This window comes from Semicossyphus pulcher, unplaced genomic scaffold (genome assembly GCF_022749685.1).
Source record: "Semicossyphus pulcher isolate SPU_LCO1_2020_fin unplaced genomic scaffold, fSemPul1.0.p SCAF_3, whole genome shotgun sequence".
Classification (NCBI taxonomy): domain Eukaryota; kingdom Metazoa; phylum Chordata; class Actinopteri; order Labriformes; family Labridae; genus Semicossyphus; species Semicossyphus pulcher.
Genome location: NW_027211704.1, coordinates 28,528,801 through 28,589,748, shown reverse-complemented (window position 1 = coordinate 28,589,748; position 60,948 = coordinate 28,528,801). Strand labels below are relative to the sequence as shown.

Below are 60,948 nucleotides of genomic sequence, written 5' to 3'. Positions count from 1 at the left end.
AATGAGCTAAACATTTCTCATTACACATATTTGATGAATGGGTTTTGCTATTGACTTGTTTTAAAATGTGGACCAGTTTTGACCTTAACATGTGCCTTTTATTACTTCTTATCATTCGAAAACCTTTATATTATATTTAAAAAAATATATGATTTGACACAAATTGAAAGAAAAAGCAACCTATTTCAGGTACCATTCCCAAATGTCTAAAGTAGTTAACAAACCTTCTCCTAATGAATAGAATAGCAAAAACATAACTTCATTCATGATGAAATAAGAAGTTCGAGTCTGTTTGCAGAAGTCAGCAAGTAGACGACTTCCCCTTTATTTTTTTTTAAACTTTGTTTTCTAAATATTTTCACCAGTAGGGTTATCGAGGAGTGATAAGGAACAATTTAACCAAGGAAGCAGAATCAAGCCCCAGTTACAAGAGCTCAATCTCCTGAAGTGTGTAAACTACACACAATGTGCCATTAAACAACTGAAAACTTTTCTGATTCCATGACTCATAAACATATTTCATTCCATCCCTGCTCTTAAATGCACAATCATATGTCTGTGCACTGTAGAATCAGGTACTGAAATGGGTGCCCGACATCCACAAATAAAGCATTTTATTCTTATATATAAAACACTATACAGCTCCATTAATAATTCATACTTTAACAGCATCTTACTATCTTAATGAATCAGGCATTGGGATCCTGTCATCTCCAGATTCACCTGGTAGGAGGTGATGGTGCAAAATAACTTATGCTGACTGAAAATATTGCATGTTAACAACATTTCAGTAAAGTTATCTAAAAAGATCATATTCTTTTATTGTAAAATGGAGCCCAAAGGCAACCACAAACGTTTCTGAATTAGAGGGTCAAAATAAAAAGTTAAATAACTGGAACAATATGGAGAGACAGCAACATTTTGGTGATTTAAAAAATTAAGAAATCAAATCATCAGAGGCCATGGTATTCTAAAATCTTACTCCTAAGTATGGGTAAAACGCCAAAAAATCTGGATCCTATGGACTCTCTTAAATATAGTATATATAAGTGATAATCTCGAAGATTTTCATTTAAACAAATGTCTGTTAAGTCACTTTCTATCACCAAATGAGGTAACACAATGGTGAGGGAGCCTATGGCCCACAGATGAAAGCCTTTGCATTTGCAGTTTTATGGACCGGGTGTCAGGTGCGACTTTCGCGGAAAAGGTAAGTAGCGGCGCCCAGTTAGTGACGCGTAAATAGACAGCTTGCTGCATATATGGATAAAGCAAAAAAACCCAAGATCAACAAAACAACATAAAGAATCATTTTTTTTATTTTAATATGAAAAAACCCCCAACATGTTTTGTTCTCAGACCTTTCTCAAGAAAAGTTTAGGAATGCATTACACATATTTTAGAATATATACATAGATATTAACAAAAAGTAGAGTGTGTCAAACTACTACCCTACAGAGTATACCTTTTATGCAATAATATTAATAAAAGAAAAACAATATTCAGAGTATATAAAATATTGTAAATAATATAAAAAAACAAAAATGTATTTTATATTTAAATTGCATTTTAAAATTGGCATATACAGTATCCTAAATGTGCAATTTATTTCAGAACCCCACCATGTATAAGTTGTCTATTTTAGTACAAATAAAACTCCATATTTTAATTATTCTGCTTGACCCAGCAAGTTTTTTAATATCCTTCAAATTTTATCCTGCACTTCAACAGTCACTTTTGGCTGGTGAAGCCTGAATATGAAATGAATAAAAAAAGAAATATCTGAAGGATAAATGAATGTCTTTTGCTGCAATCAAATCAATATTCCTGATATTTTCACTCTCAGACGTCAAGCGATATCCGAAAGTGCTGTGCTCTTTGGGCAAGTTCCTTTGCAAACTCTTGAGCCTCATGCAGAGCGTGCTTGTCAGGGAAGTGCAGTGCTGCCTTCTTGGTGGCCACAGCCAGCTGCTTCAGAAGAGCACACAGGTGGTTGCTCTTACACAGTAGGCTCTTGCTGGACCCTCCACGTTGGGCCTCCCTGCAAAGGGTGTCCACCAATCTCTGACCCACCATGATCACCAGCTTACTCTGTGAGATGAATTTTTCTGGTGGCTGGCCATCCTGAAGGCTGCCCACAAATCCTCTAATGGCCTTTTGGAGAGCACCAAAGTAAAGCCGGCAGTGCTCCGTCAGAGAGGATGACTGATGTTCTTCTGCTCCGCTGCTGGACTCAGAGGAGTGGCGTTTGTTATCAGCCTGAGCAGTGGAGAAATGGAACAAGAAGGTGAAAATGGCCATATAATATGTATTCCAATCTTCTTATAACTACAAGAACAGCATTAAATCCTTGATAGCTTGATTACAGATAGGTAGATAAAAACCCAATTTTCTTGATGCAAAAATTGTTTCTTTTCATACTCACATGTGCCTTGTTAGAGACAGGTGTGTCATCTTTCGGTGTCTTCTCCACTTCTTTCTGCTGCTTTTCAAAATCATTCTTTGTCTATGGAAAAATTAACAACAAAATATATATATATTAAAATACCAGGTATGCTTTTGATTTTCATAGGTTGAAAGCTCATAATGCACAAAATATTTATCATGACTTGGACAATGAGAACCATCTACCTGTAGCTCTACATAGTCGTTGTCATCCTCCACTATTTCCTCTCCTTGTTCACTTGCATCAAGACTTTTCTTTGTCTCTGGCTGACTTAGGGTGTTGAGACGTTCCGGATCTTTTTGAGGGGCTCGGAAAAGAAGTTTGCCATTGGCATTGATAATGGACACCAGGCGCTTGACATCTTCTGGAACAGTGCGCGCCACCATAACAAAGCGCTCTAGTTGGTCAGGTGTGTGGACCTGCCCTGGGTCCTGACAGAGCGTGTTGAGGGGCCAGCTAGCCATGTTCAGAGCACTCACTGTTTGTTGTAGAATGATGCCTGAGTCCTCTATGATGGAGAGCTGTTTATAAAGCCTTGTCTGCAGGTTGGAATCAGTCAAACGGCGGGCATTGCCCTTAATGTCCAGGGCAAAGTTGAGGAAGCATGTCAGAGAACATGCAATACCCTCTGCTGATTCTTTGATCTCCTTTAAGTGTTTCTCCAGATGTTCTTTGCTTCTCCAGTGACTGCTGACAAACTCCATGAGACAGGGCACAGCCCTGCAAACACATTCCTGCAGGTCCAGAAGTCTGCGGCAGGCCTCGTCCTGGCTAAGCGTCATTTCTCGCAGAGGCTCTGGGGAGGACGAGCTCAAAGCCAGAGAGTCACAGGAGCTGGTGGAGGAGCTGGAGGCTGTGCTTATTCGTTGACTGTCTGCTGCAGAGAGGCGTAGGTTTGTACCCCGCTCATCTTTGTCCTGCACCACTGACTCCCCACTTCCTGGAAGGTCATGGAAAGTAGTGCAGGCCAGGAAGTTCCTCATTCTTTGCAGACGCACCCTTTTGAGTTCATGAGCATTGCTTGAGTCAACCCTGCACTCTAGGGGTATGTGATCTCTGGGGGTATCACTCAGAACTCGGGTGGGGGCTTCCACCGGGGGTGGAACTGCATATACCAATTCCTCTGTAGGCCTCTGAGTTGGGGGCTTGTCATAAATCGGAATCCTTGGCAGCACTCTCGGAGGACTGTCAGGAGTACTGGACTTTGGTATATCATAAAGCAAGGGAGTTGGACTGCTTCTTTGAATGGGCCAAGCATGTGCTGGAAGAGTGTCATAGAGCTGCCTGCAAACAGATTTGTATGGCATGGTATCATAGGAGCCTTGGGGTGGACTTTGTTTCTCAAGACCCACTGGCACATCATATATCCACTCAGGCTTTCTGGGGTTGGGCAGGGTGCTGTAACCAGCGATCATTTTCTGTGGTGCTTCTGTTACTGAGGGAACAGGGATGTCATAGTTTGGGTCCTGATGCAAAGGTGGAGGAACTGCATACACCTGTGCACAAGGGCAAAGTTGTTAATATCATAGTTCTGCAGAAAGAAGAAGCCTTACGAAATAAAGCAAACATTTATTTCAATGTAATGGAAAACGGGTGCCTAAGTATGCTTTGAACTATATGCTGTATATGTGGCCAACTATATGTCACTTTCCAAAGCCCCTTTCACGCATACAATGCACACATTTGGGCTGCATATGGAAATGGAAATCTCCAATTCCGTTGATCCAGAATTTAAACGCAATTGTCTACGTCCACATAAAGTCTGGGTGAGGTGATGTGTAGGCATCAGGTAATTGTTCTGAAAGTTTAGCAAGCGAGTGGCCGTGTTGATGATGCGTTCACATTCTTTTCTTTATACTCTTTACTGCTCGCCTCAATTACCTGTTAATTGTATTCCACTCTTTTGTTCATATTGGGATACTTCTTTATACCCGTTGTGGTGAGTTTAACCCCCGAAACAGACCATGACGGAAGACTCCTTCTCCCTCATGTCCTGCACGCTCTGCCCTCACCTTAACCAAACTCACTATTTCCAGTTGTGGGAAAATCTTCCGCAGTCTGGAACATGTGTGAAAAGGCAAGTCCGGAAAAAGTCAGCACCTAAATGTCTGGAAATTGCCTAAAGATTGACTGGATTTTGTGTGTGAAGCTGGCTTAAGAGCGAAGACTGTAAGAGAGAAACTGCCCCACACCTTCCTGACATCAGAATTAGAAAGCCTGCCAACAACTCTCTCAAGCTCTCATTTTTCATTCTTTACACGAAAACTTGTCATTTCTAAACCAAGTACCACACATAACAGCTTTCGCGAAGAGACTTAGCAAAAGTGTGCAGTTATCCCTGGAGTTTGGCAGCAGTCATTGCATCAAGACTACAAAGCAAAGCAAGTTCTCGGAGAGGGTTCTAGTCGTAGCATCGACAGCAAGCTTTTTACATCAACCTCACGTGTGGCCATTTTGAACAGGAGTAAAGACACTTGCTTTAAAGAGTTTGATGACACGTTGTGAAAACTAGTAATTTCAAGCATACTGATTGTTTATTGAGGTGAAGAATATGTAGAAAAGGTTTACAGAAAGAATGCATTTTGAATTGTGCACAACATAGGTTCCTTGCTTCATTAATCCCTGCAACTTACGTAAGCGTCTCCTGGACTGCTACACCTTGAACTCTCCAGAGAATCAAATCTTTTCTCCAGCTCCGAAATTGGAAGCAGTGAGCTATTTCGTGGCACATGATTTGGAGTTGTTGATGCCTGTAAAACGAACACAATAACAGTTAAGACATCTGACTAGCACCCACTGAAGTGGCAGAATATCTACAGACAATCACAACTTTTGCTGTAATTTGCTGGGTATTTTTTTAGGAGCTCACAGTGAAAGGAGAAGCTTGTCTTGCTTGGTTCGGGACATCGTAAACCTCCCCTTTTGGACCAGGCACCATGCTGAAGAATGAAGCCTGCAGATAGAACAGACAGGATGTAATATTAAAGATGACCGGCAACACTTGCACTGCTTTGATCAAAGCTGCATCTACCTCACTGACCTCTACATCAACACATTTATAGGGACAGTGTTTGCTCTGAAGAGTGCTGAGAGTGCCGGAGAACCCCATTATGCATGCACTGTGCTAATTAATGCAGCTCTATAATAGAACCCACGCTGCTCACTGAGTATTAGGTGGCTACTGCAGAGGGGGAAAAGGACTACCCTGGAGCAGGAGAGGAAATGGTGAACATGTGGGTATATTTCTCCCCACCTTCTGCTGCATAGGCACCAGCACAGACACTTCTGTCTTTTCTAGGGTCCCTGCCGGCATGGGCTGCTGTTTGCGGTTAAAAGTGTCTGAAGTATGTGTCTGTTTGTCTTTTACGGGCCCATAAAGACCCCAGTGCTGCATGCCTGTCCCCATGGAGAGGCCCCTGGTCCCCATCTGTAAGCTCTTTTGCCAGCAGGGGGTTCGCAGCGTTGCATTTCTGCAACAGTCTACCCCTCTGATCATGAGTGAACACTTCCCAAGCAAAAGGACCAAGGTTGACCTCATAGCAATAGACAGACGAATATCCACATTTAGGTTTTTTCTCTTTCACACACAAATTCAATCATTCTTTAAAAAAGGAACATGTAACAGTGTTTACCTCAGGTCCTTCTGGGCTGTTCTTAAGTGCTGATGGGACTAAACCTTTTGAAGCAGATAAAGGAGTGGATGGGACCTTGTAAATCATGTCCATGCGTTCATAAGCTGGGCTGCTGGAGGGTCGGGGAATGCTCGGGATCTGGTAGATATTTTGCACACTGTGAACAGTTTCAGTGTCAATTAACTTGGGCTTTTCATGACCTAATGAACCTGTAGCAGTTCCAGTTTCTGGTAAAAGCTGCAACCTATTTGCAGGGGCCAGGCCGAGCCGTCCATAAAGAGAACACATCCACCATCCGCTGGTGCCAGCCACGTTTTGATCCATCACTATGACGATGTCCCCCTTTCTGAAGGCCAGCTCATCTGCACATTCTGCAGTGTTGTCATACAGAGCCTTCGCAAGTTTCTTCTAAAACAAAGAAGAGAGAACATAGAAATAATGATTAGGAGGTATTAAAAAATACTTGTACGTAGGTGGTGTGTGCCGCATTTTAAACGACAAAAGTTAACAAATAGACATCCTCTAAGAATGTTAAATGCAGCAGTTACCTGATCAGTTTCTATACTGTTATTTATCAGAAGTTCTTGGAACTTGTTTTGCTGTTTAGCATATTTTTTCTGCAGGTTCTGAACTGTTCTGTTTTTTTTGCTGCTGAGGGCTGGTGACACATTTCCTCTGGCAAAACAGCTGAGTCATCTGGGTCATCATCAGATTCATAAGGAAAATTGCACAAGTCAGTTTATAAATCATATCTAATGATTCGTAACTAGTTGATGCAAAGTAAATCTTTCCCACACAGTTAGAGTGATTGTGAAACAACAACAAAATACTAAATAGCGCTCTTAAATCTTTCTTTACTTTATTGTTTCACTTCCTATTCGTGCTCTCTGCAGAGAGATAAATGGAAAACAAGCGTCGACAAAGCTGCCTCTCGCAGGCTTACAAACATCCTATGTCATCCCTCCAAAAATAAATTGAATTGTGCAAATGAAACAAAATTTGACTCTATTTATTATGTATCCAATTTATAGCCTGTAACTGACGGATGATCACTGATTATAATGCATGGATGCCCTTTGCATGTGTCCCCGTGAAGTCCCTGCATTCTGTTGAGGCATGCTTTACTGTTACTCCCCTGCTCTTTCTCATTGTGACAAATCACACTTGGCTACATGCAATGACCTCAAACACTTATGTATGAAAATATATTTTACTTCAGTGTCAACCTTTTTGCTTTAGTGGCCCTTCTGTCGTTAGTAGAAACATGTGTCTAAACCAAAACCACATACAGGCCTGACTTCACAGCCTGCATCCTGTGGTTTCGACCTGCTGTGAAGCTACAGATGCATGGTTGTTCACACTTCCCAGCAACTCTTTTTCTCAAGAGACATCTATGTTTAGATGAATATGAGTTGAAACAAAATCAATATATATATTTATATATATTAATACAAAACAATATATTTACCTTTTGGTTATACAGAAGTATAAAATGTAAATACTAAGTGCCCTGAGAAGATGTACATTCCGCCTACATATATGGAGCGAGATTCAAGATACAAGTGCAAGGACACAATGAGAAAAATGGTACAGACGGACCTCACCAAAACAAACACACCCTCACGCCACCCTCAGCTGATAAGTGTGTGTGTTGGAGGGTGCTTCTGCTGGCTCTGCCTTCTCCCTGAGGGTGAATCCTCTGCAACAAAGAGCCCTTTCACCAACACTGCCTGACACGCTCAGCACCTGTTGGGATGCGGGCCTGTGGAGCACACTGACCGCAGCAGACTATGCACCCCCCCAGCACACACACACACCAAGCCTCAGCAAACTCCCTGCTTAATCCTCTGGGTCATGCTACAGACATGCGAGTGAAATACAAAGGGTCAGATGACAGTCTGCCACCATACCCCCAAGATTTACGTTGTCAGACTTTCTCCTTGGACTGTGTGCACTATCCTTGAATGACATTAGCGACTGACATTTTCAAAGAATGCCTTTCACACCTTTTTATTCATTCAGGTCTTGCCAACCTGTGCGTGTAAAATCTCTACAGTGCAGAATGTCATGGCCTAGATTGCAATGGGCCACAAATGCCATCTGAACCATAGCCTGTCATTTGACCTGATTCTTGGTGGTTCTATTAATTTTTCCCATATTTCATACCTCCCCATTGTTTAGAACCCACAGCTCTGCGTGTGAAACTTTCAAGTTCTGGTCACTTGTCCTGAGCCAAAGCCCTCGCCTCATGCTGTGTTTACTGGTGTCCCTCATTTGGTGCCTGCATGTTGATCACTAAGTACAGTAACAAAGTCTGATTCAGCTGTGACTCTTTTGGATTCCTGCACACGCCTGCTTGTGCAGATCAGCCCCACTGACAGCTGGTCTTCAGCACTTTAACCGCACAGCTGTCTCTGTCCCTCCCTCGCCTCACCCATCTCTCCGCTCCATCCTGTTCACAAATTAACATTGGCCAGTCAGACGCAACGCAAGAAATGCTTTTAAAAGTCCTTGATAAGAACCCCTGTTCAGGCAATAAGCCTTCCCAAGATAAATTGAGCTACTTCAGTATATGTCAGCTATCTCCCATCACAAATCCAGAGTAGGAGTGGATTATTGTTTTCATGACATACTGTTTGCTTTAAAGAATACGACATGTCAAACGACATTCGGTTATTTCTTCCTCAAAAAGATTTACAACTCACTTTAAGGCTTAAGATTAAAAATAGATTTCCTCTACTAGACTACCAGCTTCCCCTAATGTCTCATTCTGTAAGAAAAATACAATAAAAAAATCCCTAGCTCATCTCTGTTGTCCAATAAGTTTCCCTCAAACTTGTTTATTTTAGAAACACATTAAAGGCCTGTGTCCACTAATGGCGTTTTTTTACGCTGGCAGCGCCCAAGACCTCAATTTCAGGGTGCTTACTGTTGCTAGGTTACGAAAGTTGTCTGGCAGCACTAAGTCTGTTAAGTCTGTTTTAAATCGCTCTTATCGTTCATATTTGCTTTAATTCAATGAAATTTTACAAAGAAAACATAAAAACGTTGGACAGGAATCATGTCTTAGCATAAGCAGCAGCTCTATACCTGGGAATTGTACCCTTGAAAAAACAGAACGACCCGTTTCTCCTCTGCCATTGTTGTTGACAAAGTCGATATCGTAAGTCCTGCCCCTTCTTGATAGTGATTGGTCGGTGTGGTAGAAATGACATTGACGAGCGCGGTGGTGTCCCCGCGCCCACTTGTGAAAATGACCACGAATCATAATACCAAATAAGCACCACAGTGTATTTGAAAGGATAAACGGTATTTTGTACCTCCATGTTAGAATGGAAATCACCATTTCTGAAAGAGTGATGCTATTAGGTGATCAAAAACTCCTTATTTAATTGGAGGCCATCTGTAGACACTACTGAATACTCTCTATACATGCTCACTAAGAGCATCCAGTCCCAGAGAGTCACTGGAACAGGAACCAGTCCCGGAACAGTTTCCCAGTGTGGGAACAACACCCCCTTGGTTCACTCTGACCTTTTGACCCTTGACAGCCAGGGCATGACCCCAAGGTCGGGTCAGACCCTCATCCATTATACATTTAGACACATGCCAGACCCAGCACAACACCCGCGGTGGTGATGAACAAATCAGTATCACACCAGCAGTATATTAAGAAGTCATAGCCACTGTGGTGTCACCTATTGGTATGTAGACCAACGAATTGAAGCTTGGCAGTTGCCATGTGTTTGTTTTATTCAAACCAGAAGTGACCATATTTAGGCAGGTGGGTGGAGCTGGAAAGGAGCAAATGGTTAACAAATTGATTAAATGAATTAACCAGGTAACACGAGAGCTAGCTTGGTTAGCTAGGTGCATTTGAAATGCATGTGAGTGCGCATGGGTAAAAGTTGACATGGCGTAATTCCAAAATATGAACTGATATAAATATAAAGTGAGAAATAGGGTGGTATTATCCTAGACTTTCATACCATCTGACTTTTTCTTGCAACCAGAAGACTTGTACCCTGTTGGCCATCAGAAAGAATCCAGGTTTATGGCATTTTAGCATTCTGCGTTACTTTTTAGACCTGGAGGCTAAATAGACTTTTATAGTCTATGTGCACAACTAAAAGGTAAACAAAATTTATCAAGATGTTTATTTTCCCAGACAGAGTGGCGGGAGCTGCATTCAAGATGAGGCAGAGCCCATAGTTAAGATAATCTCTGTTTTTGAATTTAGACAGGAAGTCCGCATGTAAATAAGACATATTAGACTTTCCCACAGTATCTGAAATACAAAGAGGGGGGCAGGGAGGAAGACAAGGAGGACAGACAGGAACATACAGGCAAACAGGGAAAAACATTGAGGAGGGGATTTGGTATCCTTGAAAATGACTTTCTGACATTGTCAGGATTTGTTGCTGGTCGATAAAGTGTATCATCTTAAATGATCCTCAGATGTTCTCCATGGAAAATTGCCTCTTCAACCAAAACCAATTGAAAAAGCATGCAGACTGATTCAGGCTCCGTGGCAGTGACACTGACTCGCAGCTGCCCTGGTATTTCCTGTATGGTAGCTGGTGAGAACTATGTCAAATTCTCAGACACAAAACTGATGAAAACTTTCAAGGACCTTTAAGTTGACAATCAACATTCCACAGAGATTCTTCTCAAAACAGTATAAGACTAAAGAAACAGCATAGACTTAGCCAGTTTTTGTTATCGCCGTTATCTTATTTAGATCTTTTGGGGTCCATATCTCAAGATTTCATTGGCATTACCTACAAGTCATTTTGGCCTTACAAATTTGTGTAAGCAACCAAACGCACCATTTGTCTTTTCAAAACACTAAGTGGTTATAGTGCTACTGATTCACTTTGTCAGATATGACCACTAGCTTATAGTGGCTAATGTTAGTATTGACATTAGCTCAGGTGAGTTCAACAGTTCTTATGGACCCGCTAGTTCTCCCAGTTTGCTGAATTTCACTGTTAAGCAAAGTTGGTCTCATAATGGCCTTTACAAAGAAATAAAGAATATGAGATTTAATCGGAAGGTCCAAAAACTAGAACTCTAGGTGGACCTGAACAGTGGGTAAGCGAGAACAATAAGCCATTTATTAAAAACTACATTTTGTCCAACCACCAATCTGACCACTTTTCCACAGACTGCCAAAACTCGTATACTTGTAATGGATACAATTAGAGGTCTGGTGCAGCTATAAGATTTTTTGGAGAAGTGTGAAAGAATGACAGAAGCTACTGATTCAGCTCTATTTCAATGTTTGATTGCACGAGTAAAGTTTGGTATTCATGAAAACTCTTAACTTGTTAGACTGAATCTAACAACAAACAGAATATGAAGAAAGGCGGCTGCAACTGAGTTGTTTCATCATCTACAGGACCGTTTTCTAGCGGTAACTGTGGATGACAGGCTGGACAATGTGAACAGCAGCAGATAACAGGCCAGCTGCAGGCTCACTGCGCTGTGGCAGGAACTTATCTCACCCCTCACATTCTGGTTTTATTTATACTCACACTTCCTCAGAATTCATCTTCTGCCTTTTTTCACACTGAATATATTCACTGCATGGCCACGTATATGCTTTACTTGTAGCTCTTACAGTTACAGTTTTAAAGAGCATGATGGTGGTTGAGATCGTATGAGAGCCGACTTACGTTCAAGAATAATCGGTGATGTGTGTCACAGTGTATAGAATTGTTTGTTGCTTTTTTGCCTGGACCAAATAGAGAAAATGTACCCATTGTGAATTTAAAGGTGCTTCATTATAAACTTAAAGTACTAATCTCAAAGATTTCTGTTTCGTACTCTTTGGCAGCACCTATGGCAATAAACATTAATTGTGGGAGTATACTTCCCAGATACCCAGACAGTGCTGCATGTGTGACGTCCACGGTTGGCTCTGGTTGTAACTCTTGATTTTTGTTGTTGATTTTTAATTTTTTGTTGATTTATTGTTGCATTGTTTTTAACTTGTTCTTAGAGTTTTGAAAGGCGCTTATCAATAAAATGTATTATAATTATTATTATTATTAGTCTGTAATTCTGTAAATGCAAAGGGTTTCATCAGTGGACCATAGGCTCAATCACCATTGTGTTACCTCATTCGGTGATTGTGACTTAATAGACATTTACATGAAAATCTTTGAGATTATTACTTTACTACTTTATTATTTTCTATACTTCTATTTAATACTATATTTTATAATATAACCATATAATAACATTTAGTTACAAGAAATATTTGGTATTTCCTACAAGCCTGTATCCTGCCTTTAAGTTTAAGTGTAACAACGAGTATGCGGTAAATCTGGTTGAATGCAACCTGTGAAAATTTTGACAAGCAGCATTGATGCAGTGTTTTGTTAAGCAGATCCTGAAGACTGTAACAAAGTAACAGAAAAAGCAAGTTAAAACAAGGGATGACAAAAATAACAACCTAGTAAACTCAATTTGTGGATGACTGCCATGGGAAGCAGACCAGCAACTGCGTTTGTTGGTGCTGACCAAATCTGAATATCACAGCCGCATATAAGAGGAAGAAGAAGCCACCGTGAAGTCAGACCTTTCTGACGTCAGTGTAGTTCTTTCAGAAACGGACGTGACCATATTTAGATGAGAGGATGGAAGTGAAGTGTGAAGCAACTGAGCGACAAACAAATCTCAAGTTGGCAATTAAGTTTACTAAAAAAGGTGAATGTCTAATTCATGGTAGTATAATACTAGTAACACAAAACCTACTATGCATTAGTAATGCAACAACTTTCCCATTACGGAGGCACTTTATTGTTAGTATAATAAATGTATAAAACATATTACATAAAAAAAGAGTCTGATTCAGTGCTGCTTTTCTGCTCAACCAAACCCGACACTGTTTTTCTCTAAATGTTCAGTCAGAGAAATTAATCTGGAAAGCCCCAGTGCTGTTGCAATATCATGAGTAATACATGTATTCATTCATATATTACTACTTTGCAAATTGGCTCATCAAGGCCTCCACTGACTCAGTTATCTTGTTTTCATATCTGGAGAGTATAAACAGGAGCCTATAGCCCAGTTGGCATATATCCTTATTCTTTTAGCCTGACAGGATGAAGGATGGGGTAAATGAATAATCCTTAGCAGATAAACACATGGACACTGGCTGGATAATATAAAAGACAGATGGTGAATTGGACCCTGAAATATACTTTAAACTTCCCTGACTGAAAATTGAAGAGGATGCTGCCACTTCTCCATGCCGGCCTCCTGCTGTGTCTGCCTCATGACTGTCCACTGACTCCTGCTCTCAGATGATAAGCACAGACAACAACACAGCACACGAGGCGTCCCAAAATAGCTCCCTGTGAACTAAAAAAGGAATAAATTCCAATATGAAACAACCATATAGACAGGAAATGAGATTGCTCATCGACCAAACTAGTCAGTGTTTTAAAGAAGTGATGAATAAGATGAGGTAAGCTCTTTATCTGCTTTTCATGGGAAAATGTGATGATGATGCATATCCTTTCCCTCCACTGAGAGCAACAGACAGGACCTGTGAGGGGCTTTTTCATTAACATCAATCATTTTGAGGAGTTTAAAGCATTTTCCACATAAGATTCCCAACCAATCGAGGACTGTGCTGGAAGGCCCCAGTCTCCGAGGAACATTTAAAGAATGCACTCTTATGCTGAGATATTGTGCGCCTTAAATCATCAAATACATTGACTCTAAGTCAATGTCAACCTATCTGCTTAACAAAAGTCTGTAGGGCAGCATGACATTAGACACATTTCCTCCCAGAGTACCTTGTACTTTCAGTTCCAGGAACTACTTTTTAGGAACTAATAAGTTCTCTCAGCCTGGTTGTGTCGGCCTTTCCAAGGTGTTTAAACAATGTGCAAAGATTAGGCTAACTAGACTGCTAAAATTATTATTACATGACTACAGAACAACAACGATGCCAATGTTGAAATAAAATCCTTCAAGTTCTCAACGACTCAGAAATACTCATAGCTGCCAACCCCAACCCCCTCTTTTGGAAAGTAACACCCCCTCAGCAGGGACTCTTCAGGGGCTAAAATGATGTCCACTGAACTTAATTTGGACCCTTGTCCCTGCAGTGGCAACACAAAAAGTTCCTCCAAAGGCTAAAGGTTCATAGTTACTGAACAAGTTAGTGCAGTGGAAATGTAGCAGTTCTCTGATTCTCTTTTTGCACTAAGTTTAATCTTTTTTCCATCTACTGTTGGCTACCTCGCAGTTGTGTTAAGCACTCCGTGGATCCTTCAACAAACACTAACTTGTACCGACAAAATGGTGCAAATGCATGCATCTATTCATAATGTCTTGGTCAAACTGCAAATAGATTCACTAAATAAATGCATCATCTATAAGTTATCAAATTTAAATTTCAACATTGATATTTACACCATCCAGGCCAATCAGTGGCAGGCCACTAGTAAAGATCAAGAGCTTTAAAGATGAACAGAGAATGTGAGGTTTAATAAGACAAATATAAAAACCAAACCAACGACGAGAGGTTTGCTTTGCAGATCCCTCAAACAATCTACACATTGAGCACGGAAACAAATGTACACAGGTTTGACAGATCAAACATGCAGACAGTTTGATCAGCTGTTTGACTACCAAGAGCCTGTTTATATGTACAAGAGAAACAATAACTTTTTGTTATCAAAAAATCAATGTAAACTTATCCAAACAAAGTAAGGATGCAGATTCACATGTGCAAAGTACAAGATTAAAAAAAGTATTACTATTAGAACATCCCAATTATCTGTTTCTGAGCAGCGGAGGTTTTGAATCCCACTTCTGAAGGCTTGTGTTAATGAGGCTCATAAAGTATCACTCTCAGCTCTGTGTGAGGATCAGCCCTCTCAGGTTACAGCCTACAGGAGAGCAGGTCAGAGGGGCTGTGTGTAGAAATAGGCGGTAGCTGACACCGCAAGATAATGTGAAATCCAAGCAGGTTGTCTATAGAGACATTCTTCTTGAAGGGCAGCAGTGCAAGACAGAGTAGATAAAAAATACAATACAGTATACATTCACTCAGATTATTAAGCCTTCAAAATAATACTTGACTGAGTTATAACAAAGTTTATTTTTGTAATTTTAAAGTCAGGAACTGAGGCAATTGCAGTACTCACCATGTTTGTTAAGCAGTTTTGTTCAGCGTCCACACAGGGAAATAAGTCCGTCCACAGAGGGTCAGCGTTCAGTGAACCATCTCAACAATGAGTGTGTGTGAAAACTCTTGGGGATGTACTCCTCCACTGTGTCTCACAAGCATATTGTCTGAGCTGTCACTGAAAGCCAGACTGTTTTTTGTGCACTCTGGGCGGGGAAACAGAGCTCCATGTCACTGACAGAGCTGCTTAACTGCAGCCCTATTGGCTGGAGAGAAACCCCCCCTCTGTGCAGCTGCCAACCCTATCACTGCTTTTTTTTCAGCTTCTCTTTCCCCTCCATCTTTATAGTAAAGCAGAAGTACATCTCTTTCCACTAGTTTACTTTTCCAACTAAGTGAGGGAGTTTTTGTCTTTGCATCTCATTTTGCTTCCTCTTTTCTTATAAATTTGAAGTATTACTCGATACACAACAGATTTATAAGACAGGTTTGGGTAAGGGGGTGGCTTGTTTGATGCTGAAATTCTTGCGACTTTACTCGTTGTTGTCTGGACAACACAAACGGCAGCGTCTGGGAGAGTTGGGTTGGGGGTTGGGGAATGCAGGAGTGATGGAGCAGGGTGACCTTTCAGTCTGGGGGTGCAGGATGGAGTCGAGTTTTTCTGTTCTTTTTTTAAGGTTCTCTCAAAAAAGATCAACATATTTTAGGTTAAAAATGTTTTGCCAATAGAAAACTACCACATATCATGTTTAAAATTGTCTAACTGGCTTATGCATTTAGCAGCCAACAGAAACAAATACCACAATAAGTAACCTACAATGATGATGCCACTGTGTGTGCGTGCGTTTGTGGTATATCATTACCCATTTGCATTTCCTGCAGGTTTTCACAGTAACTGGTCTTAAAATACTTAAACATATTTCCAAAGCTGCCGTGTTCTGAGGGGAACTGTTCACCACCAATTTCATAGAAAAGACTTGGTTCTATTAATTGTTTAATAAAAATTTCAATTACAACAAAGGACAAGGACAAAATATAAAAGGGGAAAAGAAACTAACTCTGCTATCACTTCAACATACAACTGAGAAAAGTGAGATGTGAGAAGAGTTACAACTGAAGTGTCCAAGAAACGTAATAAGTTTTAAAAGGTCAGACTTTCAACTGAAAAGGACAAACGTTTTAGCATCTTTCACAGTCTTGTTCACAAAAGAAGACTTTTGAAAAACCGTGCCCTCACTCTTAACTCTGAAGATGAAGTCATGGCTTACAGAAGCACTGTCACAAAATTCCACAGCACAGATTTAAATGAAAAATTTTTTAGAAGAGAATGGCAAGTTCACTGAGGTCATGGTGACAGCAAAGTCCAGCATCCTGTTTGGTTCTCAGTGAGAGGAGAAGAGGGGGGAAAGGAGAGGAGGCAGAGTAGAAACTTTGAGGCTGGATGTGTCTCAGTCCGTGGTGGTGCGGCGGTACCAGAAACGGGCTCTGAAGTCGTCACTGCAGGTCATGAAGCCAGGATTGGTGGGCGAGTGGACGATGCAGCGGACGATGTTGTTGTGTCCCAGAGATAGCAGGTTTTTCCTCTCTGCGGTGCGTGAGTCCCAGCAGCACAGGCTGATGGTGCGCTCATCTGGCAGCAGCACATAGTCCTCTGTGTGGTTGAATACGCCCTGTGTACGATGCATCTGTCGGCCGCTCAACCCTGCACCTGTAACATACAAGAGGAATTCGTCATTAGGAAGGTTCACTGTAACAGTAAAAACTGCAGTTTCCCAAGATTTTCTTTGCCATTAAAATGAGTTTGTCAGCTGAAATGACAACAAAGTTTTAATGATCTGTAGCTAGCTAGGTAGTTAAGCAAATGTTAGCTCTATGAGTTTGTTGAAAATCCCATCTCCAGCTGATTTACAGCTTCACTCATTTTAAAACTTAAGCCCTGTAAAGAGGTCTTAAATATGCATTTGGTAATGGTTGATAGATGCATGATTGTATACTAAAGGCCTGGATGCCCCAGTGTAAAATTCAACATCCTAACCAGTTAATGGTCCATTTAGAAGACATGAAACAGCAAGTGGTGTAGAGCTAGATAGACAAAATGCTATAAGTATAAGAAGAAAAGAGAATAATCAGTCTTTTTATTCATACTTTCAACATAACCCCTTCTACCTGCTTATCTTACATAGTGGAGAGAATTTTTTTTGGTTTAATTGTTCACAGTCTGAAACATATTGTCTAAGTTCCTTGCGAAAGAAAATGCTTTTAAGATAAAGACTAACCAATGCCTTTGAAAGCAAAGCTATCTCAGGTTGCTGAATTGCAAACTTTTATAAATCGAATAGACAAAAGAGCAGGACATTGGTGGACATATCTGAGTCTACACCAAAAAGGTAGGGTCAGGAATACTTAGATTCCTTACTTACTAGATGCACACTGAACTGGACTTGTTTTTACCACAACCCATAAAGAAATAGTGCAGCATGACATGCTCCCGAAACTGAAAATAAAATCTTTGCTGTTAGGACCGGATTTTATTTTTTATTTTCTTTCCGTCCAAGAGAACACCACCACCTGTGATTGATTAAATAGTGGATAGTCTCCCCTCGCTCTACTGACATCTGCACAAGTTCTGTAAATGCATCGGTTGCAGTGCAACATTTTCTGTTTGATAAAGGCCTACTTATGCCTATATTTATAAACCTAGTGGTGTTATTTTATAACATTACATAACGTTTTTATCGCTTTGGTAACCTATGCATTTAACAAAAAGCCTTCTCTGAACGCAGGTCATCTGCTGTTGTGAAAATGAGTTATGTTTTTATTAAACATACTCCTGATGAAGAAAGCCAATGAAGCAAACACGTTACAGTGAAGGACAATGAAAGAAGCTGGACGGGGCAAGCTGATTTTATCTGTATAGCGCCAAATCATAACCAAAGTTATCTCGAGATCATTACAAAAAGAGCAGGTCTAGACCGCACTCTATGTTATGTTCTTTTAACATTCAAACACGTCACTCACTGTGAATGTTTGCCGTGGAAAGTATAGTAAAAACTTTTTTGTCCACCTGCCACTGTGGCTGGTGGATTTCAAAATCTAAAAGCCACTACATTTTTTCAACAGCCACTTTCCCGTTTTAACCGACAAATGTGTAACTTCATGTGAAAAATAAGAAAAGATGAACAACATTATTTTTATATAGCTAAATGTGTTACTTTATTTCATAAAGGTAAATCTTTAAACTCTAAAATAAAATACTGACATTCTTCAGGATGGCAAGTGCCTTCATTGCAGCCGTATCCTCCGAGGCTTTTTTACATTTCGACGACTCATGGTCTTTTATGGCAGTTTATACGTTTTAGGTTTTTTGTTCCAACAATTAAACTTTTAGTTCTCTTATTGGCGGCATGCCGACCAGAACATTGTTTGGCTTGTCTTCTTGAAAACTAACCTCTTCTGGGACTCTCTATTGTCTTCTTTTCTCCACCTTTCATTAAAGACACGTTTTCTGACCTTCACCTCTTTGGCCTGTGTCTCATCCTGACAGTGTTTAGCAAGCTACTACGAAATGAAGCAATGAAATGTAGTGAGCTAAGCTAAAAGTTACTTGACATAAAATTTAGTTTCACTGTACTGAAGCAATATCTCGTAGAAATGTAACAGGCTAAGCTACAGCAACACGGTAAAGGTTACTTATTACTTTAAAGCTATATTCATTTACAATGCTATTAGTAGGTATTTTTATTTGGACCACTCTGTACTAAAATAATAGTGCAGCTACATGCAGGAAAATACTTTTTTAACAATGAAATTAATGGAACTTTATCTCTTTATGATAGTGTTTAACAACTGGGTCACTTTGCCCAATAACCACCATTTTAAAATAATAAACTTGGGGAAAAAAATCACCAATGACAACATTTTTGACCCAGATAATTTGATTTTACGTCATTAAACTGATATAGCCTTACTAAAATACTTTGTTGCCAACTAAAAACATGTGTAGGCCTAAATAATACTAAGCCCTTCTCCCATGTGTTTCTCTTCATCACTGCCTGAAAGAAATGATGGGAGCTTCCTGAAAGTAGCTTAAATGACAAAGTGTGCACAGCTGCCCAGAAACATGAGGTGGCTCACCTTGCCTCACTCTCCCCTAATCCAAACGTGTCAGCTTTTCTACTGTTGCCTCAGTTCTAGTGCACCTCTTCTACTCTATGTTCTGTAGTTAGCTGTTGATAAGTCGCTAACTGGTGTTTGCATACTACTGATGGTTAACTTAGTAGGGGTTGGTCACGATAGGTTATTCACTGGAAATCATCTGAGTGCATAATCCTTCGTCAAGTAAAGACGAGCTTTCACGTCGCAGGAAACTGATGAAGGATTAGACAGAGATGTCACCGTCATATGGAAGTACCGCTGTCCTCTACAGTCATGAACTGATCCTTAACAGTTCGGACCGCAGCAGAGAGCTCTGTGCGCTGCAATTTTGTAGTACGGGATTATAACTTGTGTGGACGCTACCGCACTGCTTAATGAATAAAAGAGCGATTACACCGCGACATTACTGCCCAACACAGCAATTGCATTACGTGTTTGACTTGTGTCCCTGACACCTACCCCCCGGCAGTGGTTACAGGCATTACAATTAACAAGAAAGATGGTCTCTTTTGCTTTTGTATAAACCTTTTATAACCAATATCTGACTTTTATAATAGCTTTGCGATTGCGAATATTGCGGATAACTCTGAGAGAGATTGTTCACCGATTTGAACATTATCTCTATCAATCCAAGTTTGACATAGAGTTTGAAAAAACAGCTGGAGTGTTTTGTGATGTTCTGTGTCTCTTGGGCCAGCTGCAAAATATGCTGTTTTTTCCATAACCAGCAGCATTATTTAATTAATTTCTAGTCTCCACCTTCACAAAGAGGCAGCATTATTACTTTCAGTCCATTCTATAACCAGCTAAAAACTTCTCACAGGAGCTTTAATGGTGAAATTAGAAATAAGCAACATGATGTTGGGTACTATGTTTTCAATAAACATATACCCAGGCCGCTGGGGCGAGCCAGACTCAGCAAACGTGTAATGTGTTACTGCGCCCACTGACATTGTGATACAGCTCGTTCTATAAGGATAATGTGACTCACCACAGCAAAGGCTGCATGTGATATGCTTCAACTCAACTTCCAAAAGTGAATTGAAGATATTTCACCTAAAAACACAGTGCCCATAATGATAACTTTCAGATTGGGAGATTCATTATGGCTGTCCCAATGTGTCACACATTTAGCAACCCTTTTTAAATATAAGTTTGAAATTGAAGAATGTATTTTACCTAATTGTGCACAATTTCCATTTCTTAGACCAATTATAACGTCCACAACACATAATGTAAGAGCTACATCACTCTGTTCACATTTCACGTTTTCAACACACATTGCATCATCTTATTACCTAAATTTTGCCCAGTCTGCGTGTATTCACACAGGAAGGAAATGTCTGTCTGTCTGTCTGTCTGTGTGATGCTGAAGAATATGATGCTCATTCACTGGAATTGGCACGCTTTCTTGGAGTTATTGTGAAAAGAACAGTTGATGGTTATACTGTTTACATCACTGATCACGTGATCCACGTAATGTAATGTAACACTTGCTCTGTAATGTGTTATACAATGTGTCCACACAAGACTTTACATCAGGAGTGGCTTTAATGAAAACGTTTGCTCATTGAAAATGTATGTGACAAGAGAATAAACCAGGTATTGTACTGAACTATATTTACCTTGAAAATACATACATTTAACTAGGCATAACCCTATTTTAACCAATAATATCTGACTTTTATAATAGCTATTATTGCGACCAAACTCTGAGAGAGAGCGTTCACCGATTTGAACATTATCTCTATCAATCCAAGTTTGACATATAGTGTAAAAAAACAGCTGGAGTGTTTTGTGATGCTCTGTGTCTCTTGGTCCAGCTGCAAAATCTGCTGCTTTATCAGAACCAGCAGCATTATTTAATGAACTTCTAGTCTCCACCTTCACTTGGTTTGCAAACTAGCTTTAAAGATACAAACGTGACAGTAAGAGAAAGAGATAAAACGAGATGCAGCAGCAATACTTGGCGTTTCTCGGGGTACTTGTGTAATCAGTTCAAACAACGAGAAGCCAACATGGGTCCTTGTGAGGCAAAAAGAAAAAGACGATGCACTGGTAAGCACCTTTGTTTGAAGCCGCCCTTGTCAAGTGGATCGATATCACATGGCCACTGGGAGGAACATTCAGTTTGCTTCAATCTTTGTGATCTCTTTGGACAAACCGATACGTATTATGTTATTGCTGATCTTGTCCTGTGTGTAAGTGGTGTTAAAAAGACATCCTGCTGTCTTTTAACAATTAAAACCTTTCACTGTGACCATGAATGTTTGCAGCAAAAAATGTAAACAAAGCCTGTTGAGGCAGTGGCTACGAATTACTTTGTCTGACACCGACCCAGTGGCAGCAGTATCGGACATTAAAAAATACTATATAAAAATAGTCGATCTTTTCCACGATGGTCTAGTCTGCCTTGTAGGTCAAATATGTGCATTAGTATTAACTTCAGTTTGTTTTATAGCCAAACAAAAACTCCTCACAGGAGCTTTAAAGCCCCATTAAACAGGCCTTTTGTGAGGGGAAGACAAAAGAGCTGTACTGTAATTTGAAACATTCATTTATATTCAGGAAAGAGTAAATGGGTTTGTTTAATTTCTTAATTTTCATGTAATTACAAACAAATTTCCATCAGATGTGATGTTGTAGCCAGTGACGTACCGTCATGATTTGTTAGTAGGCTAGTTAATAAATGTTTCAATATAAAGTTGGTTCCTTGGTTTTCTATACCTTACTTTTAGTCACTTTATGTATCCATCTTTTTGTTTTATCTTTGTAAGTTGTTATGAAAGTAAATTTGGTGTTATCACTCTCGATGCTGATGCTTATGCTGACTCTTAATTATCATTTTTCCCCTACATACATTTTGCAGCGGCGGCAGCCGTGGTGAAAGAGCACTGAAACAGTGACAGGAGTCACAGGACATCAATCACACATGAAGTCGTGGCAACCAATTAAACAACAGTGGGACCAGGTTACTCCTCACAGTGTTCTAACGGCAAACGAGGGTCAGACATCGGACGCTCTCTGTCCGCACACAATCATATGCAGTTCTGTTACACAATGTAAAAAATCCTATTGTGTATCTCTGTATGTCCCTACTGTAAATTCATTGATTGTCGCTGTTTATAAAGCAGATGTCATTTGGTAACGATCAATCGATCGTTTTAATCGCCACTTCATTTAAAAAATCCCTCGTGCACACGCGGCTTATGTGCTGTGAGAACGGAATTGCGAGAGAAAATATTTAACTTTTGTAACTTAAACAGACTGCTGACGAAGACAGTCAACACAGCAGACAGAGAGGCAGACAGACAGAGAGAGGGGGGTGGGGTCAGCAGCTGTGCAGAGAGCAGAGGTGCAGGCATGTTGGGGAGACTGAAGCAAAGCAAAGTGATCAGATTAAAGTAGATTGTGAATTACAACTTAATAAGGTGAAGAAGAGAGTACAATTAAAGTGTGGAAGAGGAAGTCTACATGTGATGTGTCATTGATATATGCAATGAATTGCAATAAATTAATTAAAAAGTCTGCAATTAATGAGATGAATTTTTTTGACACCTGCACATCTGCATTTGCGTTCTATCAAAACATCCTCTTTACCTGTGTATTTGACCAGTGTCCGGCCTGTTGAGATCTCCCACAGTTTGACCACAGAATCTTTGCCACTGGACAGGATGTACTTGGAGTTCTTGGAGAAGATGGCAGAGCAGACCTCGGCTCCATCATGGGCCTTCTCGAAAGTGGTCACGCATCGGTTGGAGACGCCATCCCACAGCTTGATGCTACCATCCTTGCTGCAGGTGACGTAGCTGTTGGCGGAGGGGTTGTAGCTGACGCCGCTGATTGTGTCTGTGTGCTGGTCCAGTGGGTTGCAGGACACAAAGCACTGGAAGGTGTTTACATCGTATAGGCGGAGGGTGGGGTGCTGCGTTCCGACCAGCAGGAAGTCACCTGATGGGTGGAAGGAGATTGATCGCAGCATCTCTGCTTCCTGTAGGGAAAACGATGAAGACAGGATTAGAACAAACAGAATTACAGTTATGAGCAGCCTTACAACAGAAGAATTACCTATGTCAAACATATAACAAATGTTAAAATAACATTTTAAAACTGAGACATTCGGTGTTTATTGACCTGTATATATTTGAATGCTCTTTTTGCAGAGGGCTTTGAGTAGTCAAACAGTTTGAGGGTGTAATCTCTTGAGCCAGAAGCCAGAATCTGTTCAGTCGGATGGAAGGCGAGGCAGGTGACTTCGTCTACGTGGTCATACAGTGTTCGAATCACAGGGTGATTCTCCATGTTTTGCTGTGCTGTCTCATTCATCATCACCTGAAAGATAAAAAAAGACAGTCATAACAGTCAACATAAGTCCGCTGGACAACACAATGAGCACTTCACCCTGGTGTCAAGTTTTCCTCACCTCAATAGGCATGGCACTCTTGGCCAGCATGCGTTCAGTATCCAGGATCTTTATAGAGGCATCAGCAGAGCCGGTGGCAATCAGCTGGCCATCCCGACTGTATGAAGCAACACGGCATGGACCTTTATGTGATGTTACGTAGCAGGTCTCATACTCGGATGCTTCTGGAGACATGGTCTGGACATCTGCATCAAATTCCAGATCAATACCCACTCCAGGGGCCACTGTATCTGAGCGCCCAATGGCATACTGAACTGCACTGTCATCATTCTCCATCCCTGAATAAAATGAAATGAAAATGTTCAAATATATTCTCTTGAACCCTCTCAGGTAGTTCACAAGCAGAAAACAACTCTTACCGATCTTAGCCAGCTGCATCAGCTGCTCAGACGGCGACACTACACTCTGGGGTTTGACCTCATTGATGAGATTGTTGGCGATGTTGGTGTATCCATCATAGAGCAGCTGGCTTATGATGAGCCTGTACAGTTGCTGTCGGTCCTTCAGGGTTGGTTTAGGACGATACATGATGGGTCAAAAGCGGACCGTCAATAGTAACACCTTTGGTTGGCTGCAACAAAAGACACGATGTCAAGAATTGATGTTATTACTACGTTGGCTGCCGTTATGTTACGCCCGTTTCACAATGAGGCAGTGTTATCTAATCAATTATTACAGTAAACAGCGAGTATGCTACCATGTGTAACTTAAGTTTCAAACACACGCCGTTACCTGTTACTATATCGTGGCCAGCTACAACGAATGAATGGAACTTATGCTTAGCAGGATTGCTAACACCGTTAGCTTTGTTGCTATAGTTCAGACAGAGCATAACAACAATATGTTAAACGTGGATAAAAACCCCGAACAGGCTGGACGTACCGTGCAACAACGCTGGGTGAGATATATCTATAACAATGTTCTCTAAGACTTTAAAACCGTAAAAACATGTAAAGTTATCCCCCTGCAAACTTCCAATGGCGCTCCAAACGTGCGTTACGTTGCACGTAATTGCGTCCTACGTCACAGTACTACCAAAACTGTACGCTGCCAGTGAGGTTGCGTTCATGATAAACAGTTTAAAAGTTTAAAGTTAGCAATAAATACCGGTATAGTGGTCTACCTCTATAACGAATGGGACAAAGATAGTTAGATGCAACATCCCTCAGATGTAAAAGTGACATTTAGGATTATAAATGGTAGCAGCTCAAAGACTAAATCGTTAAAACAATAATAGTTACATTAAGGAAACAGATTTGTTTTTTTTAATATCCGACAAAATAACTATCCGTTGTTAGCCTACAAAAGTTAAAAAATAAATAAATAAATATAAACACTGACGGTGACAAAATGCAACATAAATTTTGTGCAGGCAAACATATCAGTGCCAAACATTTGGCATCCATTCTTTCTTTTTATTCTTTACCTGGCCATGACAACTATTAACTTAGATCTTAAGAGTAATATTTATTACTGTTTCATTGGCTGATATTTATGTATTTATATTAAAAGGCCAAATAAGCAATTTCCAGCTTCTAAATTTGACATTTTTGTGATTTGCTGTGTCTTTCTTTTGGTGGCTTGGTCAATAACAAACAAAAGCAGAAAAGTTACTTTGATCTGGGACAGTGCAATGGGAATTTCTCTCTCTGTCTTTAATTTCTTTAACTGTCATCTCTCTTCCACACTAAATAGATAAGAATAATAAAGGATAATGCAAAATAACTGTTTTAGCCCTTCTAAAATGTTGTGTTTTACTGTGTTTTACTTAACCCAATTCTACAAAATTAATTATTTCTATGCCAGCCTTGCATTGCCTCAGATACGTAGACCTACACAGATGACCCAGCAGAGGGTGCACAAGTACTGCATTAAGTCATGAAGAAAAATGGTTGTAAGCTTCATTCAGGTTTTGATTTAGATTTAGAGTTTTCTGAAATTTGTCTTGCGTCTCATGACGTCCAGAGTTACAGTAGTTAACAAACATAAATAACAAAACATAACATAACAAAGGCAAATACTACAACATATATTACATCAGACATTACACAGTGGCTGTAGTGCTGTAGTGCTGTAGATATTAAGACTGTCTGCTGCTGAGCTACATGTTTAACACAACAGCTAAAAATTCATCATAGAGGATGATTACATGTTCATAATGCTTATTTTGAACCTTATCCTGCTTTCTTATGTGCAATATGATGTTATGATGAAACATGAGAAAAGTGGCTAATCATTTTCCTGTTTCTGCAACCATTAAACTATCAAGGTGTCAGATCACTGAAAATTGATCTCTCATTATCTTAGGAACTATGTTTTGTACCAACAAATGATGTTCATAATGTGTAGGTGTTTTAAGGAACAATATTCCTTTTTCTATTGGACGATTTCAGGTTGCATATCCAGGTTTTTTTCAAAAGCAAAATATAGGCTTAGTCTAGGTTTCTGAAATCAGGGTATTATGTTTACATGCAAAAAACATTATCAGTATACTTGAAAAAAAAATGGATCCTTACTAGGATAGTGTTCATCTAAACGCACTTAGAGTAAAACAGAGAGGATCATTGTGGTTCACAGTTTAACACTGATAATACACTCTGTGTTTGGCAGCTGGTAGTATAGTTGTGATTGCTAGTGGTGCTTAAGACAAAAGTGGGGCATGAGACTGCTATTCCTTAGCTTCAGAAAAGGCATAGCTGAACATGCGAGTGGTTATAGGCCTCCAGCATCCAGCACCCACCCACACACAGTCTCTCAGTTGCCACCTCCTGCAATGTGGCTCATCAGTTCAAATGCTGGCAAGAAAGGCAGAATGTAGTGTAATACATGCAGATGAATGATGGCAGCTTAGCCTGTTAGAGAAACAAGCCTATTCAAATGATACATCTGTTATTCATCATTTCACGTGCAAAAACGAAGCAAGGGAGCCATTCAAACACTAATGAAGTAAGCTTGATATTTCTCCTGGGTACTTTCATTCTCGGGCCATAGCTTGAAAGAGCTTGCGTTTATTAGTGTGAAGAGGCGGGGGACTTGTCATCAGACAATAAGGCACAATTTGAGAGTGAGAAGCTACTTGTCTCAAGTGAAAAAAGTACTTTTGTGTGACAAATTGAGCTTGAGCTTTTAGAGCATTGTGATGGGAAATATTTCCGGATACTGAGATTGTTTCAGCCTCATACAGCTCTGCATGTGTCTGATAATTCCACCCCACAATGTCATGAACACATAAACAGCTTTATCCACATGGAGAAATTACTTGGTGACTGCAACAAATCACAAGAGAAACAGCAAATGTGAGGCCAGGGAGGTGTAGCACAACACATTTTCTTAGTCTCTTGTCATTCCCAACTATCAGCTGTAAAACTTGACGCAACCTTGTATCCTAGTAACCAGAGTAACACTGCCAAAATATCATCTATCAGCATCATTAAGTAACATCTGTTAAAATCCACACAGACTTTACACATCCTGGGATTTAAAAACATTTAATCTTATTCAGTCTTTAAACATGCCTGAAAAATGCCTCCACCCTGCAGGACTGTGAGATGTCTGTGGATGGTATAAAACATGCGTGGTAGGAGGTGTCTTGTTACCATGTCAACAGAAAGCATGCTCTCAGTCAGCCTGCAGTTGCCTTGGAGACCAGCTCGAGTCTAGCAGTAAAATGAAATAAAAACTATTTGTTTTCTCTCAGCAGATGTCATCTGATGATTGCACGGTCAATCCCACACAATGAGACACTGTTCAATAAGTGAATCAGAGTCTGGAAAACATCACTTACATCAGAGGTAATGTAAGATTGTAAGAAGAAGAATATTTCCAAAAGTTTATCATGTATTCATATTCAAAAAGGAAGCATAATATATTCAAATAAGCTATACTCCATATTTTCTCACAATGCTTCTAATGATCAATCTATGCAAAGGAGCCTTTTAGATCCTTAGTTCATTGTTTGTTTTAGTTCAGTCCCAACACACTCATCAGCACAGTTTCCAGCTGCAGCAGACAGTTGCTTTCTGCCAAATACAAAAATTAAAAAACTCAAATCCACTGTGTGGCTGCCTAACACCACACGGCAGAAACACAAAGTCATTGTTTAGCAATTAGCTGCTAGAGAGCCAGGTATTTTCCAAAGGAGTTGATGAGGCCAAAACAGAGCAAAAAGAAGAGCGAGTACTGACTCATACATTTGTCAGGTGGCCAGCAACACTTTATAAAATGATTGCAAATATTATCTAGTATCTACTAGATGTGTTATTTGGCAATTCTTTTTCAACAGGCAGACACAAGCTGTGAAGGTCAGGTTTGTGTATTCATTGGTTGTGCAGCCCCTGAATACAGCTTTAGAAAAGTAATCCAGTGCAGTTATGGCATAGTAATGCCAAGAGCATGCAATTAGTCATTATCTTGTACCAGGTCATATGAGGCCACCAGCAATGTGTAAGGTACCACTTTGACATCTAATGCAGCCAGGATATTCTTCTTCAGCGCCTCCATAAAGCTGTGTATAATGTCCCGAATGAGTCACTGGCACTGACATTGCTCACAAGGTGGCACGTGGACATAATGTTGGTGCAAATGTACGAGTTGCATTTGTCTTTTTCTGCTGCCTGTAGATGTAAAAACAAAACACAGCAGTGATCTGCTTATTTACAATTGGGTCAAAAAAGATTGCTAGTTGTGTAGCTATGAAATTTCCCCTCAAGTTGTGACTTTATGGAGGTGGTAAAATCACAGAAATATTTCAGTTTAATCTTTAATGCTAATCTGTGTTTTGTACCTGTATACAGTACAAATGATACATTACAATATAAAAAGGCTACTGTACTGTAAAAAGTATGTGCGGTGTTAACTGGTGCACCTCTGCAAAATGATAAATACTGTGATGGAAGCTGTGGTTGGAGGTGGGAAATTCACTCCAGCCTCTCACAACTCATCCATTTGTTCTCTGCCTGAGAGAGTGAGAGCAATGCACGTGCAGCCAGACGGCCACATCAACATTAGCTGTGCTGCACCCTTGTCTATGTGGGTGTATGAAATACAGTGTGTGGGAGGAAGTAGGTGGGGGAGCGAGAATATAAGAGAGCCAGAAGTCAGGTACTGCATCAAACTGTTGGTAAAAGGCAGTCAGTCAGCCAATGAGACTGTTGGAGGTAAGCTTGTCTCTGTCACTGCACTTCCTCTGCCATGCGGTCACTTTCATTTCTGCACAACACTTTGTATTAGCCTTGAATCTTTCCATGTGTGCACAGGGCCTGTCTGTTCTTTCACTCCTGCTGATCACTAATCTATGTTTTTCAACTTGTCCTTTGTTTGACAGCCACACACCCACCCAGGCAGCCCTTCTCCTCCTTCTCTCACTCTCCTCCTCTCTGCCTCACCACTTTCATAGTGCATCTTCTCTCTCATTTGCATGTGTTCCGCTTCCTCGTGACAAGTAACAGTTCTTGTCAAAGAGCTGTGCGAGAAAAAATCAGACTGGAGAGGAACACACGACCTGGAACATATTGAAATGTGCAAGTACACTGAAGATGGGGCTGTCCAGTGCAAAAGACTTTCTAAGCCGGATAATTGTAGCTGATTGAAGTGCAAAACAAGAAGGTAAGTGATTTTAGACTTTTTTTTTTTTTTTTTTGCTAACTGTTGCGCTTGAGTTTTGGCCTAGTTTCAGCATGTTGTGGTTTGTCGTTGTGTTATTCTTACCTACACTGTGATGGCAACACCAGTAACTATTTCCCCTTTTTGAATGTTTCTATTACAAAGTCAGAGATTAACAGAGTAGATAACAAAAAACTGGAAAATATCTCATAAAGAAACGAGAAATCATATAAAGTTGACAGTCTCTAATTTGTTAATATTTTATGATGCCAATTCTTGCTGATATTTGTTCTTAGCATCAGCAAGAGCTGCGTTCAGGAACAGTTAGACTGTTTATTAACTGTTCCTTCCAGAACATAATTTTAAGGTGACTAAGAATTTGCAGGGGAAAAAAATCCTCTTATTAATCATTAAAGGTCAACAATACAATTTTTATGGAGCTGCCGCATGTGCAGAAATATGACATTTGCATAACTGTAAGGAAGTGAAAGCATATTATAGAAAGAGAGTGGCTCTGGGCTACCAAGTGAATAATCTTTAAACATTGAAATAAACTCAGACTATTCTTTTTATTTTCAAGAAGAACTCACTTGAATACAAAACAGAAACAAACTTTCCTCAGTTGACAGAACCACAAAGTCTAACGTAGGCGTGCTCATGCTGCACAACTAACAAAGAGTGTGCTCCATGCCAAATGTACCTCTGTGGGTGATTTATGCAAAATCACAATACATGTAGAAGCAGCATCGCAGCAACAGGAAATGAAATTTGCTTCATATGAAGCTATTTATCTTTACATGTAGGTGGCTTTACACTTTGATTAGATTACAGCACAAATATGGCAGTCTGTCAGGAGACAAAGCTGCCACATACTGCTGTGAACATCAAGGGTACGCCATTTAATTGATGCAGACGGGTGACAGAGGCAACAGCTAATGTCAGCACACATATTTCATTTGGGGAGATAAAAGCCTCTGCTGTACTGTATGAGCACCTGATCTCATTCCCTCACCCCACTCCTGATGTGAGTCACTCTCCTACATCAACCCCTGCTTCTCTCTACAGTATGTTCACTTATCTCTCAATGTTTTATTTCCACTGCCTGCATAGAAATCATATCTTAAAAGTAGTATTCCTGCACAATCTGTTCTAGAAATCTAACAGCAGAAATTCAGATGCCTCTACGTTTGTGTGCTCTGTTACCATGGGTATTTTTGCTCATCACTGATCTGTAGTTTATTTTGGTACTAAAGACATCCCAGGCAAAACCCTGACTGGATTAATTGCTTTATTAGCCATCTGTCCTAAAGGGTTCTGCTTATCCGCATCATCATCATTGGGTGCTTTAGTACATGTCTTTATTGCTATGCTCCTTTTCTTTTTTATACTGGTGCTATAATAACAAAATATTCTCCAGGAATAACGTGTCATTGTGTTCTTTGAGAGCAAGACCTAGAAACACAGCCACTTAAATAGACAGAGCTCCGTTTGATCTGAGGCACAGCAGAGGTCTAATGCAAACTGTTCTTATCTTACAGGTAATTAGAGACCTGGCACTGGTACATCACGACAGCAGCAGTGTTACCATGGAGACTGGCAAGCCAGGATTGGCGAATGCTCTAGTGCACAGCAACTCCGTTGCAGCGCAGGCAGAGAGAAGGATGGACATCCAGGCCCCGCTGACGGCTGTTTACATCCACACAGGGCCTACTCTACCAGCGCAGCCTTACCCCCAGCCTGCTGCAGCTACCCGCCCGCCAGCCACACTCCATCTGGCCATGCCGCCGCTTTACTCCAAGGAGACGCTTCCCTTTCTGACATTCCATATTGCTGGTGGGCTGCAGTCTCAGCCAGGATTGAGTTTGGCAGCTCCTGCAATCAGACCAAAGTCAGCAGGAAAGCATGTTTGTCCTCACTGCGGACGGGACTGTATGAAGCCCAGCGTGCTGGAGAAGCATCTCCGCTGCCACACCGGGGAGCGGCCCTACCCTTGCACCACTTGTGGAGTTTCTTTCAAGACTCAGAGCAACCTGTACAAACATAAGCGGACTCAGGCTCATGCACGTCTCTCGTCTGAATCAGAGCAAAGTAGCCTGGGCAGCATGGACAGCATGTCCAGCTCCAGAGAGACCTGTACCTCCAGTATGTCTCTGGATGAACACAGCGAGGAGTCGGGCAGCATGGGAAAGGAAGCCACACTACCTGCTGCAGAGATCGCCTGTTCAGCCAGTACTGCAAAGGTGATCTCTGTACAGACGCAAAGTTCTTTGAGTGAACAGAATGAGTTGACTCCTGCAGATCATAAGACAGAGCTAAATGAAAGTACAAAGGTAACAATAGAAGAGGAAAAACAGAGAATGGAAAATGAAAAACCTCCACTCACTGCAAGTCGACATCTTCCTCTTCAGAGACAAGAAGCAACTCTGTTCTCCAAGCAGTGGGAGAGCTCTGTGTCCAGAGGAAAATCACAGAGCCACGAGAGCACCGACTCAGGCTTCAGTGAGAGCAGTGACCACTACCCAAGCCCTGGCAGTGTCTTACTCGACCACAGCATGGATTCCCTCACAGAATCCACCAAGGAGCATGTTGAAGAAACCAGCAACGCACAAACATTGACAAAACAAGGCCAAAGTGGACAGGACGCCAACGATACTTCAAGGCAGCAGGAGCAAAAGAAACTGGAGGAGCGCATTTCTAAGCTGATTTCAGAGAACTCAGCTGTTGTGGAGGACAAACAGCTGGAGAACGTCAGGCCGAGGAAAACAGTTTTGTCGAAGCAGGGAAGTATCGATCTCCCCATGCCTTACACATACAAGGACTCCTTTCACTTTGACATGAGGATTAGCAAGACTCCGAATGTTGGATTACAAGGCAACAGGAATCATGGCCTCTACAGCTCTGTGCCCACTCAGCATTCCACCACCACGGACCATGCTCCCTTAACCCGCAGCAACTCCCTCCCTTTCAGCGTCACCCTCATGCAGCCAGAGAAGGGCAGCCAAACCTCCTCCTATCAGAGCGATTATGTAACACTCATTCGGAGGGGAAGCTCTGGCCAGATCAATCCAACAGGTTTTGCGATGAAGCCTGTGAACCAGCAGTCATCCACCCACCGCCCGCTGGTCCGGCAGACAGCCGTAGACTGCAACCACGCAACAGACTGTCTCTTCATGAATTCATCAGTGGAGGAGGCCTACACCGGCAGTCTCAGCTGTGACGGGGATGGCAGTGACATTTGTGGAGAGCCAAGCAATAGAAAGTTCCGGAGGAAGAAAGCACAGAAGTTTGCCTACAACAAGTGGTACATGTATGGAGGAGGGACGTTTAGGAAGCTCTACAATGCAGAGAAAGGTGGTGATGAAAGTTTTATCAAAGGCAGGAAAAGCTCAACACACCCAGAGCATGAAGTTCAGGGCTTACAAAAAAGGTTGTCAGCCGTCCACAAGGAGACAGTTACAACAACAGGATCAACGATAAACTTCACAAGTGCCACAGCTGGTCATCCAGGCTGCCCTCCTGCTAAACTATCCCTCGTGTCTGCTCCGGATTTTAATCAAAAAACCAGTAAGCTTCCAACATCATGCAATTCTCTCAAGACTCCACTCCACAGAAATTTGTCTTTGTCAGTTCTGCCGTTACCTTCAATTGGATCACTGGTTAGCCACAAAATAGAAGGCATCAGCAAGGCAGAGGCTGGCAGATTGGTTAATGTAGAAAAACAATCTGACTCCAGCTCACAGCTCAGCGGAGCCCATATTCCCTCGGACAGGAAAAAGCAGAAAACTGATGACAAAATAATTTGCCCTCTGGAGATGGAGACCGACCCAAACACATTGACTCATCCTCCTCCCTCTGTCACTGGCAGTGCGCCTCAGCAGGATACAAATCTCACTTATATCAGCCTTCAACAAAATCAAAAACATACTCCGCTGAAAGGAGTTCTCTTCCAGCCACGCATAATCAATGCAAATACACCATCTGTTAGCACCTCGTCAGCCACTTCAACCCACTTTCCTGCCAAGACCAGCTTCCTGCCCAAGTACCAACTCAAGTTACCTAATGCTGCTGAACCTGATTCAAATCCTTCACCGCATATTGTGGATAAACCAACAGGAATGGATTGCCATAATGTCACCTCTGCTCCGCCGTCTTCACACACTGAGCAGGCCACACCCTTGGTCACATCTTTTGAAAGGAAATCCAGTGATCCTGTCACCTCGGTGTTGATGCAAGGTTGTGATATCAAAAAGTCTTCATCTCTCGACACCAGCTCCACACCAGGTCAGCTATGTATGCCTTGCATAGCTACAACCCTTTGTCAGGCTGAGATTTTAAGACTCAAGCAACACGTGACATCTAGTGTAGCTGTAGAGCACAGGCAATTTGCAGAAACCATGATAACCACAACATGCCTACAAAATAATCAGACCGGATTATGCAGCACTTTAATACAGCCCTCGAAACCTGCAGGGGCCTCTGCTTCTGTGCAATTAACCAGACCTGTTCCACCAATGCTTATGAACTTCCCTGCTGCATCTACGGTAACCACAGCAAACAGTCAGATATCTCCGTCTGCCATTACAGCTTTATCACAAGGTCATCCTAGCCATCCTCTGCCTCACACACATGCCTTGCATGCATCAGACCAGTCCAGCCCTGTAAACAAAGCATTTGCCAGCTCCAACACCCCAATAGTACCTTGTCACATTGTACCGTTCGATAAGATGCAGCCAGCTAACCAGAATGTGTTTCATGTTCACACGGCAGACCTCCAAATCTGCCTCCAGATCATATCTGATGAGCAGCTGGCTCTTATTGAGCCCCAGATTGAGAGGCAAACAGGAAGCACCCTCTCACACAGACGTGATGTGGAAGCAGTGGCCCCGGAAGTGACTCAGAATAAAGCTCAAAACTCTGCCAGCGGGGAAAGTAGCAATGAGGAAAGGGACCATCAACAGCCAGGACATGGAAAGGAGTCAGACAAAAGCAAGTCTTTACCCACACTTAACATGGATAGAATGAAACCTTCACCATCTGTACAATTACAAAAAGTAGAGTCAAATCTCCACCTGACTGAACACAGTGACTCCACTCAGGCTGAAGTATCAGCTGAATCTAAGCCTCCTAAAGCTTTGGACTCGTTGCAACGCCCACACAATTCCGTTCTTGTAAACATGGTCACAGAGACTCAGAGCTGTACAGGTGATGTTATGTCAATTGCTGCTTCATTTGAGGGTGCAAAGTCAGAAAGGAGCCATATTTCAGAGACAGAACATGCCGTTTCTCTGAACCGTTGCGCTGAGGAGCAACTTTTGCAGGACACGAGGGTCAGCCATGGTGGACTGATCTCTCGACAACTCTCTGGTCAAGACAAGCTCAGCATGACCTCTCTTTCTCACAGCACAGTAAATCAGAAAAGCATGCCAAGTGGAATACAGCACAAACTTAAATGTAATATAGGCACAATGAAAGCCAAGAGTGAAGCCTCTGCATACAACAGCAGCAAGTTAGAAAGTAGTGAAACCCACCACCCTCAACAGGTTGGGCTCACACAGGCCTCCAGTGCTACAAGCGCTGATGAACTCTCGGGCTCAGTTTCTTCTTTTTCCATCAAAACCTCAGGACAGTTGAACCCACCAGGATCCACCTACTGCAGTAATCAAGTGGAATCTACATCAGAGGCTCTGAATGCATCCAAACATGCAAACATGGGATGTGAAAGAGTGGGCCTTATTGAGGATTCTGCCTCTGCACAGGAAATGAGTCTAAATGAATCAAAGGATGAAATCAGCTCAGCCCACTCGCAAAATCAACTTGGTCAGTTTTCTTCTAATATCAAGATGGAAAAACTGAAAGACAACCCAGCTGTGCTTACTGGTATCCAAAGTCCCACTCCAGGTATGTAACTACTTTTCTTATAGCATGTTTTCTTATTGTGTGAAGTCTTTATACAGAGCAGTGTGTGAATTTGTCTTTGATCTGACTTGGTACTTCAGCACATTTGATTTAAAATCAAACCATGATTATGAGGGTGAACTGCTGTCTTTAGGGTTGTTTGATCTTCACATGTATATTGGTAAAAAAAATCAGGTCTGATATATTGTGCCCAGTTTTTGGACAATTTAAAAATGATCCTAAACATTGAGTAGACATGGCAACCAGTCAGTCAAGTGTTCTTGCAAAGTCATCCACCTGACTCCATTCCAAATTATTATGTCTTTAATGCTGAGACCAGGCCGAAGCCAAAAGGGTCCTGTAATACAAGTTGGAATTTCAAGGATCCCTGGCCTTCAAGAGACCTTTAACACCAGCTTCAGTTTGTGGCCTTTGAATAGGGCCTCTGTTTTATAAAATAATAAAGCTTAAAGTGTGCAGAAGGGCCCTGTGTCAAAAGACTACTTTTAATATAATCAGTTACTTGTTTTATTTTATTTTACTTATTCATCGTTTTGACACGGTGCATCTTCCTATATAAATTTGGATCTTGAGAGTTAGAGGATGCAATGCTGGAGTCAACACTGGCCCAAAAATGTTTCCCCTATGGACATGCCTACTTTTAAACCCTTCACACTTTTCTGAGAAAACACATGTGTATGTACTGAACTGCACTCGTGTTTAATAATAAATTGAAATCTGAGCACATTTCAGAACAGGAATCAGTTTCGACCACAAGGTGGCAGTATACGTTCATCAGTTAGGGTTGAGGCCCTGTCTAAAGTGTCTATTTGATCTGTGTCAGATAAATTCAATTCACTATTGGTGATCTTTTTTTATAGGCTACATTATCTCATGGAGGCTTGTTTAGAATATAGAAAAGACATTTAGATCGCCCCTTGGTAAAATGAAAATCTGGATTGGTGCTGCACCATGTGGATTTAATCTTTTTTCCTTTTTACTGGGATTTGAGCTGCCCTCCCAGGCCTGCATAGAGAACTGTCATCTGATCCCCATTATAGCACACAACTCCAATTACCAATTTTTTAAGTTAAACGAGCAAAGGGCTACAGACAATAACAAAGTTAAAAGTCCATCCTATGGAGTGCAGTGTAAACAGAAGGGCTGAAACTCAGTGACCTCCACTGCCTCCTGGCTACAGTGAAACAACAAACTAAGTTTATAGATGTCTTGGAAAGACTTTTTCACAGACACTGGAGTTCAGGCACATTGTAGTACTGTAAATATGTTCACTGTAAATTCATTATTATTTCCTACTCCAGGTACACTCATTGCCCTGAGTTTGCAGTAGTATTATGGAGGTGACTGATGGTACACTTTTGGTGGAGTGGACAGGGAAGAAGGAGGAGGTTCATGTGATTTGTCTGCGGCTCTATGCAACATGCAATTTGCCAGAAATTCTACATCTGGAAAATCGAAAGTTGTTTTTCATAATGATACATTTTGTCTTTTATGTTATAATTTCATTCATTTTAAATCATATTTTGTGCATGAATCAAAAAGTAGTACTTTTAGGTAAGTTAAACATGGTAAGAATTAACTTGATAAATGTTTTTCCTCCTCAAGAGCCCATGGATGGAGCCTCCCTGGCGGGATCTGCAGCCCAGGAGGAGCTGCAGACACAAAGACATGGAGAGACCTCAGACAGCGCAGACTGGAGGCCAAAGCAGAGACAAGAGGTTGAAGAGACAAACCACCGATGCCTGGAAGGAGAGGGTGGAGGAGGGATGGCTGGAGAGGATATGAGCCGAGAAATCGAGAAAGATGAGCAGCCAGACGAGCCGGGCGAGGCCGAGTCTGACTGCAGATACATGTGTTTACAAGATGTGACAAAGCCAGAGGTGAGATTAAATGACAACAAATGACTATACAGCTCAGACACTACACATCAAGACATAATATGTGATCCTAAATATGTAATTGTCTTACACACCCTTTGATCCATCGGACAAAGCCTCTGCCTTCTTCTTGACATGAACCCTCCTGACCATGCACAGGAATGGAACAGGGTTTTCACAAACCAGACTTGAAAAGTACAGGATTGTTTTCAATTCAAAATTCTTTCTAAAAAGTTTTTATTGTTTTCTTAACCCCTCTTAACCTTTCCATAAATCCCACAGTAATATTGAGATGTTACAGCATAGAAAAGACATTTTAAAAACAGATATAGAAAAGGCACTCTGAGCCTTTTGCTGAAGTTTCAACATCAGTTATCTAACATCACCAGAACTTGGCAGCTGACAGCAGTTACATTATTAGATTCTGTTTATGGTAGAATTTCTTCAAAAGTTTAAAACTTCAAGGTTTACAGAGAATAACTGAAGAGTGGTCCCTGGCACAAATATTTGCTCCCTAAATCTTATATGATCCCCTCTCTGATTTTATCAAAACTCATATCCTAAGATGATGTGAGACACGAACCTTCGTGGTATTTCAGCAATACAGGAAGCTAATGACAAGCTTCATGAAGGGATGACAATGACTGTGTTATTGTGATGGCATGACAGTAATATTCCTCCTTATTTTCTGCTTTTATTAACAGGAAGACGACAGAGAGGTCAAAGTGGATTCTTCCAACTCTTGGCTACCTGAGCAGCATCTTCAGGATCTTTCCCAGACACACTCAGGAATGTCTGAATACCCTTCACAAAGCCCTCAGCGAGCTTCAAGCATGTCAAATCACCTTAATTTCTCTGCCAGCTGCAGTCAGACGAGACATTTTAATCATCCACAGACCAAATTGGAAACAAACAACTTCTATTTCTCACAACAACAACACTGGGACAGCAGCGTCATCCATAACCAACAAACACACAACTTATGTATGTCAAATGTTCAATTAACAGAAACACAAAACGCTTTTTCACAAATTGAGTCCGGACCCATACAAACTCAAACATTTTCACACCAGGACCAAAAGCAGACCAGCATCACTGCGTCCCTTCAACAAGGAAATACCACGGCAGGTAATAACATCACAGAAGCAAGGTGTTGCACTAAGTTAACATTAGGAAGTCAAAAATGTCTTTCGCTGGAAGTCAAATCATCCTCCTCCACACACACAAGCCAAGTCTTTCATTCTGCTCAAGTCACTACAGCTACTCCTGGATCGACAGGGGACTCCCAAGCATCAAACAACAATGTGCTGGATAATAATCCTGTGCTGCCTTCGACACATCCAGTGCCTGAGGATTATCAAGACGCCAAGGATAGGGTAACAAACGACTACATGGGTCAGAGCAGCAACTCTGAGAGATCTGACATGACAAGCAAATACCAGTCTTTCTTCTTGGCTGGTCAGCTTCATGGCTTCCCGCCAGCTGAGTGTCTGACCAGCGGAGTGAGGCCTGTGCAAACCTGCCAGGACTACACAGAAGACACCAGCAGCAGTGACGATGAAGGGAAGCTTATTATTGAGCTTTAAGTGAACACACACATTATTCTATTTGGAGTTTTATCTGCTGTATAGATATATTATAATTTAGAGGCAGAACTGCTCTGGAGGCAGAAAAAATATCATTGGCTGAGTTAAGTTATTGGTGGCACTGTGGTCAGTGGTTAGCACTGTTGCCTCACAGCAAGATGGTTCCTTGTTTAAATTCCGGAAAGAGGGTTCCTGGTTCGGCTGTAGGGGGCCTTTCTGCGTGGAGTTTACATGTTCTCCCTTTGCTTTGGTTGGTTCTCTCCGGGTACTCCGGCTTCCTCCCACAGACCAAAGACATGCTTGTTAGGTTCACTGGTGATTATAAAATTGAATGTGGGTTTGAAGTGTCTGTCTACATGTGTCAGCCCCGTGATTGACTGGCGACCTGTCCAGGGTGTACCCCTCCTCTCGTCCAATGACCAGCCCCCCTGCAACCCTTTTCAGGATAAACAGCATAGATAAAAAATCACTTACAATTACATGCTAAATATTTCTTTAATCATGCATTTAAAGGACAACTTTACAAGAAGACAAGCAATTGTGCATTCATGTCATATATTACCAAGAAGAATAAAAAAGCCTCTTATAGTGACTCCTAGTCAATATTGTTACTGCAAAATAACTTAAAATTTTCCCAGGCGTTACTACAAGGTGAGCAATGGGTTAACATTCATGATTAATATGGGGATGCTCCCACGTTGGAATGATTGAAGGTATTTTCATCGTTCCCAGCCAACTTTGCATGAATGCAACATGACACATTAAGGGACTTGCCCTCAATTCTGCAATACCCACAAGATTTCTCCGGGCTAGCCTGGGAACTCTGGATATGAATAATAAGAAAGGAAATGAATTGCAGAGCAGCTGAGTGGGTTACCTAAGGAGCTACTCCAAGTTTTAGCCAGCTAGTGTGGAGAATTAGCTAACGTAGATGACCTAGTTAAATTTTTAGCCACACACAACTGAAGGCCCCTGTTTTACAAAGTGTTCTCTCCAGGACTCCTTGTCTATTTAATTGTTATAGTATGAATCAATGACTCTATATACAGATGGATGACGCGTCTCCATCTGCTCTTATTGCACGGAATTGATGTCAAAATAGCCCCCGTGATAGGTGCCACCATCTTGTGATGGTGATGTCATTTGAAGCCAGAGTCTGCATAATGGAGTGGAGCTGCCGTAACAAAAAACAGCAAGGATCCCACACACCGGCGTGTTTAACAGCTGAACAGCTTCTTTGTGTTGTTAACGTTCACAGGTATGGAAACTTCATTGCATGTAGTGATTGTTTTAATGACGATCCTCCTCTACTTTGCTAATCCGGAACAGATCGGCTGCAGGAGTCGGATTTGTCAACAGAGCTGTCAATAATCCTTTTGACAGCATCAAATAACTAATTAAAAATAAACTTGTCAGAAAAATGAACGCTTGGATGTAAATCAGCATGATAAGAAGTAACTATGATGACAGAAAGCATATTTGAGAAAAATGTATTTGGTGTGTATTTTGATTTTATAGATTGACTCATGTCCCATCTGTTAACATGGAGGAGCCGCAGTCAGTCAGCAGGGGGCGCTCAAAATATTTTGGCTTCACTTTAAGGGAGCTGTCATGTCGTCCATTTTTTTATACAGTCTATGGTATGAATACCTAAAATAACTGTCACAATGTATCAATAATTATCACTTGAAAACAGTGTTTTTCTGTTAGCAGACAGAGTGCTTCTTTCTCATAGCCCTCTTTTTTACATCTTTTTTTGCTAGGTTTTATGACTGTTTACAGAAACATTGTGGCTCATTCTGCTACTTAACTCAACCAATGAGATTACTTCTGCCCCAGAGAAATGTTGTACAACTTCTGTTCTGCTTACACATGCTTAATTTGCCATAATTGTGTCTACCATCCCACTCTCTCTCTCTCTCTCTCTCTCTCTCTCATAAATTGCATTGTAAGCTTCCCAGACAGCACCTGTGTCTGTGAATCATGAACACATGCTGCCAAATACCCATTAAGTTGATCACTGCTGCCAATCAGATCACACAGGTGAAGCAGGCATTGGCTGGAGGGCCATGACCCTTTTTTAGAGTCTGGCTTTTGTATTGAGTCATCAGCTGTACTAAGGAACCAGAGATCAGAGCAGCAGGAAATGTGACCCTATATGTACATAAATCCACAGCTATAGCTCAGTGCTGACCTGCTTGTCAATTCTCAGCCAATGAGAGGTCATAAAACATTTTTGGATATGAGAGGTGGATGTGTGCATCTGTCCAGGCTTGTTTGACATGTTAGATCAGTTAATTATGTTGTTTGACTCAGAGGACAGGTAAAGCACGAAATGTGCAACAGTTTACTTGGTCAAGTTAAAAACTGATTTTTAGTTTTTTGATTATGTTCCATATTTTTTCCTTGTTACATATTGCATATGTGCACATAACTGACAAAACAAATTTATTGCAACTCTTTTTTGTTGTTGTTTTCAACCATGTCAACAAAGAAAATGTACAATTAAACAGTTTTTTTCTGATCTGATTGTGTCAGTCTATGTGTTATTCTTTTCTTTAAACATTATGGTACTTTTTACTTTACATACCATGACCAGTGGTGCAGTGGTTAGTGCTGTTGCCTCAGCTAAAAGGTTCCTAGTTCGAATCCCGGTTGGACGTAGGGGGCCTTTTCTGTGTGGAGTTTGTATGTTCTCCCCGTGCATGCGTGGGTTTCCTTCCAGGTACTCCGGCTTCCTCCCACAGTCCAAAGACATGCGTTAGGTTAACTGGTAACTCTAAAATTGACAGTAGATGTGAATGTGAGCATGAATGGTTGTCTGCCTCTATGTGTCAGGCCTGTGATTGACTGGCAGTCCAGGTTGTACCCCACATTTCGCCCGATGATGGCTGGGATAGACTGGGATAGGCTCCAGCCCCCTTGCGACCCTGAACATGTACATACCTTAACATTTTAGATGTATGCCAGGTGTTCCTGTATCCTGGAAAGAAAAGTATAACAACAAAAAGATGTGTTTGTCATGTACCTATCCTTTCAAAACCAACAAATATTAACATATCTCAAACAAACAAACAAACAAAAAAACATTGAATACTTTGACTCTTGCAGACAATATAACAGCATAGAGAGAGAGGTTTTATTAGGTTTATTCGCCACGTGATCACATAAATGAAATTACAGTGAGATGTAATCCCTTTCATTTCCTTCAAATAATCCTGCAACAATATAAAAAGGCATCATGATAACCGGTTTGTGAGCAGTTCAGGATCTTTACAAGGCCTTGCAGAGGCCGCCTTCTTATATCTTTAAAGACCTATCTCTGGACAGGACAGCTCAGCTCCTGACATCCCGCCGGAAACTGATGCAGGCATGGAGGTTGTCCCTCCCATCATTTTAAGCCAGTATGCTAGCAAGAGGCTTGGCAGAGAAGATCCACATGGCATGGACAATGGCTGGTATTGAATACCACCATATTTACCTCAGAGTTTCCTCCAATGCAGAGATGGATGAAGAAGTGGTTGCAGAAATGGTCTTGCTTGGGGATTGTAGCTGAACTTCATCCTCTCCAGTTTTTCCATCATGTTTAGGTATGTAGATTGAAGACGTGCAGGGTCAGCAGAAGTAAAGTTTACAAGGTGTTGAGCTGCTCATTACCACATCCTGATATGTAGTCACACATCATCATTGTTCAATAATTTTAACAGAAGTACAACCAGTATGCACACAAATAACCATTAAAAGCACAAATTTAGTTCATCTAACTGACAGACGTCCATAGAGGGCAGTGTCATCTGGAAAATGTGTCGCTTTTATATATCTTTATGTTGACTGTAGAGATACCTTTACATTGTTTCATCAAAATTTTGAACATGCAGAGATGAATAAGTAGATCTCAATTATCAAATTCATGGTTATTCTTTCAATACTTGCATTAAACCAACCTGATAACATCAACATCACACTATTAATCTGTAGCATGTGGCACTTAATTTTCACTCTGATTCAAATTTGGCTACACTGCGTCTTAAAACCTGTCTTACAAAACAGATCAGCTTCCAGACATTTCTGTGAATAGTGAAAAGGAAAGGGCATGCCTGAAGACAGATGCCAATGAAACGTCGCACATCAGGTTATGATTTGTCTTAATGGGTACTTGGACTGCACTTTTGTTACCATCTCTAAACCGATAATTTGAACCTACACTTAGCATGAAGAGACTACACTAAACTACAGTAATCCCAATGGAAGTATTGCTAAATGTTATTTGAGCCTTTTTAAGAATGATAAAAGCAAAAACATCTGTCGGGACACATTAAAGCTACCTAAGTAGACGGATTTGAAAAGCTAAGCAGAAATATCAGGAGACAGTGCTTAGAAGGACAGATTTGAATCCCTTTCATGTGCATTTCTTCATCTTCCAGCTGCTGTTTGCCTGTGAATGGATCTGGTTTCATCTGTTAATAATCACTGCAGTCTCATGTTGTGAGCCTGGCAGTGTTTTATCTTTCCTATCATCTGTAGGTCCTTGAGGAGACAAAAAACAACTGTAATTTTGTATTACTAACAAATGTAGTCAAAGCCTGATATTGCCTTTACTTCTGCTCTGTGCCATTAAACTACATAGCTGTCTGAAACTGGTCAAGAAAACAGAAAAGAAGCTGCCTTCATATTTACCTCCAGCAAAACTCAGACTTTATACACTTTATTCAATTAGTATTTGTAATCAATGAAGGAAATCCTCTACATTATAACGTTAAAAACAAACCAAATGTCCCTGCCCTTGAGATGTTACTCTCCGAAAGTATGTAAACTTTAGGGGTGTGACTTTCAATGCTGACCATTCTGAGTGGTCAAGCAGACCCAGTACAAAGAACCGGCTGGGCACAAGTGGTTTGATTGTCTGGCTTCATTGTTGGGTCACAGTTCATCCTTCTCTGATGCAGTAGCAATAAAAGACCACAATAAGACCAGTGAAAGACAGTAACCCCAGTCGTTTGACAATGCTGTCCCACAATCCTCTGTGAAAGTGATGCACAATTAGAGAAACGAATGATCAGAAATGTATAATTTTATAAAAATAACAGCTAATTGGGACCAATGAATGAAACAGAAGGATGAGTGTTAATCAAATCTGTCAAAAAAATATCTTTGTAAATAAATCAACAGTTTTTAAATCCCCAGGGCAAAGTAATTAAGATGCTCTTTTAGTAGTGCATCTTAGACACATTGTAGTTCCACCACAACAGACCCGCATTCATAGCATCTGTCACTTCATTATGCAGCCCGCAAAGTGTATAGAAAGATGGACACATGACAGCTCCTTAAAATTGAAACCAAAACATTACAAACACCCCCACTGACTGGCTGCAGGTCATAAAGCCCACCTCCTCCATTTTAACAGATGTGACATGGGTCAAATCAAAACAGTAAAATAAACGTAAAATGCCTTTATCTCAAACCTGGCTTCTGTCATTAAAGTTTTGTTTATTTCATGCTGAATTATGTCCAAGAGTGTTATTTGATGTTATAAAAAGGACGCTTACTCCTTGATTGACAGCTCTGTTGACAAATACGGCTCCTGCAGCCGATCTGTTCTGGATTAGCAGAGTAGAGGAGCAATGGCGAGAGGAAACTTAACTAAAACAATCACTACAGTCATTGAACTTTAAGCTAACTGTGAATATCTGCTTCAGGCCAACACAAGAATGGTAAATAGTAAATTAACTGTAGCCTACTTGTAAAGTGCTCAACTGTGCCCAACATAAAGTGCAACTGTCAATCTGTCATCACATTCACACACCAATGGCTATGCCACTGGGAGTGTATGGTGGCTCAGTGTCTTGCCCAGGGACACTTCGACATGTAGACTGAGGTCTAGACTGAGCGAGCTGAGGATCGAACCACCTTCAACCTTCCGATTGAAAGACGACCGACTCTACCAATGAGCCACAGCCGCCCCTTGAAGAAGTTGTTTTGCTGTTGACTGTGCTGAGATCTTTGCCGTTTTTTTGGTGAGTTAAATGTGTGTTTTGGTTAGCAGTAGGGCAACACTGCAGCTCCATCAGCTGATCTTTACTGCATAGACTCTGGCTCCAAATGCGTAGGATGGCAGGACCCGCTGGGTATTTTGGCTTAAAGGGATCGTTCAGATTTTTGGACACCAAGTTGTATGAAATACTTGGTAGTAGTGTAGTGGTCCCGTGGTCGGAGTTGTGGCCGGTTCTGGCCGGACTAGATGCCAGGGTCATGGAACCAAAAAGTTTTACCCTACAAAAACAACACATTGGCACTATTTTCTCATAGGCCGGTTTCTCAGGTCACGTGATCCATCAGCTGTTTCTAAGAGAACACGCTGGAATTGGTAAATTGGGAGACGGCGTTTGTTGTCACAGAGGAAGATGCATGTCAAAATGGTGCAAGCTTCTCTCTCTGCCCGTTCCATCTCCATCTGAGGAAATTCAGCACCAGGTTCATGCAGATATCCCGTTGGATACGTTGTAAAAGATAAATCTTCCTCATCACTTTCATAGTCCGACATGTTTTCTTCAATGATTGCACGAATCAGTCAGAATCAACGTGAAAAAGCTACTAGATCGGTTTACCTGAGAAACCAGCCTGCCACAAGCGTAGTGGATTTGTCAAGAGAGAAAATAGTGCCAAAAAAAGGCGTAGTAAATGAAATCCTGGGATGTTTTGTGTTGAAAATGGATCACCATTGCCTGCGTGTTGTTTTGGTAGGGTAACTTTTTGGTTTCACAACCCTGGCATCAAGCCGGAACTACTTATTCTAAGTTCAGAATCTGGCCAGAACTCCAACCACGGGACTCGATGAGTAAGCTAATAGCTTCGCATTCACGACACTACTAGCAAGTATTTCATACAACTTAGCGTCCAAAAATCTGAACTATCCCTTTAAGTTAAGTACAATTAGAGGTTGAGACGCGTTTTACATCTTATACAGTAATTGATGCAGCCTGGTGTAAGTACAATAAGATTCTCTCAGCACTATGGTTTTGCATCAGGGTCAAGGAAACGTTTTCAGGAAAGGACATAGGATGTAATTTTTTCCCCCCCATTTTACTACAGACTTATATAATGTAAAGTTAAGAATTTAAGTTAACCAATGGAGGCAGAGGACGGGGGGAACAGGGTTTTTTTCTTAACCCTGCTGTTTTTTTGAGATACAGGGTATTTTATGACATGTGGCAGAGATCCCAGAGGGTCTAAATGTAGCTGACTCTTCCCAAACAGTGCTTATCCTTGTTGAGATTTTGCACATAGACTGGCATACTGATAGAGACTGAGATACGACAACAGTGTATACATTATTCAATAAGAACATTGTGTTTACAAGAACAGTCAGGGCTCTCTGTGTCCCTGTGTGTGGCAGCCACATAAACTCACATCTATTCTAGTAAGACCTCACAGGTGAATAACCAAATACAACAAGCTGTTGATGTTTCTCATTGCCTCTGTATATGATCACTGAAGTATGGAGCTGGATGTTATTCAATCTCAGTGACCTGGGGTTAACTTTCATGAGCTATGTTCTGATGTTACATGGTCTCCAATCTCTTGACAGGTACATATTAAATGTATAACCCTGTTATCTTCAAGAAGAAATGAACAGCTTAGTATGTTGAGTCACTTCACAGCCCACAGAGTAACAAATATAGCCGTGACTCAGTCGCTGGCTTTGTATTTTCATGTCTGTTTCAAGAGGGATGTTAACGTAGACACATCAAGTCCATTTAAAGACCATAGATCCATTTAGGAAAAGTTTATATGCACAGGGGGTGACATTGTCAGAATATCAGCTGCTCCATCACTTTAGTCCAGATTTAAATATGTAATGACAAAAAAGATTGTCATTATGAAATTTGGTAAAGGCATTCATGTTCCCCAGTGGATTAATCATACAGAGGAAACAAAGGACAGTGGTCACAATGGGCTCAAAATGTAGCCTAAATTGTTCAAAAGGGTTTAACATACACATAACATTCAAAACAAGTCGTGGCCTCTAGTCAGTCTCCAGTCAGAATAAATGTATTAAAGCCACTTTGAGGAGTAGTGTGTGAGCTTGTGACGTTGTGTAAGTTGCAGTGAGGTTGCAGATTGCGACAATTCCTTCCCTCACCATCTCCTTCCAAGCTTGCAACAGAACCTACAGTGACCATGAAACCGACAAAATATGTGAGAGGCCTGTTCTAGAGCCCTTGTATGGTTTGCACATTCTAGGCTACTGCAGAAACATGGTGCTTAAGTCCCGGTGGAATAGACCTGCTGCCTCTATAGTTTTGATGCTACACTGACTCTTTCATTCCCCTAAGCGCCTGTTCTTGCACTATGCTTTTAGGCCGTCCAACAAACCCTCCAGTCACGGTCAGAGGCCGCTCGTCAAAGCAGCAACTGACTATGGCTAAAAAGAAAGCAGCCGAACTGGGCTGCAAGATGACCATCAGACAGCAGAAGGGGTAAAAGCAAAGGGGGCCGCACCTGGGACGCCAGGGTTTGCCGTTGAGCACTCTGGAGGCCTATCAACAAAAGACAGAGGAGGAATGCAGACTACCTGACGACCCTAATGACGTTTTTAGCACCTTGACACCACCTTTCGATTATTATTCGGGGGAGTAAAACCAAGTCCTATGAGTTCAACATAATAAAACTAATCATTATTTGTAGGAGTACACAAAATGTCAGCAACAGTTGCATCATTCTGTCGATTTACTTTGTTACAGTCAGAAAGTGAAGAACATCTGATGAAAATGAAATATGCTTTAAAAGTCATTATGAGAACTGTGATGATATTAACTTCTCATATCGATACGCGGTATCAGCACCCAAATGTAAGTACTTGTACTTGGTCTAAAAAAAGTGGTATCAGTGCATCCCTAATACAGTCATAGGACATTTTTCCACATTTAACAGTTTAATAAAGTACATTTAAAAGACACTGGAAACTAGTTTTTAGAATTTTAATCTTTTATTTATTAATATTAGAGACTTGCATTACTGTCATATACTGAACTATTTTGTTATATTTTTTTCCACCAAAAATTTAACTTATTTTTGTTATATTTTGTTAGTAATGTCCTGCAAGTGTAATGTAATTCGCCTCTAAATGTATTAATTACCATGAATTTTTTTTAACATTGGTCATGAGTTACAATGATCAGTGGTCACTTATCATATTATCATATATGTTGTTATGATGTTGCTTTAAGGTGCTGCTCTTGAACTGCCTCAAATTTGATCACCCAATTTGGGTGCTGAACGGCTACTTCATTTTACTCAGTATTTTAGCTGAGAGTCTTATAAAGCATTAACAAAAGTTTAAGTGAGAAAAAACTTCAAAAAACAGCTCATCTTGCTATTTAGACCATTTTTCAAGTCTGTGTAGGAGTGACAACTGATGTTTTGATTGACATCTCTCTGGCTCTAAATGAAGCAACAGTACACGGTTGACAATAGACGTTCTGCGGGCCTGCATGTCTTTGTTCTGTGAGTAAGATTCAGAGCAGGGAGCAGAACGGTGCCATCTACAAATTATGCATTTCTGTCGATCACTAAATGGTGAGTTACAAAATGCTAACTGCTATCCATGTCATGGTTAGCAGTTAGCCTTCACATGCAGCATGAGCTGAGATGCTGCGTTTTTGCTTTTAAAGCTATGAATGGAATGCTAAATGTTGGCTCTTTAGCGTTAGCTATAGCGCTAAATTACTTCTGCCAATGGTCATCACCGGCTGCCAAGAAAAATCATCAATAGCCCTCATCAAATTCCTTCAGCCAGAAAAAGACAGCCGTGATCAACACTTAACATCTGTTGCCGTCAATAAATACTCGTGGACTAATGATAACTCTAATGATGGGAATTCAAACCTAATATCAGGAGAGTTTACAGAAACCTTAATGACAATATTTGCAACTTGGAATAAAACAGATTTCTAAAACATTATAGATGCTTATTATTCTGTACATAACCATAACACATTATTAATTTGGGTTCCCTGTCTTTAATGCAGATGCTTTAATGGTATAAGGATCTTGGCTGAATATTCAAAACTTGAATGCTGACTTGAACCAAATCATGATTTTTTTCCTTGAACAACAATAGTGTTTAAGCAGCCCAACCTGGCTTTTTTTCTTTTGTTTGTTTCCTTTGGTTTGCCTGGTTGTGAACAGCCTACTGCCTTATAGGGGAAAGGGAAACTGATTTAAAGAACTGCTCATCAGCTCATAATAAATAAAAAACTACAAGTTTTAGTTTCATATGGGCTAGTCCCTTACTGCAGTCGAGAATCTCAGTGATCATCCAAGAGCCATCTATAACTGACAACATTAATTACATCACTTTGAAGACATTCAACTGATTAAATACTTACAAACCAAGAGCTTTATACGATAGAGAATTTATTAAAACATTCATTAAAACCCAAGACAGCAGTTTGGCTAACCCCCATCTGGCACAAGCGGAGCTGGGCTCTCAGCCAATCAAAGTTCTCCCAGATGATCTGCCACTGGTGATAAACCATAATGATTCCAGAGGACCAGAAGGTTATAGCGGAAATCATGCATATCACTGATTTTTTGCTGGTTTCTAAGACTATAGCACTAACAACTTATAAAAGCCGTTCGGATCTGCCCCAACTATGACATTATATTCACCCAAACTCTAAATCAAAATAGGAAATGTCTGTGAATTTTCCAACCTTTGCTGAGGCTATTTTACCCAATGACTGTATATATAGATGGTCAGCACGGACTTTACTCCATCTGCTCCCATTGTACGAAATTGATCCAAAATAGCCCCTGTGATAGGCGCTGGCATCTTGCAATGGTGATTGCATCTTGCCGTAGCCACTTCCGCTAACCCAAACACACACTTAACTCACAGAAAAAACAGCAAGGATCCCACACGCCAGCGAGTTTAACAGCAGAATTGCTTCTCTGTGTTGGTCTGAGGTTAACGTTCACAGGTATGGAAACTTCAATGACTATAGTGATTGTTTTAGTTACGTTTCCACTCGCGGATCGTCCTCCATTCTGCTCACCCGGAACTGATTGGCTGCAGGAGCCGAATTTGTCAACAGAGCTGTCAATCATCATTTTGACAGCGTCAAATAACAAATTAAAAATAAACTTGTCAGAAAACACTTGGACGTTGTCAAGTCCCACTCTTGTTCAGCTTCCAAAGGACACAAGGACAACTCAAATTTCCAACTCAATCACTCTTCTTTTTTCTTTTAGCTTTCTCAGTTGATTGGTGTGTTTAGTAAATTAGGTTGTAAACCTTTAAAGACAGAGAAACAAAGTTAACATTTTAATTAAACATTTTTAAATTAATTTTAAATTAATTTAAACATTTAATTAAACATACATGAATTAACCACTTTTTCAGTCAAGTTTTAACATTTAACAGAATTTTAACATTTTTAACTTTGTATTATGCTTTTGTATCTTATACTTTTAATTTTTCAAACTCAAAATGATAAGTAATCTTAGTGCAAACTCATTCAACAGAAAGTCAATGAAATCAATGCTGCAATGTGTTCCTTAACCAGTCTACCTTAACCAATCTACACAGCAGTTAAACATAAACTTTAACATATTAAGCAGCATCGCAAACACCATGAAAGTAAATAAAACATTTCACCGACCATTGGCGTCTTTGGATTGAACTTCTGAGTGAACTTGGAGCTTCTTCTCTCTGAAGTTTGTCTGAAGGACTGACCTCCATTTCTTCTCAGGGGCTCCAAATCAGTGCCAATGACTGAGTGACAAGCAGCCGGTTTGCTGCTGCTGGTGCACTTTGAGAAGTGTAGTCCTTCTAGACCCATTCCTGAGATTCAGCTCAACAGACGTATACCAGCATGATAAGAACTAATTATAATGACAGAAACCATGTTTGAGAAAAATGTATCGGGCGTGTATTTTGACTTAATAGTTTGACCCATTTGCCACCTGTTAACATGGAGGAGGCAGGCTTGATGACCTATGCTGCAGCCACTCAGCAGGGGGTGCCCTAAATGTTTTGGCTTCACTTTTAGGGAGCTGTCATGTCATTCATCTTTTTATACAGTCTTTGGGTTTACCCCATTAGTTCCTGTTCCCCTGCAGCCCTTGTTATTTAGCTGATAGCTTATCACTGTTGAGTTTTACTCATGCAGCTGGGATTGGCTGCAGCCCCCCAGCAACCCCGAACAGTTCCCCGAAGTACTGACAGCCATTGATGATATGTCTATGGCTCATTTAATGTGTTGCTTCAATAACCACAAATAGCATTAAACATGGCTAAAGAAAACTACATACAAAACAAAGCATACCTGGTAAACAGAAAGACAGACAGGACCTCCGTTACACCTCCCAGCCCGCTCCAGCTCCTCGCAGACAAAATTCAATCACACAAGTTAGCTTGTAATGGCGGCCCGCAATTTAGCTTAATGTACCGCGCAAGCTAGCTCACGGACGATAAATGTGACATTTAAAGGATTTTCAAATTTAATGATCACATTGACAAGTAACAATAGACACGGTCAGACATTGTAGGATATACAAATATACACAAAAAATACCATAAATAATACAATAGATAAGACAATAGCTTCAGCTAAACAAAGGACACACCTGTCCCACAAGGGAATTTTACAAATGGGGAGAGGGGAGGGGGCCAAAAGAAATATAAAACTAAAACAAAAGAAGAAGAAACAGAGAAGAAGGAGGAGCCATAGACAACAGTACCAAATGGAGCGCTGAGGTACTCTCTTTCACACACTCAACACCAGGTATATTTTGTGTATTTATAACAGCAACTGTGAAAATACAGGATATTCACGACCCTGGCACATCAATGTCCTCACACAAATCCAGACTTAACAGGCCGACAGATGATTTGTTTTACTCAGGATATCCATTCATTAAATGTTACTGTCTCATCCCTTGTTGCCTTCGGTTTGCAAGAGCTGGATTAGACATTGAAAAGCATTATCTTTTTATGTGGCACATGAGAAAAGGAGTGAACTCCTGCTGACACTAATGATTGAGAAATGTTGTAACAACTACTCAGAGCTTTCTGAATTGTATTTGGCACCCTGCTCCGCAAGTAGTGCAGTTACCTCATTGCAAGTAGTCTGGGATTGGTTTCATGTTTGGGTGCTTCAGTTTTTTCCCACAGTTTAGTTACTTGAATTAGAAACTGCTCATTGCCTGCAGGTGTGAAGTTGTTTGGCGCTTTTGATAGACAGCCGGTCCTGGGTGAAACTTGTCTCTTGCTCAATGCCTGCTGGGAGAGGCTGCAGCTCTTAACAGGATAAACATTTTAGAGAATAAATGGATGGATGATTTACAAGTGAAACACTTAATTCAGCTGGACGTGTGCTCCCTCAGCTCTGATTTCCAGATAGCTAAATTGGTTTGCTTTTACTTCTAGGTAATATATTGTGTTTCCTATAACCCACTATACACCTGGGTCCTCACCTCACGCACAGCAGGGCTGTCAAATAAAATGAACAAGGGCCTGAACTGTGTTTGTGCCAAAGTAAACAGCACGTGCCCCAGTAGTGGCCAATACGTACTTAAATTGTAGAGCTCTCCCTCACGTACATTATGAAGGTTAATGCACAGTGAATTTAATGCCCTGACAAAAAAGGGGAAAAAAGTATCTACAGTTTCATGGCAGAGGCCTGTAGGAAGTCCATCATAACGGTTTATTTAAATTTAATTGCTCACCTGCCTGTCTACCTGCCTACCAGGGGGGCACTCCCGAATTTCCCCCCTGGGGATCAATGAAGTGTTATCTTGTCTTATGAGTGGTGTCTGAAGCGAACAAGCTGGTTCCCAGAATGATGGGGGAAAGGTAGCATTATCACCCCATAAAGTTGTTAAGCCTTACATGTTATTGAACATTTTTTCAGTGCACCTTTTTCACAGCCATCATTGTGTCAGGCAATAGGCAAATGTGTTACTATTAACATAAGCAGTGGCTCTTTTCTATTACACATAAATGTTTGACAGTGAGCACAATACCAACATCTTGAAACTGAAAAAGCTAAATGGTATTCAGCAATCACTAATTTATTATCAACACCTACCAGTATACTTTTCACCCAGAAGACACAGAAAAATGTTAGCATTCATTTGGAGTTACACTTGAGCAAACACATCTGAAAGTACAGCTTTCTTTGATAGAAGACTGATATATACAGTATAATTTGCCATGAATTGAAATAGCCTTAACTTACATAAATATCTTTATAAATAACTGAACAGCATTGAAACTGCTACTCCTTAAAAAGTTCATGAATCAACTCATTAACTTAAACATCAGCTTAGACTCAGTTCATACTGATCTCAGCTGACTGCATGGACCATAAAACTCTACATAACAACCACTTTGATCATACATTGACAAGTTGTTGTTTGTGGTTTGAAGTCACAGAGTGATTAATGCATCGGCTGCAAACACTTCATTCCTAATAGTGACTGAGCAATGACTTCGGCTCACGAGAAGAGAAGGTTAAAATAACTATACTGTTATTCATCACAAGCTGTGCTGACTGAAGACAGGATCTGACTCAGGAGCAATCTTATCAGTCTGGGTAGTAAAAACCATTTCTGTATTATAAGCCCATCATGACACACTATTGAGTATTTGCCTACTAATAATTGTGTAACAACACAAGCGGTGTTGCACTCATCAAAGAAAACAATGTAGACATACTTCTGCATTGTGTCATTTATTGAAATATTTTGTTTCTATTGGATTGATTGCTTTGTTTAGTACACACATGCATGGTTCCAAGAGGATAAATTGTAATATCTCTACATCCAGCTCTGTCATCTACAGCTAGTGGCATTCCCATCAGCTTTACTTTATTTGTTATGCTAATTAGGAAACGTTTGCATGCTAACAGGCTAAACCAACACAGGGGATAAGTGTACATGCTAAACATCAACATGCTAGCATTATTATTGTCTGATGTTATCACTCAAGCCCCTTTCCCACTGGTCAAAAAACCTGCTAACACCCGGCTTTTTTGCTTAGTGGGAAAGGTTACAATCAGCATTCAGACCCGGGTCAAATGACTGCAGTAGACCCGGGTGATTATCGCCTTATCGGCTCCAATCGGCAATGATGGGTACACTAAACCTGGGTCAACACGCTAATCTCAGCCCCCTTTCTGGCACGATGCTATGACGCGGTTCCGGCTGCTGTTGCGTAAAAATACAGAAGAAGAACATACAACCTGGTCTTCCTGGGTCTGAAAAACCTGCGTCAATGTGCTAATTTTGGTGGAAAAGGGGTACTAGCTGAATGACAGTCTCACAGAGCTGCTAGCATGGCTATAGACAATAGTCTTGTTTGTATCCTGACAGTTAACTTTTCTTACACTTTGTTAAGATCATAAAGGTTTAAACTTTGAATTGCAAGTGCTGTTCTAGATAATGATTTATTTTCGTAGACACCAGGAACACCTTTCGTGTTTTCAGTAAAACAGAAAAAAAGAAAACCCTGAATGAAAGATTGCATTGTGATAAGCTCGTGGAACAGCAGCTAGAAAGAAGTGGAGGCAAAGACTTGGCTAACCCCTGTCACATTTCACATAAGGCCCTTTTACACCTACAGTTCAAGGCAGGATTATGTTGTTTCTGTTATGCCTCGTTTGTTTACACCTTGTTCATGTTTTGCTTTCCCAATGCTGAAACGTAATGTAAAATCACACTGGGGCAGCTTTATGCTAGTGTTGCTTGGTCCAATGTAAAATAGCAAAGGTGGCATAACGGCAATAAAGACAGTGATGAGTACAGGTGAAAGGCCAAATTCAGAATCACAAACCGAACTTGGCCTCAGTCGATAAAAAAATGTTTGCAGGTGAATGTTTTATTCTCTTATGCCACCTGTACATTTTACGTATTTATATATCACATTACACCACACTCCAAAAGAGTTGAATCAACATATCTGTCTGTTTTATCTGTCTTATTTCTATTTGTATGTGCCTTCTTGCTACTTTGTCTTTGTGCTGTTGAAACACCGGAATTTCCCCTCTGGGGATCAATAAAAAGTTTTTCTATCTTATTTTTAACGTTAAATATTATGAGTTTCAAATGGGTCAGATTCATTGTAGGATTGATGTAAAGAAGATTTTTACATCACTTTTATGACTCATAAGCTTATAAATCTGATCTTTGAACAGCCATCACATCAACACATTTCAGAATAGAATCTTCGTACCCATTTCATGCCTGAACATGTCCAACATTGTGAGGAATACCTTGACAGTGAGTAATCTTTTATTGTGTCTGGATCAGCCTTAATATGACTGTTTATTGTTTACTCTATTGTCTGGTTCATTAGAGTATTGATCACTGTGGTACAGACCACACAGGTTGGAACTACTTACTTTATAGAGTCAAACACTGGTCATGTGCTATGAAGATCTTGCTGGCCCCCATTCCAAGTGTTTTGTTAAGATTATTTCCCTATGGATCTATGTGGAATGAGGCCTCTAATTGCAGGTCATGGAATCTCATGCTTTTCAAGGTAACTTATGAAAGACATTCCTCCTATAGAAGGGCTGCACTTCAAACATCATCTCCTTTGTGTTTTTTGTCAAAATACCACTGCACTCCAGAGTAAGCTCGGCTGACAGAAAATAAATGCAATTGAAGATAAGATCTACAAATACTCCATACATGCAGCTCCTAAATGATGATTGACCGTAGAAGTACTGTACTGTGAATAAATGCAGGGTCAGCTGGAAACTAGCCAGATGTTTCAGTTGACGAGTTCTTGACAAGTTCACATTTAACTTTTATTGAACTTGACAAGTTCACATTTAAAGCACAGCTACAAGTTGAGGTCATTCAAATCAAAGAGAGAATTCATGAATGGAAAAAAGCTCTGCTGTTTTTGTTATCATAAGAAAACATACAAATGCAACACTTCTGGTTCCTATTACTCACTGTTTCTTTGGGATATTAGGGTCCACGACAGACAGACTGTAGCTCATTTCAGGCTTGGAACATTAAGTTTTCCCTCTGTGATGTTAAACAAACCCTGTTCTTGATTTGCTTTGATACATTTTATGCATGACTTGTTAATTTTGAAAAGGCTGACTTCCCTTTAATATCTCTGCAGGGAAATGTATTACTGGACTCCATCTTGCAGTTCCACAGGACAGATGTCTCAGTTGTGCCGGATACGGATCAGTTTGATGCATAAAAATATGGAAATTGAATTTCATCCATCCGAAACAAACAACTAGACTTGTTATTAGTATAAATATACAAGATTTAAACACGATCTTAGGTAAAACTACCTCGTTTCCTTTGAAATTAACTTGACCTGTGGCCTGATTAAACTCTCAAGACTGACACAGTAGTTGTGGGGGAGGTTAACTGCACTGCAGGTGACTGAATCAATGTTGGACATATGGAATATATTGTCATCGTGACTTCACATGTGTCTGTGTATAGTCAAATGTAGTAGTCACACATGTCAGCATTTAGTGAGCACATAAAAAGTACAGTATACAGGAGAACCCACCTGTGTGTGCAGGTGTGTTTTTATGTTTTTCCCATGGCTGACTGGATAAACTTGGTTTTGCTATACCAACAGACAGACGTGTTTACCTTTCTGATCTTTGTCAATGAGTTGCAATTTAAGCCAATTTAAGTCATAATTTCTGTCTTTACCAAGTAACAGTTAACTTGGATGGCCTCCCGTTGTCCCTGTGGTCTACAACATGTACCATGGGCTCCCATGATTGATTCCAGCTGATCACCTATGTTGTATGTTTTGTATACTATCTAAAAGCTTAAAAAAAAAAGAAGCAAAGAGTAACATGTTGGGTAACATGATCATTTACTTACTTACTTTCTTGCTGAGATTTGGATCTAAAGTCAACTCCTGTGGCTGTTAAAAACTATTAAATAAAGAACCTAGTTTAGTTCTTACATGTTGACAACTTAAAAAAAAAAAAACTGCAATCAGCTGTGTTTTGGTGAATTTTAGGTGCAGTCCTTCTTGTTCCTGTTCTCTGTTTTCATGTTACATTAAAGGACACATGATATGCAGAGCACATAGCAGAAAAATTACATTTATCTGAGGCCAACACTAACAAAAAAACAGCGTCCAGGAATATGCTATAATGCAAGCAAAATATCAACTGATTAAATCTATTAAAACAGTCATATATGTGTATCATTGCCACTTACAGCTGATGAAGATAATGGGGGATAACTGTAAGGTGATAAAGCTAGAATGTGAGTATGTATGTAGTCAAACTAACAAAACAAAACTTACAAAAAGCACATCTACATTAATGGCTTACAAACTTACCTGCAGCAACCTGCATCCATCCATAATAAAGTTGCATGAATCAAACCATGAGGGGTGGCCATTGCTTTCCAACACTCAGGACGTACTATTGCAAGTCTCAGAAACTGGAAGAGTTACATACACTGGTGTAGGGTTACTCTTTTTCCTTTTTAGTTATCTTAGTTGCACTGTATAGTGCTTTAACTGTGCTGCAGCTCTCCATAATCTACATGTGCAATACATTTTATTTATTAATGTGCAATATCACTATCTCACTTCTCACTGACTTAGTTTTTCAGTTGGTCTGTTACGCTCTGGGCACTTAGAAGTTAACTCAAATAACATATATTTTTTTTGACATTTTAAGTTCCAAACCATAAAGCAAAATGTTAAGTTTAACTTGGATATTACATGGATTAGTTGTATAAATAGTTTCAACTGTATTAGAGTTGTTTTTTGTTGTTTGTTTTAGTGCAAATTCATAAAAATAGGAGTAGCCTACATCATATCTTATACAGTACATCATCAGTACTATAAAAGTACATCATTTGGAGACCATATACAAGTATCTTGGACTAGGCCTACTTGTAAATTTAGTTATAATTTTTGTGACCCAAACATGAAGCTCATATTGTTGTTAAATTGGTGATAATTTGATTTCCAGTCGGCTAATTAGTACTTTTCAAAAATGCTGATGTCGTGGTTTTGGAATGACAATGTTCGGAAGGGGTTCATGATTTCAGCTGTTTTTTGTAGAAGTTGCTATTTGTTAGCTCTGATGTCGTTTTGCTATTTCTGAATTAAAATAAGATAAGATAATACGATAAGATAATTCGATATTAATACCCAGAGGGGAAATTCTGTTGTTGCAACAGCACTGTAGGCTATAATTGAATAAAACAAAATAATTAATTAGTAGTTGATTTAAATTCTGTAATTTACATTCAATTCGACAACTTATTGAATTTCATTTTGACTGAGCACAACTATTCCTTTTCCTGGTGGACCGGAAGTCAGTGGCAAAATTCCAAACCGGGACTTCTCCTTCAATCTCCAATCAAGCTGTTGAACAGAAAGCTTTTATTTTGAAAGCTACATCAGGAAACGACGAGGTGCGATTTTGCTGCTGACTTGGCGTTGAGGAGGCAGCTCATAATACACCAGAGTCCGGCTGAGGGACGCAAACACAGAGTCGCAGCATCGGAGCTCAACAGACGGACAGCAGCTTTTTGTAAAATAAAACACATGTTCAGTCAGGACTCCGAACCTCACAGAGACAACACAGACGCAGACCAGCGGACGCATTTGGACTTGACTTCATCGTCCTTTTTGTTTCTTTCAAATTAATATCTTTAATTTTAATTAAGTTTTTTAATTTAGTTTTTTTTTTAACAATTTTAATTTCTAATGTTTCATGTGTGATGGCTAACGTGTCATCGGTTGATGTTGGAGTTCTGTTTCTTGTCGTGGTGGCAGCATCTTTGGCGAACGGTGAGTCGTACTGTTAGACATCTGGGTGGTCCTATTTTTTTTGCTTTGATACAGAGATATTGTTACTACAGGCCAGTTTGCGCGAATGATTATTACTCAATTAATAAACTGAAAAAATAGTTAAGGCAATTATCATGGCCAATTTAAGCGTGTGAAAATAAGACCCGTTATTATAATAAAGACCAGATGAGTTATAATTAAGGATGTAAGCATATGATATCTTTGTTCTTGTTGGCTATTATATTCAACGTGCATTTATCCATGTCTGTGTAATTGATATGATGTAATTGAATCATTAACTCTTGAAAAAGTAAACATAATGCCCATCTCAGGTAAGCAGACCCCAAATGATGTCTTAGGACAGATCAATAACCCACAGGTCACTATTTAAAATGAAGATATCAGAGAATATACAAGCAAATCATCAAATTAAAATGTGTAACTTGCAGGTTTTGTAATCTTTGATGTGTGAATGAATCCAACTTAAACTATTTGTTGTTTGCAATGGAATTATCAGCTAGTATTGTTATTGTAGGACTTGCTGATGTTTGATTACCTCTATAGAGCCTAATCCTGAATTATATAATACAATGAATCTAATAATAATAATAATAATAATAATACATTTTATTTGAAGGCGTCTTTCTCGGCACTCAAGGACACCGTACATAGATATAGATATATATACACAAAATACACATCAAAAGAGAGAGAAAAAACAATAAAAGTGACAAAGCAATTAGCATCATATGGAATAGGCAGATTTAAACAGATGTGTTTTGAGTTGTGATTTAAATCATAATAAAGGCTTTATAACTTTATAACTAGATAAGGTACAGGTCCTGCACCTCCTAGATTATGTAGCATCCTCGCACATGGTTATATTCATGCTTCTGAAACTGCTTTGATCCTGTAGGTTCCTCATCCAGCAAAGATGTGCACCAGAGGAGGGAGATGGAAGTGATAAAGCTGAGCACGGTCCTGCCCGGCGGCAGGGACCCCCTCACTGGAGTCGCTTCGCGCACTGAAGTGAAGCCCTGCACTGCCAGTGAACAGCCAGGGGCCAGGAGGCGTGCCAAGAGATGCACATGTTACAGTTACAAAGACAAAGAGTGTGTGTATTACTGCCACCTGGACATCATCTGGATCAACACACCAGAGTAAGAGCCTTTCTCCAAACATCCTCATTTTGTTCCGGTTTAATATAACCTCACTTTGATGCTTCTTTAGGGACTAACACTGTGTCTTTGCCAATCATGGGTTTACTGTGACATTACTGTGTTTCATTGCATTTCAGTATTACTCATGTATTTTAATGTTTACTCCTGCTAATACTGTCAGGTTATAATCTCTCAATTATTCACTGCAGTCTCTACTCTGTATGTTATGGGAAGCAAATCATATCACTAGAGGTGTACTATAGGAGGCCCAAATATGTGAATTATGTGGAAAACAAATCTCTAAACTTTGTGTCCAATGAATACCCTTCATATTCTAAGACAGGAAAGGATTTTGGGGGAAACTGAGCTGCAAAACAAACCAGGTTCATATTTCAGTATTTCCTGTGACTTTTTGAACTGTTAAGATTTGATGTGATCCGAAGCGGTCTAGACCTTGAGCCTCAGGTATTTTAATTCCACTGAGGATTTCTGACTGCGTTCAACAGGCAACAGAGAGGTTCAACTCTTTGCCATCTAAGACGTTTCGATGTTTCCGATAAGCCTTAGATAGAAGAACTGCAAATGTACATAGCTCTTTTTTTCTGCCAATTATGAAGTCTGCAACAGATCATTATGTTTAATACCAAAAGCAACACTCCAACAGCCTCAGTTGGGTTTGATTAGCCAAGACATCTCTTTTCCTTTATCTATTATGCACTTATTCAACATTCTTGTTCTCGTCCCGGTTATTAAATTCATGTAAACGTTTGGAAACTTAAGGTTAAACTTCTTTTTGATCTCTGGCATTAAAAGGAAAACAACAAAAGCTTATTTTCCACCTGCATTGGAAGACACCAACTGACACCAGTCTACAGCATGAGAGTCAACACAGCTTTCAGACAGTTGTTTTAGTAAGATGTGAGAGTGTTGGATTGTGGAGTGAGAGTAAAAGTATAGGGGGGTGATATCAATCGATCATCTCCCTCGGGTTCTACAATTACAAAACTGAGGTGTGGTAACATGTGCAGTAGAGTTAAAGGGTTCTGCCTGCAGAGAGCAGTGCAGAACTGTTTTCTACTCCTACAAGCACGTGCACAACCTCATTGAAAAGATGTTTAAATGTTTAAATCAAGTGGAGGTTAACGCCAATCACTATTTGAATCTTGTTTATGGCGCAGGGAGTAT

At 40.4% G+C, this 60,948-nt stretch overlaps 3 protein-coding genes across 5 annotated transcripts; 1 reads left to right on the top strand and 2 right to left on the bottom strand.

Annotated features, from left to right (window-relative positions):
• Positions 1–1,323: 1,323 nt before the first annotated feature.
• Positions 1,324–15,379, bottom strand: cass4 (Cas scaffold protein family member 4). Of its 2 annotated transcripts, none has more exons than XM_069678273.1 (7): positions 15,249–15,379; positions 6,079–6,486; positions 5,316–5,399; positions 5,080–5,196; positions 2,632–3,942; positions 2,426–2,506; positions 1,324–2,259 (listed from the first exon to the last, which is right to left on the bottom strand). In XM_069678273.1, the coding sequence occupies exons 1-7, from the start codon at positions 15,249–15,251 to the stop codon at positions 1,843–1,845; spliced, it is 2,421 nt and encodes an 806-aa protein (XP_069534374.1). In that variant the 5' UTR covers positions 15,252–15,379; the 3' UTR covers positions 1,324–1,842. The 2 variants fall into 2 exon arrangements, with proteins under 2 accessions (XP_069534374.1, XP_069534375.1); XM_069678274.1 differs by having other exon boundaries at positions 6,079–6,483.
• Positions 15,380–16,222: 843 nt separating this feature from the next.
• Positions 16,223–34,159, bottom strand: cstf1 (cleavage stimulation factor, 3' pre-RNA, subunit 1). Of its 2 annotated transcripts, none has more exons than XM_069678037.1 (6): positions 34,107–34,159; positions 24,167–24,378; positions 23,808–24,085; positions 23,519–23,716; positions 22,985–23,375; positions 16,223–16,937 (listed from the first exon to the last, which is right to left on the bottom strand). In XM_069678037.1, the coding sequence occupies exons 2-6, from the start codon at positions 24,333–24,335 to the stop codon at positions 16,678–16,680; spliced, it is 1,296 nt and encodes a 431-aa protein (XP_069534138.1). In that variant the 5' UTR covers positions 24,336–24,378; positions 34,107–34,159; the 3' UTR covers positions 16,223–16,677. The 2 variants fall into 2 exon arrangements, with proteins under 2 accessions (XP_069534138.1, XP_069534137.1); XM_069678036.1 differs by lacking the exon at positions 34,107–34,159 and adding an exon at positions 24,690–24,780.
• Positions 28,939–41,311, top strand: znf831 (zinc finger protein 831). Its single transcript, XM_069678035.1, has 5 exons — positions 28,939–28,963; positions 29,255–29,411; positions 30,947–35,306; positions 36,930–37,204; positions 37,906–41,311. The coding sequence occupies exons 3-5, from the start codon at positions 30,995–30,997 to the stop codon at positions 38,785–38,787; spliced, it is 5,469 nt and encodes a 1,822-aa protein (XP_069534136.1). The 5' UTR covers positions 28,939–28,963; positions 29,255–29,411; positions 30,947–30,994; the 3' UTR covers positions 38,788–41,311.
• The last annotated feature ends 19,637 nt before the right edge of the window (positions 41,312–60,948 follow it).

Coding starts and splice junctions, on each gene's coding strand:
- cstf1 (XM_069678037.1), bottom strand. CDS start 24,335: ATGTATCGTCCTAAACCAACCCTGAAGGACCGACAGCAACTGTACAGG. Junction 24,086..24,166: donor GATGCAGCTGGCTAAGATCG/GTAAGAGTTGTT, acceptor CATTTTATTCAG/GGATGGAGAATGATGACAGT. Junction 23,376..23,518: donor GAGCATTCAAATATATACAG/GTCAATAAACAC, acceptor TTTTCCCTACAG/GAAGCAGAGATGCTGCGATC.
- znf831 (XM_069678035.1), top strand. CDS start 30,995: ATGGAGACTGGCAAGCCAGGATTGGCGAATGCTCTAGTGCACAGCAAC. Junction 35,307..36,929: donor TATCCAAAGTCCCACTCCAG/GTATGTAACTAC, acceptor TTCCTCCTCAAG/AGCCCATGGATGGAGCCTCC. Junction 37,205..37,905: donor AAGATGTGACAAAGCCAGAG/GTGAGATTAAAT, acceptor TTTTATTAACAG/GAAGACGACAGAGAGGTCAA.
- cass4 (XM_069678273.1), bottom strand. Junction 5,197..5,315: donor GACAAGCTTCTCCTTTCACT/GTGAGCTCCTAA, acceptor TTCGTTTTACAG/GCATCAACAACTCCAAATCA. Junction 3,943..5,079: donor GCAGTCCAGGAGACGCTTAC/GTAAGTTGCAGG, acceptor CCTTGTGCACAG/GTGTATGCAGTTCCTCCACC.